This window comes from Stegostoma tigrinum, chromosome 13, assembly GCF_030684315.1.
Source record: "Stegostoma tigrinum isolate sSteTig4 chromosome 13, sSteTig4.hap1, whole genome shotgun sequence".
Lineage (NCBI taxonomy): Eukaryota > Metazoa > Chordata > Chondrichthyes > Orectolobiformes > Stegostomatidae > Stegostoma > Stegostoma tigrinum.
The window spans coordinates 56744525-56816613 of record NC_081366.1 but is presented as its reverse complement, the minus strand read 5'-3'; the positions used below and the strand labels follow the sequence as shown (position 1 = coordinate 56816613).

The 72089-nt window shown below is 40.9% G+C and overlaps 1 protein-coding gene across 3 annotated transcripts; it reads left to right on the top strand.

Annotated features, from left to right (window-relative positions):
• The first annotated feature begins 11648 nt into the window (after nucleotides 1–11648).
• On the top strand, nucleotides 11649–63497 carry ttc1 (tetratricopeptide repeat domain 1). Of its 3 annotated transcripts, none has more exons than XM_048543614.2 (8): nucleotides 11649–11758; nucleotides 15736–16139; nucleotides 21087–21147; nucleotides 27098–27210; nucleotides 29269–29305; nucleotides 29491–29639; nucleotides 50648–50702; nucleotides 61184–63497. In XM_048543614.2, the coding sequence occupies exons 2-8, from the start codon at nucleotides 15744–15746 to the stop codon at nucleotides 61318–61320; spliced, it is 948 nt and encodes a 315-aa protein (XP_048399571.1). In that variant the 5' UTR covers nucleotides 11649–11758; nucleotides 15736–15743; the 3' UTR covers nucleotides 61321–63497. The 3 variants fall into 3 exon arrangements, with proteins under 3 accessions (XP_048399571.1, XP_048399570.1, XP_048399569.1); XM_048543613.2 differs by lacking the exon at nucleotides 11649–11758 and adding an exon at nucleotides 12149–12254; XM_048543612.2 differs by lacking the exon at nucleotides 11649–11758 and adding an exon at nucleotides 12288–12727.
• The last annotated feature ends 8592 nt before the right edge of the window (nucleotides 63498–72089 follow it).

The window sequence follows — 72089 nt, the reverse complement described above, 5'->3', positions numbered from 1 at the left end:
AATATTTGCCAATAATTTCTCTGCCACTGACTAAGGGTTGCCAGCTTGAAATTTTCCAGATTAACCCTGCTGGCCTTCTTAAACAGTAGAACAACATTGGCTATATTCCAGTTCTCTGTATCTCCCCTGTTATTACAGACAAGACAAAGATTTTGTACAAGGCCCTAGCAATTTTCTCCCTCAGCTCCCTTGGTATTCTGGGATAGATCTCATCAGGTCCTGAGATTTTGTCTATCTTAATGCTTTTCAAAACACTCAACACCTTTTTTTATCTCAAAATGCCCTAGAATATCAACATTCACCTCTCTAGACTCATCAACCATATTGTCCTTCTTCTTTGTAAATATAGGTACAAAGTATTAATTAAGGACCTCACCCACTTGCTCCTATTCCACACAAATTCACTCCTTTACTCTACAGTGAACCCACCATTTCCTTAGCTATCCTCTTGCTCTTTATATACCTGTAAAATGCCGTGGGATTTCAATTAATTCTGTATGCCAAGGAATCTCATGTCCCTTTCAGCCCTCCTAACTCCTTGCTTCAGCTCTCTTTTTGCTTTCTTCATATTCATCGAGGGGTCTGTCTGTCTTCAGTTTCCTAAACTTTACCTATGCCTCCTTTTTTTTTCTTGACTAAGCTCACAACTTCTCTTGCTATTAAGTGTCCCAAAGATTGTCATTATTACCCTCCATTTTCACAATAACATGTTTGTCCTGAACTGTAATCTACTGGCCTTTAGAAGATTCCCACATGATATATGTGGATTTACCCACATTCCCAATCTAGATTCTACACTTCCTACCTAATATTGTCGTAGTTAGCCTTCTTGCAATTCAGTAACTTCACCTGAGGACTACTCTAATCCTTATCCATTAGTAACTTAAAACTTACGGAATTATGGTGACCGTTCCTGAAATGCTCCCCCACAGAAACTTCAATCACCTGGCTGGGTTTGTTCCCCAATACCACATCTAGTATGGCCTTTCCCTAGTTTTTTTTAAATTCACCCATGGGATTTGAACATCACTGACTGGCTAGCATTTTATTGGCCATCCCTAGCTGCCCTTGAGAAGGTGGTGGTAAGCTGCAATCCACATGCTGTATGTTGACCCACAATGCCAACAGGGAGGGAACTGCAGGATTTTGATCCAGCAACAGTGAGGGAACAGTGATATATTTCCAAGTCAAGACGTTGAGGGGAACTTGGAGGTGATGGTGTTTCCATGTATCTGCTGCCCTTGCCCTTCTAGATGGAGGTAGCCGTGGGTTTGGCAGGTGCTGTCTGAGGATCTTTGGTGATTTCCGCAATGCATCTTACAAATAGTACACACAACTGCAGTGGTGCATCAATGGTGGAGGGAGTAGATGTTTGTGGATGTGGTTCCAATCAAGCAGGCTGGTTTGTTGTGGATGTTGTCAAGTTTCTTGTTGTTGATGTAGCTGCACCAATCCAGCAAGTGGGTAGTAATCCAACATATTGTTGCCTTCTGCCTTGTAAATGGTGGACAGGCTTTGGGGGGTCAAGAGGTGAGTAACTCACTGCTGTATTCCTAGCCCCTAGCCTGCTCTTCTAGCCACTGTATTTATGTGATGAGTCCACTTGAGTTTCCGGTCAATGGGAAGCCCAGGGATGTTGAATCATTGATGGTAACTGTCTTGAACGTCAAGGGGAAGTGATTTGATTTTCTGTTATTGGAGATGGCCATTTCCTGGTATTTGTGTGGTGCAAATGTTATTTGTCACTTTTCAGCCCAAACTTAGATATTGTCTAGATCTTGTTGCATTCAAAAATAGACTGCCTCAGTATCTGAGGAGTCATGAATGGTGCTGAACATTTGTGCAATGATCGGCAAACAACCCCACTTCTGACCTTTTGATTGAGGGAACATCATTGATGAAGCAGCTGAATATGGTAGGGTCTAGAACACTACCCTTAGGAACTCTGGCAGAGAAGTCCTGGAGCTGAAATGATTGACCTCCAACAACCACAACCGTCTTCCTATGTGCCAGGTCTGACTCCAACTAGGGGAGTGATTGCGCCTGCTACACATCTATTCTAGCTTTGCTAGGCATCCTAAATGCCAAACTGAAACAAGTGCAGCCTTGATGTCAAAGACTGTCACTTTCACCTCACTTCTGGAATTTAACTCTTTTGCTCAGGTTTGAACCGATACTGTAATAAAGTCAGGAGCTGAGTGGCCCTGGCGGAACCCCAACTGCAGCATTGCTGAGCAGGTGTTGTATGTTCGCACTCTTGATGCACCTTCCATCACTTTACTGATGTTTGGGAGTAGTTTGATGTGGCAGTAATTGGCATATTTGGATTTGTCCTGCTTTTTGTACACGGGACATACTTGGGCAATTTTCTATCTTGTCGGGTAAATGTCAGTGTTGTAACTATACTGGAGCTGCTTGGCTAGGGGATGAGCTGCATGTTTTGGAGCACTGGTCTTCAGTACTATTGCAGAATATTGTCAGGTGTCGCTGAGTTGCTTGATTGTTTGTCTGCAGACATTTCATAACCTTTCAGTTCTGAGGAAGGGTCACCGGACCCAAAACATTAACTCTGTTTTTGCCTTCACCGATGCTGCCAGACCTGCTGAGCTTTTTCCCAGCAACCTTGTTTTTGTTCCTGATTTACAGCATCTGCAGTTCTTTTGGTTTTTATTTAGTATTTAACTCACTGCCACATCTCTTCCAGGCATGCCCACCTTGAAGAAGTTCTGCTTCTCTCTCCGATGGGATTTCCGTTCCAATCTTTCTTCTTGCCCATCAACTTTAATTTCACTGTCACTTTTTGACCAAGTATTTACTAAAACTCATTTCCACAGCCATATCAAATTCCTCACTGAATGCCTCTAGTGCACTCACCCCATGTGGATTCCAAATGAAGTTTCATCCCTCATGTTTTGAATTCTCCCAGGATCGCAGATACCTCTGTTCAATGTTCCACTGACAGCAGATCTCACCGTATCCTGAGATCCACACTCAATGCAATGCAGCACCACATGCACACTCTCGACCTCTCTCTCCAACAGCATCGCATTACACTGGCTCAAGGCTGCACCACTCCATAGCTCCACTTCATCCTCCGGCTCATTCGTCGTGTTAACAAGATACTTTTTCCTTTTCTTTCAGGCATCAAGACCCACAAGATGCAACAACTCAAAGATACCCATGGCCCTCTGGAACCTTCCTCTCCTCACCTTTCCTCTGACTGTATCTCCTCCCCCAAGCCCCCCACCTCCTATATTCACCATCTCCCCCAACCCTCCGCTCTCTGATGCTGAACGTTCTGTCCTCAGCAAAGGCCTCAGTTTTATTCCTCTGCGCCACCACCTTAAAAAAATTTCGGGCACAACTTGATGTCGAACTCTTCTTCCGCCGTCTTCACCTCTATGCTCATTTCTTTGGACAAGAGTCCTCTCCCAATCCCACTGACCCCTTTTCCCAGCTCCAACACTCTCCCTCCAACTAGATTCCTCCCTCCTGCCCTTTACCTGCACTCGATCTGTTCATTGAGAACTGTCGATGGGACATTAGTCACCTCAATTTCCCTGCCCCCTCACCAAATCCAACCTATCTCCCTCCGAATTGACTCCACGCACTCAGATCTAACCTTGACTTTGTCATTAAGCCTGCCAACAAGGATGATGCTGTTGTAGTCTGGCGTACCTACCTCTACGTTGCAGAGGCTGGGCGGCAACTCTCAGATAGCTCCTCCTACCTTCCCCTGGACCGTGACCCCACCATGGCACATCAAGCCATTGTATCCACTACGGTTATGGATCTCATTTCATCTGGTGATCTCCCCACCTCCACTTCCAAGCTAATAGTCCCCCAACGCCACACTGCTCATTTCTACCTTCTGCCAAAAACCCGCAAACAGGACTGTCCAGGCAGACCAATTATTTCAGCCTGCTTGTGCCCCACTGAACTCATCTCTTCCTACCTTGTCTCAGTCTTCTTCCCCTGGTCCAATCCCTGCCCACATATATCCATGATTCCTTTGATGTGTTTCACCAGTTTCGAAACGTCCAGTTGACAGGCTCCAACCATCTCCTCTTTACCATGGACATGCAATCCCTTTACATGTCCATTCCCCATCTGGAGGGTCTGAGGGCTCTCGTGTTCTTCCTGAAGCAAAGACCAGAACCATTCCCACCCACCACCATCCTCCTAAGCTTAGCTGAGCTATTCCTCACCCTCAACAGCTTCTCTATCAACTCCTCTCATTTTCTTCAGGAAAGAGGGGTTGCCATGGGTACCCGCATGGGCCCTAGTTATGCCTGTCTATTCGTGGGATATGCGAAACATGGTTGTCGATGTTCTCCATCCTGGCAAACCCACTGTTCCTAAGACAGAGATTAGAGAAAAACTAGCAAAAATGTACAAAACGACACCAGATGTCGTGTTTGTTTTTGGCTTCAGGACACTAATTCCATTCCAATTCGGGCCCTCACCCACAACTCTTTCTCTGATACATCGATGATATCGTCGATGGTGCTTCCCTCTCTCGTCTGGAAAAATTAATCAATTTCACCTCCAATTTCCAACCTGCCATCACATTCACCTGGTCTATCTCTGACTCCTCCCTTCCCATCCTCGACATTTCTGTTTCCATTCCTGGGTTTAGACTGGCAACTAATATCCACTATAAACTCACTGACTGCCACAACTACCTTGGCAATACATCATTACACCTTGCTTCCTGTAAAGACTCCATCCCATTCTCTCAGTTCCTCCGTCTCTGTCACATATGTTCAGATGAGGCCAACTTTGACAAGGGAGCCTCCAAATTCTTCCTCAACTGAGGATTCCCCAGCTCCATTGTTGACAGGGTCCTCAATCAGGTCCGACCCGTCTCCAGCACTTCTGCCCTCACCCCTTCTCTTCCCTCCCACAACAGCGATAGGGTACCCCCTTATCTTCACCTACCATCCCACCAGCATCCACATCCAGAAGATCATCAGACGCCACTTCTGCCACCTCCAGTGAGATGCCACCACCAGACACACATTCCCCTACCCTCCCTTGTCCAACTTCCGCAGGGACCGTTCCCTCCGGGACACCCGTGTCCACACTTCCTTCACCCCCAACACCTCCCCACAGCCCTACGGCGCCTTCCCCTGTAACCAGTAAAGGTGCAACACCTGCCCATTTACTTCTTCCCTCCCCAGTATCCAAGGGCCCAAACATACCTTCCAGGTGAAGCAACACTTCACCTGCACTTCCCAGAATCTGGTCTTCTGCATTCACTGCTCACAATGTGGTCTCCTCTACATTGGGGAAACAAAGCGTAGTCTTGGCAACCGCTTCGCAGAACTTCTACATTCTGCCCGCAAAAAAGACCCTGAACCACCTGTTGTCTGCCACTTTAACGCACACCCTGCTCCCTGGTCAACATCTCCGTTTCTGGTTTGCAGCAGTGTTCCAGCAAAACTCAGCGTAAACTGGAGGAACAACACCTCATTTTCCACTTGGGGACACTACAGCCCTCTGGACTCAACACTGATTTCAATAATTTTGGGCCTAAACTCTCCCATGTCCCAGCTCCCTACCCGACACACATGGCCTGCCATTATACACCCCCTGTTGTTAGTCACTGACAGTCCCCATTAACAACTATTCATCCTCCCAGCCTGATCATTAGCAACTCCTTTGTCTGTCCAACTGTCTTTCTCTCTTATCGGGCTCTATATTCTATTGTTTACTCTCTACCCCACCTACCTTCCTATTTTCTGCATGTAAACTGACATTTGCCCAGCCACTATCAGTTCTGAGGAAGGACCACTGGGCCCAAATGTTAGATCTGTTTTTTTTCCCTTTTCAGATGCTGCCAGACCTGCTGAGCTTTTCTTGCAAATTTGATTTTGTTCCTGTTTTACAGCATCCGCAGTTCTTTCGGTTTTTATTTCATTACCTTGTTGGACAACATCATTAGTGTGTGAGAACATTATTTAAATAAGCAACAACACACTACAGCAGCACAGAGCTAAGCCAGAAAAAGAAGAGTACCTCTTCCAGGTATTGAAAAACAATAGATTCTTGAAAAATTAGGTCAGAAGATGCCTATTACATGAATGACACCAGGAGGATACCACACGCCCAAAGACAGTCATCATACAACCTTACATCAGTAACACATCTGAACTGACTGCAAGGCTTATACAACCACTGGGCATCAGATTTGCAGACAAACCCACATCAACCCTAAGACACTCGAACTAAAGGCCCACTACCCAGTATGTACACAGCCAATATCATTTACAAGATTAGTAGGAACTGCAAATGCTGGAGAATCTGAGATAACTCATTTACAAGATTCCCTGCAGAGTCTGTAACAAACACTATATCAGACAAACAGGAAGGAAATGAACAAGGGTATACAAACATCAATTGGCTACAAAAAGACATGACAAATACTCACTCATCTCTATCCACATGGATAAGGAGAACCACCAGTTCAACCAGGATAACACCAAGATCCTGGGACAAGCAAAACCGAGACAAGCACAGGAATTCCTTGAAGCCTGGTACTCCATGAAGAAAGCCATCAGCAAACACAGAGCTCAACCCCACATACACTCCACTGCGAAGCAAAACCGGAAGCGTGGTAATCCAGCTCAATGACTCCAGAGTAAAGCACTGATGATGTTACCCAGTAAGGTAATGAAATGTCTGCGGAAAAGCAATGAACCAGCTTGGCGAGCCAACCAACCACAACATCGACAACCCGAGTTATAAATCTACTCTAAAACCTTAGAAATATTGTCAGGGCCAAAAGCCTTTGCTGTATCCATTGCTTCCAACCCTTTCTTGATATCATTTGGAGTGAATCAAATTGGCTGAAGACTGGTATCTGTAATGCTGGGGACTGTCGGAGGAAGTTGAGTTGTATCATCCATTTGGCACTTCTGGCTAAAGATTGCTGCAAATGCTTCAGTCTTATCTTTTGCAGTGATGTATGGGATCTTCTATCATTGAGGACGTGGATATTTTTAAAGCCTCCTCCTGCAGTGAATTGTTTAATTGTCCACCATGATTTATGATTGGGTATGGCAGGACTGCAAAGTTTAGATCTGATCCATTGGTCATAGGATTATTAGCTCTATCTGTCACTTGCTGCTTGTGCTGTTTGGCATGCAAGTAGTCCTGTTTGTTAAATTCACCTGGTTGACACCTTATTTTCGGGTATGCCTGGTGCTGCTCCTGGCATGTACTCCAGCACTCTCCATTGAACCAGGTTGATCTCCTGGCTTGATGTGAATGGTTGATTGGGGGATATGCTGTGCCATGAGATTGCAGATTGTGCTGGAGTACAATTCTGCTACTGTTGATGACTCACATCATCTCATGGACACCCAGTCTTGGGTTGCTAGATCTGTACCATTTAGCATGGTGATAGTGCCACACAACATGATGGAGGGTTTTATCTCTTTGAAGGCAGGACTTTATCTCCACAAGGACTGTGTGGTGGTCACTTTTACTGATATTGTCATGGACAGATGCATTTGCAGCAGCAGACTGGTAAGGTTGAGGTCAAGCATATTTTTCTCTCTTGCTGGATCCCTCACCACCTTCTGCACACCCAATCTACCAGCAGTGTCCTTTAGGATCTTACCAGCTTGATCAGTAGTGTTGCTGCCAAGTCACTCCTGGCTGCGGACATTGAATTCGCCCAGCCAGGTACACTTTTCACCTTTGCACCGCCCCCCTCACCACCGTGGTATTAAACATGGAGGAGTACCGATTCAACATTAGAGGGCGGATGGTGTGTGGTCATCTGCAGGAGGTTTCTTTGCCCATGTTTAACCTGATGTCATTAGACTTCATGAGGTCTGGGATCAATGTTAAGGACTCCGAGGGAAATTCTGTCTGAACTGCAGAGCACTGTGCCACCACATACAGGACATATCCAGGTATGGTGATGGTGTCATTTGGACATTGTCTGTCAGGTATGATTTCCTGAGTATGACTATGTCAGGCAGTTGCTTGACTAACCTGTGAGACAGCTCTCCCAATTTTGGCACTAGCCTCCAGAAGTTAGTAAGGAGGACTTTATGGATTCGACAGGCCTGTTTTTGCCATTGTCTATTCCGGTGCCTATGTCAATGCTGGATAGTCTGACCCAGTTTCATTTCTTTTTTCCTTTGGAGCAATTGATACAACTAAGTAGCTTGCTTAGCCATTTCAGGGGACAGTTGAGAGTCAACATCATTGCTGTAAGTTTACAGTTATGAGTAAGCCAGACCAGGCGAGGATGGCAGATTTACTTCTCTGAAGGATATCAGTGAGCCAAAGGGATTTTTCTGACAATTGACAATAGTTTCATGGTCTTCAGCAGATTGTAAATTTTAGACATTTTCTACTGAATTCAAATTGCACTATTTGCCATGGTGTGATTCAAACCTGGATCCCCAGAACATTAACTATGTTTCTAGATAAATAGTCTAGCAATAATACCACAAGGCCATCCTCTCCCATTGGCATTGGACTGTTTACATATTGCTTCAAGGAATCACCTAACAAATTCCACCCCATCCAAGTTCCTGGCAGTAAGGGAGTGCTAGTTAACATAGGAGAATGTAAAAATCACCCACCAAAACAACTCTACTGCTTTTACATTTTTCCGTAAGCTTCCCAATTTTCATTCCTCTATCAACCATTGGCTGATGGGAGGCCTTGTAGTACAACACCATCAAAAGTGATTGCATTCTTCCTATTCCTGAGATCTACTCATATGGCCTCATTGGACTAGTCCTACAAAGTGTCCTCCCTCGGTGTAGCTGTGATGTTCTCCCTATTCAGTAACAACTCTCCATCTCTTTCCAGCCCACCCTACCACACCTGTAGCATCTAAATCCTAGAACATTAAGCTGCCAGTCATGCCCAACTCTCAACAATATTTCTGTAACAGATATAACATCATAGGTATAGAACATAGAACAGTACAGCACAGAACAGGCCCTTCAGCCCACAATGTTGTGCCGACCATTGATCCTCATGTATGCACCCTCAAATTTCTGTGACCATATACATGTCCAGCAGTCTCTTAAATGACCCCAATGACCTTGCTTCCACAACTGCTGCTGGCAACGCATTCCATGCTCTCACAACTCTCTGCGTAAAGAACCTGCCTCTGACATCCCCTCTATACTTTCCACCAACCAGCTTAAAACTATGACCCCTCGTGCTAGCCATTTCTGCCCTGGGAAATAGTCTCTGGCTATCAACTCTATCTATGCCTCTCATGGGCTAAAATAAACTCTTAAGTTCTTCTGCCTTACCTGTCATACTCCTGTTGAAATAATAGAGTCCCACCATGTTCAGGAGCTTGGTCCGGTCTGTTCTTCTGCTTTGTCTTACTGGCCTTAGTCTCTAACTCCTCCTGATGTGGAGATGCCAGTGTTGGACTTGTATGGACAAGGTCAGAAATCACACAACACCAGATTATAGTCCAACAGGTTTATTTGAAAACATACACTTTTGGAGTCTGACTCCTACTTCAGGTGTTAGTGAAAGAGGTAGTATCAGACACAGAATTTATAAGTAAAACATGAAAGGGTCATACCATTGGTGAGAATGCATTAAGCAAACCTAAGGTGGTATTAAATCTTTAATCAGTTAGAAGGTGTATGTGTGAGTGAGGGAGTGGGTTTGTGTGTGTATGCGTTTGTGTGAGTACGTAGTGTAGTGGGGTCACCTGTAGTGCAACATGAACTCAAGATCTCAGTTCAGGCCATCCTTACGGGTACCAGACTTGGCCATCAGCCTCTGCTCGTTGACTCTGCGTTGTTGTGTATCCCATAGTATGTCTTGGAGGGCATTTACCTGAAGATCTGAGGCCAAATGTCCTTGATGGCTGAAGTGTCCCCCCACTGGAGGGTACATTCCTGTCTGGCGATTGTTGTGCAGTATCCATTCATTCATTGTCATAATGTCTGCATGGTTTTGCTAAAGTACCATGCCTTGAGGCATCTTTACCTGCAGCATGTGAGATAGACATAGTTGGCTGAGTCACATGAGTATCTGTCGTGCACGTGGAACGTGGTGTTCCCACGTGTGATGGCAGTTTCCATGTCAAAGATTTGAAATGTCTTGCAGAGGTTATCATGATAGGGTTGCATAGTATTATGGTTGATGTAATCCTGGAGACTGGGTAGTTTGCTACGAACAATGGTTTGTTTAAAGTTTGGCGGTTGCTCGAAGGCGAGCAGTGGAGGCACGAGGAAGATCTTGGCGAGGTGCTCATCATCATCAATAATATGTTGAAGGCTACAAAAAACATGGCGTAGCTTCTCTGCTTCTGGGAAGTACTCGATAATGAAGGGCACCCAATCGGACGTATCCTGTGTCTGTCTTCTGAGGACGTCAATACGGTTTTCCCGTATGTTGGAACTGGCAACTGATGAGTTGAGCATCGTATCCTGTTCCTATGACAAGGTTCATCAACACCTTCATGTGTGTGTCTCATTCCTCCTCAACCATATGAATAGGGCTTCTCCATAGGGGATGGCTGTTTTAATATATTTTGGGTGGAAGCTAGAGAAGTGCAGCCTCATGAGGTTATCCATAGGTTTGCATAGAGTACTGAGATGTCCATCCTTGATGGTGATGCATGTGTCCAAGAATGAGACTGATTCTGAAGAGTAGTCCATGAGAAGTCTGAATGTGAGCTGAAACTTGTTGATATTGCTATGTATTTGTTTCAGTAATTTCTTGCCATGAGTCCAAATAAAGAAAATGTCATCAATGTATCTCATGTGTAGCATTGGTCGGAGGTTCTGTGCAGCAAAGAGGTCTTGTTTGAACCTGTGCATGAAAATGTTGGCATATTGGGGAGAAAATCTGGTCCCCAGGGCTGTTCCATGTGTCTGGATGAAAAACTGGTTGTTGAAGGAGAAGATGTTGTGGTCGAGGATGAAGCAGATGAGTTGTTAGATGGCATCTGGAAATTGGCAATTGTTGGTATTGAGTATTGAGGCTGTTGCGGCAATGCCATCATCATGAGCGATGCTGGTGTAGAGTGTCGAAATGTCCATTGTGACGAGGAACGTTTCCAGTTCGACTGGTCCATGGGTGTTAAGTTTCTGTATGAAATCTGTAGTGTCACGACAGCAGCTGGGAGTTCCCTGTACAATGGGATTTAAGATGCCCTTGACAGAGCAGAGATGTTCTCACACAGGATCCTATTACCTGATACGATGGGATGTCCAGGTGTGTTGGTTTTGTGTATCTTCTTCAAGCTGGATATCCTTGGAAGAAGATTTGCGGTATGGTTTTCAGTCATTCACAGATAGCAAGAACTGCGGATGCTGGAGTCAGAATCTCCATCTATTATTTACTCTTACCCTCCCGCCAACTCATACCTGCGTTAAAAAAATCCTTCTCCAGGCTACAATCAGTTCTGAAGAAGGGTCATTGGACTTGAAACGTTAATTCTGACTTATTATCATAGATGCTGGTAGATCTGCTAAGATTTTCTAACAACTTTTGTTTTTGTTTCTGTATGACTTCCAGACCTGCGGACTTCCTCCTGTACAAGTTGGCGGCAAGGCTGCAAGCAAGAGCTGAAATCAGACTTCGCCGACAGAGGGCGTGTGGAGGGTGAATTGTTTATGTCATGGTTTGTGGGAGCGGATGCGGAATACTAAACGTGCATGCTTCTTACTGCACAAATCGCTGCATGTGTAAAAACCAAAGGAACTGTAAATCGGGAACAAAAATACACATTACTGGAAAAGTTCAGCAGGTCTGGCTGCATCTGTCTTAACATTTCAGCTCTAGTGACCCTTCCTCAGAACTCTGCAATGTTTAGTGATAATGGGAACTGCAGATGCTGGAGAATCCAAGATAATAAAACGTGAGGCTGGATGAACACAGCAGGCCAAGCAGCATCTCAGGAGCACAAAAGCTGACGTTTCGGGCCTAGACCCTTCATCAGAGAGGGGGATGGGGAGAGGGAACTGGAATAAATAGGGAGAGAGGGGGTGGCGGACCGAAGATGGAGAAAAGAAGATAGGTGGAGAGGAGAGTATAAGTGGGGAGGTAGGGAGGGGATAGGTCAGTCCAGGGAAGACGGACAGGTCAAGCAGGTGGGTTCGTTCGGTTCTATCGACCCTATGAACTACAATCCCCGGCATCCCTCTAGGCAGCACCCATTCATTTCGATTGGATGGTGTGGCCGGAGGTTGTTGAGATCGTTTCCGCCGGACAGGTTCATGCGCAGTTATTGAGGAGAGGAGCAGGTGAGTGACGGGTTTAATGTGCCCGTTCTGGTTAGTTGGGGTTCAGTCATGGTTGTGAGCCTGGCTTGGAGGAGAAAAAGTGGTTGTTTCGTCGAGGAGGGAGGGGCATCAGGATTCGCAGCGTTGAAACGTGTTTTTTAGGCGACGGCTTTCCTCTCCGTGAGGAGACGAGTATCCCAAATCGCTGCCAATTTCTTCCAAAATCCCCAGAGCCCTTAACCAGCTTCCCAGCGGCAGGAGCCCAGTTTCTTCCCCGAGGGATGGGCAGCATCTACATATAGAGGACACACAAAAAAGTGGATCTTTCGAGTCGCATGTGACCCTGTCTTTCACCTGAAGAGTATTTCATGCTTTACATTTCAGCTTTCTGGCATCTATGGTTTTTTTTGTTTTTGCTTCTTTCTCTTTTTGGAAAAATTATCCAAAGACCCAGAAAGGAAGTGGACCAAATCTCAAATCTCCCAGATTTGGGGGTAGGTACAATGTCAGCTACCTATCCTGTTTTGTCTAATCAGCCTGTTCAGAGATGTTATTACACACCTCTGGAGCAGGCGGGCTTAAACCTAGACACCTTATAATGACTGCTTGACAGCTGTTTAATACAAATTAATTTACCTTCTAAACAACTTTTGAGACGGCCTTCAGGGCCATTAGTTTCTGATAGGTTTTGAATACTACAAAATTGAACAAGCAATAGATCTCTGAAAAGAATTATGTAACATTTTAGATCTGAAGGTGAATAGAATACTTATGAATTCATTGTACATTCTACATTTTAAAAATGCATTTCAGTATTTAAAGGTTGGACTAATCATTGAATTTTGAAGTTTGATTTTTGCTGTGTTAGAAGACATAGGATTAATATATTGGTGGGAGTTTTTGTATAGGGGCCAGGGAATTGCTGTTACCCTGAGGATCAGGCATGGGAAGAAAATGAGTAAACACTTCACCAATATTGCTGAAATTTGGTGGTTTAGTCTTTATTGCACGTGGATCCACAGTTGTTTACACCTGTAAATTTATATCCTGAAATGGAACCTAGGCCAACAGCAGAGCCTGTGTACTGTAGATTTTTGGCAGGGGTTTGTTTGATTCTAATTCCTCTTAGGCCTTAATGGATTTATTCTATGAGCTCTGAGGTGATTTTAAATTGAAAGGAGCAGCTTGCAAATCCATCAAGTGCATATTTCAACTTTTGATAAGCAATTTGTGGCTCCAGATATGTCTTTCTGTATGTTCTTTCTTGCTGTATGCAATCAGGGCAATATTTTCTTCAAATATTATATCCTGGATTAAATTTTCAACGAACTTCCTTGGTTTTAAACCTTTGTCAGTGCTGATCTCTGAATAAACCATAAGCAGACATACTTTGAAGTAACACATTTTAAGTTTATGAAAGACTATAACATTATCAGTAGTTACATGGTAATACAGCATACATTGAATTTCTGTATCAGCAGTACTGGGTTTGTAGGCTATACAGTCCAGTGATTGATCAAATCAGACTGTGTCTGACTGTTTAAAATGGCCAGAGACCAGACTTGTCAGCCAGACCATGCTTATAAAATCCAGGACAGCGCTTTCAGATGTGATTCTGACATTGGACAGAATTTGTTGAACAGTCCAAGTATGCTGGAGATAATGGGAACTGCAGATGCTGGAGAATCCAAGATAATAAAGTGTGAGAGCTCTCTGATGAAGGGTCTAGGCCCGAAATGTCAGCTTTTGTGCTCCTGAGACGCTGCTTGGGCTGCTGTGTTCACCCAGCTTCACACTTTATTAATCCAAGTATGCTAATGGTTGCACTATAGATTTCAGATAATCAGCCAAGTTTGTAATTTGCTCATTTGTGCATGCTGGAAGCAAAATGCATTTTCATGTAGAGACCTGTTTTCTGCAAGCAACAAATATTTTCAAATATTGAAAATTATTTGATTCAACAGAGGCTTGGGGATCCTCTAGTTGCCTACTACTTTGTCTGTGTTAGTGCTTCAGCCAATAAATCAACTTACCAACCAATCAGACCACTCTTTTTTTTATGAACTGTTAATATTTAAACAGTTTAAAGTTTGGCATTCTTGCATTTGTGCTGATGAATGCAAGAGAGAAAGTTTTGCCAAAATGTATCTCTTTTCAGCAATATTCGATTTGATGAATCTTGATGGAAATCTTGTATAAAAGCTCCACTCACTATGATCCTTAAGAGTATACAGGCAAAATGATCCCTGGTAATACGTTCCCTTTTTTAAAAGGAATATTATGAAAAACTGAATTTACCCAATTTTACTTGCATTATTTGCAAAATAATATGAAGGACTTTGCAGATTTAACCCTAACCCTATACTTTACAGCGGAAGGATAGCAATTTCATTTATATAGTGCTTTTTGCATCCTTGGACTTCTACAAAGTGTTTCATAGTTAATGAAGAGCTTTAGAAGTGTTGCTATTGTTATAATATGTAAAAATGTGAAAGACACTTGTTTTTATCAAAGTTTGTCAAACAAAAGACTCTCATTCCTGACTATTTTTGCAACTCTGTCTAATTGTTTACCAGTAATCAGTGATTAGATTTAAACATACAAGATGATCTAGTGGCTGAGACCAAAGGCCAGTATTAATAAAAGGGAGTCTACCACAATGTGAGAATACAATGATATCCTTGGGATTGCATTGAGACAGAATCCATATGGAGAAACTTAAATGCTTTTGGTACAGTTCTTTTGTGTACATTCTAAATAACCAATTGGGAAGCGTTGGAGAGTTAAGATCTCTAAACAGTTTGAGAGGTATTTAAAACACATTTGGCTAGGCATATAAATGGGAAGTGTTAGGAGGGATACGGGCTAAGTGCAGGCAGGTGGGACTATTTTAGTTTGGGATTGTGGTCGACCTGGACTGGTTGGACTGAAGGGTCTGTTTCCATGCTTTATGACTGTGTAAGAGTGAGAGAAATGATTAATTTTTCAAGATGATGATCAAGTGATAAATGTTAGTCAGGTAGTGCTTCCCTGTTCTTTGAATAGTCCCTTGTGACTGTGCATTCTTATATAAAAATGCAGTCAGGATCACTGTTTAACATCTAAGCTGAAAGAATGCAACACAGCCGAGTTTGATGTCTCTATGTACTTTTCTCAAATCTGTTTGACTACTAATGAAAAGTATTTCTCCCTGTCTTTTTTCAACATTGGAAGGGAGAGCTGTGATGAGAACAGATAGTTTAAAATGTGCAGGAGTTCATAGCTTTAAAATTAAAATGTATGAGGACCATTTGTAAAAAGATTTCTATTAATGTAGTTCATTTTGGATTATGGCACCATTCAAAGTCAGCTCCTCATCAAGCAAAGTAAGTTTGAGTATGACTCCACTGAAACATCTTCCATGCTGTGTATTTATATGGTTCTATCTCTACACAGTTAACTATACATCATAATTACCTCAGTTGTGATATGCTCTTGTTTTCTTTTTGATTCAATGAATCAGAACAGAAAATGGATCGGGAATCAGAGGACACCAAACTTTCTGAGAAATTGGGCACTGCTTTAAAAGTTTCAGATGGTGAGGGAGAGACACAGAAACCATCGTCAGGGCATCTAAGTTGTGAGTCAACTTCACACAGGCTAACACCTATGGAGCATGAAATATTAGGAGCCATTGGTAATGCTGAGAAGCAACGATCTGCTCACGTTGATGACGAAGAGATAACAGAAGAGCGCTTCTTTGAATGTACAGAATCACTGGAGACTGATAGTTTTGTGGACACAGAAGATGCTGTGACACATTTAGAGCTGGAGGATGATTCTGAAATAAAAGAAACCAAAAAGTTTGAGTTAGATGAAGAATATTTAAGAGAACTGGAAAAAGAAATGCCTGAAGAAGAAAAGAAGGTAATACATGTGAATTGAGTTCATCAGAAAAATTGTTTTGAATTTCAAACTGGTCTCCAATTTTGTGAATATAAAGCACATTATTTTTATTTTATCATCTAATTTGCATTACGGTATTTCTGTGCTGATGTGGTTCAGGTTCTGAAATCCAGATATAAGTAAAGTTTTGTGTGTCATTTTCCTATACAGTTGCCAACAGTCCATAATTACAGCTGTATATCTCAATACATTATGCATTGGGCTGTGACAATAGCATGAAATTTGATGTCCGCATTGGTAGTAGGTGCAGACCTCAAGGAAAAGTGACTCTCCACTTAATACTGCTGTCTCACAGCTCCATGGGACCTGTGTTTCGTTCAACCCTCAAGTATCTGTGTGGAGTTTGCATATTTTCCCTCTGTCTGCATGTGTTTCCTCCAGGTGTTCTAGTTTCCTCCCGCAGTCCAACGATGTGCAGGTTGGGTGGCTTGGCCCTGGGAAATACAGAGCTATGGGATCGGGTTGGGTCTGGTTGGGATTCTCTTCAAGGGTCAGTGAACTGGATGGGCCAAATGGCCTGTTTCTATATTATAGGAATTCTATTTGACAAGAGCCTCAGAGATCTAGTGAGCTTTATAATGAGATTGTAAAAATAGGACCAGAGGTAGACCATTTGGATCCTGGAGACTGCTCTACCATTCACCAAAGTAATGTCTGATTCATTAGTGTTTTGAATTCCGTATTCCCATCTACTTCTGTTAACTTTTGATTCCTCAGAGACAACCAGCACTTGGAGTTAACATTCTAGTGGTGACGTTTGCACATTTTACATCCTTCCTTAAATAAGGAAACTAAAACTGAACAAGAATTTGAGAAGTATCTGTGATTGCATTTGGGATGTCATTTTACCAATCCCATGCATAACTAAAGTATAACATCATTAATTTTATGTTCCATTTCTCCTATTGTAAAGCATAAAACATTTCTTTAGCTTTATTGTGTTTGTGGATTGTAGTGTTCTTCAATATGGATTCCTGGTGTGGACCTGTGATATTGTCATCACACCAGTCACATGAAATAATTCCCAAAAGTAACAACGAGGAAATAAACAGCACTAAAATCACATCACCTATTGCTTTAAAACCTCAGTTACATCTTTTTGAATAAAATGTAATATTTTAATGGAGTGAATAGTAGCAGTGTCAGAGGAGGAAAGGAAATTTGTTTCTACATAAGTGAATTCTCTGGATGCTGGCCTGGATGGAATGGGATGGTGTCATTTGTGGCAGTGCACTGAATATGGACTTTGTTTCCTGTCTTAATGTGTAATTGTGCTAAGTGTTAACCTTGTAGTCAGATTCCGAGCGACAGTAATTGAGAGCTCTGATAATTCAAAGGAGTAGAGGGTAGACAGTAGTGGAGTTGAGGCCACAAGTTAGCCATGATCTGATCAAATGGTGAAGCAGGGTGGAAGGACTGATTGGTCTATAAGTTATGTTAATAAAACCCTCTGAAAAATCTTGACCAGTCTGTCTGGCATCAGACTCATTTAATCCACAAGTGCACACAAACCCATTGTAAATATTCAGTCCCCTTTTCTAAAATTTTAGCAAAATTCCAGTGGCCTTACCTAATTTGAAATCCTGTATAATTTGCGTGGGAAAGCTGGCATTTCCAAAGTCCCAAGATTTCAGAAGGTATTAGGCTTCAGTCTTCCATCTGCACTTGTGTTCCAAACCTTCAGTTAAGCTGCAAATTATGGAATCTGTTCCCCACGTGCACAGTTCTGGAAGATCACAAAATATCCATAGCTACAAAATTTAAATTTACTTTTATGCATTATATTTGTATTCAATACCTGTTAAACAATATCTGTTTAAGAGATTCTATATTTTAATGCCCCAATAATATCCTTTGCCAGTGATGCATTTTGTTTCAAATATTCCTTCTTCAAAGCCATAAATGGTGGAATCATCCAATTCAAGTGCTCCATAAATTGATTCTAGTGCATCCTTTTGCTTCTGAAGGAATCCGAGATTGCCAGACTGCATTTTTAAATGTTGGCACTGATGTGATTAACATTGGAGTAATTTACGATCTGTTATTTGCAGGGCATCCAGTTGATAATGCCATTTCTTTTTATTGTGAATATTTATTTCTTTCTTATTCACCTATTTTGTGCTTCCTATTCCAGCAAAAAAAAGCCTATCTTGAAATCCATGTACTTGACTGATCCATTTCATAGCATTGCCTGTATCATTCAGTTTCTACTTACTATAGTTCACTCCTGCATCAAGCATCCTCGTTATTCTCACCTGTTTTGCATTTGGAGTTATTTATCTTTTTCTTTTCTCAGCTTGCCTCTTCCCATTCTTCTTTTCTCAGCTTGCCTCTTCCCATTGATCAAAGAATTGTGCATAATCTCCATTTCTCTTGCTGTTAAATTATATTAGAACCATGCTTTCCCAACAATGGGTGAAGAGTCAAATCAAATATGAAGGAAAACCAAAAAACACTTGAAACATGCAATAGATTAATATGCTCCTGTAAAGGGAAGATATGGTTAGCATTTTAGTATAATTCACAACTGGAGAATAAAATGTAGAAATGTTCCAATAGAATTGGTAAGAAGAGAGAGCAAGGGAGTGCTAGAAAAAGTACTGCTGTTTTCAATTGGGATGTGGTACAGATTAGTTTAGCTAACAAGTTAAACCATTCTCATATGGAATTCAAGTTATAATGATGTAAAACTGAATTTACAAATAGCAAAGACCAAGAGGCATACCCTTTGAAAGATAAATAGTGAACATTTGCATAGGGAAGAGAACGATTGCTGCAGTAGGAGGTGTGGAATTAAAATTAAAGTGCTACAAAATAGAATATATTCAGTAACTTTCAATAAGAGTACTTTAACGTAAGACCTACCAAAGCACTTAATGGGCATTATACATCTGAATATTACCTTGTGCCACATTTGGCAATATCGAGGCAGATGACTAAATGCTTGGTAAGGCTTAGGTTTAAATATGTGAGAGTGTGAAGTAGGAAAGTAAGAGAGGATTCTAGAGCTTAGGGTTCAGGCAAGTGAAGACATGGCTGTCAGAGGTGATGCATTTAACTAAGCCCAAAATTAGAGCAATGCGGATATCTCAGACAGTTGTAGAGCTGGAGGAGATTAATATTATAGAGAAGTGAGATTAATGAGAGGTGTGGAAAGAATTGTAATTTTGGAATTGAAGTGTTGCTTAAGTGAAAACTAATGTAGGTTAGTTGAGTGATTGGATGGAGTGATAGGTGAGCATGCTGTAGGTGGAGGTGTGGGTACTGGAAGTTTGGATGACCTCAGGTTAGTGCGGGGTAAAATGTGGAGGTATTTGGAATAATCAAGTCTAGAGACAACAAGGCATGGATGAGGGTTTTGTGTTATCAGGTAGTGGTGGAATTGAGCAATGATACAGTTAGAAATAGGCGGTCTCTAGTAATGGTGTAGAACTGTATTCGCTTATCTTGATTAGGTGTAGCAAAGATCATTGGTTTATGTATGTAAGTTTGCTAGCTGAGCTGGAAGGTTCATTTTCAGACGTTTCATCACCATTCTAGGTAACATCATCAGTGAGCTCCAATGAAGTGCTGGTGTTATGTCCCGCTTTCTATTTGTGTTTAGGTTTCCTTGGGTTGGTGATGTCATTTCCTGTGGTGATGTCATTTCCTGCTCTTTTTCTCAGAGGGTGGTAGATTGATTTGGAGCCCATCTACCACCCTCTGAGAAAAAGAACAGGAAATGACATCACCAACCCAAGGAAACCTAAACACAAATAGAAAGCGGGACATAACACCAGCGCTTCACTGGAGCTCACTGATGTTACCTAGAATGGTGATGAAATGTCTGAAAACGAACCTTCCAGCTCAGCGAGCAAACTTGCATCAACCCGAGCTACAAATCTTCTCAAAACTCGCTATCAGTGGTTATTAAAGTCATGTTTAGACCGGAAGATTTCGGGTTCAGCTGCATCAAAATAGCCCAATGAAACGAAATCTATATCCTATATGGAGGAATCATACCAAAATTTTATTTTTCTTCTGCTTTTTAAAGTTCAGTAAAACCTTTAAAAATTTGAATGTATTAGGTTGAGAAAACAAAACAACAGGTGTTTTGGAAATATATTGCTGTTCCTTCTGTGTTATTTGGGAAGATCCTTAAATTCTCTCCGTCTTGGCATTGTGGGTATACTTGTAGCATGTGGACTGCAGCATTTCTGGAAGGCAGTTCACCAGCATCTTGAGGGCGCCAAGGGATGGGCAGTAAATGCTGCCCAAGCCAGTGATGGCCACGTCGCATGAATTTTTTTTTTTAAAGTTGAAGTATACGAAATTTGGAATCTCTAGCCCACTATTTTGAAGACTAATAAATGAACTGCTCCCAGATGATTGCTGTTGGGCTAAATGTACAATATTTGTCCATGAGTCAAAGAATTCTAAAACTTAGCACTTTGTGTTGTTTAATGTAAGGCTGCTGGTTTTGGAGGATAGAGTGAACTGAGAACATAGTCAATTTGATATACAGCACCTTATACAGATATTTTTAATCAACCTTAGAATTTGAACTCAGGTCTATGCAGAGTCCCCAGATGTAAGACCTTTTAGTTGTCAGTACGTTCTTGACAAATGTTCAGTGACAAAATTTAGAAGATGTCTAAGTTCTGGTATGTGAAGTAACTGAAGTCTGCAATGGGTTTTTTGTTTATACAACAGTGATTACCATGAACAAAATATATGATAAGACTAGAATTCAAAACCTTTAATCCTATAAGGATATTCAAAAATGTAGGTTGGTGGTGGTATAGGACCTGAAGGGGTGTGTGTGTGTAGAATTGAACACTTTTCATGTTACGGCATTGTGCTTGGAAATGCTGCACCGTATATTCATACCCTGGATTTTTAGACTCTCACCAACATTCTGTTTTGCAGCGAAGGCAAGAGGCGAGTCTAACATTGAAAGAAGTAGGAAATGGCCAGTTTAAAAAAGGAGGTAAGTTTGTTTTCTGGCATGTTTTAGTCTCAAGTATATTTAGGTTAAACAACTATAATGGTCATTTAACTCAACATGGCCATGATTCAGAGAAATTGAAAATAGTTTCATTCACTAATGTTTATCAATTTAGCCGTGTTACCTGTTAGTCTATTGATATTGCGACTGAAGGGGTTGTTGAGAGTAAAAATCAATATTTCCCTGATTGGTAGCTGAAACAGAATACACTTTTCCCAAACGTTTTCTCTCTGCTGTTCCCAAGTGCTTTCTTTGTCCCTGCGTTTGCTCTTGATAGCAATGTTTACATCTAGTACTCGAGCAGTAAGTCATTTGGCCTTCCAAGCTGTTCTATGATTCACTGAGTTCATGGCTAATCTGGTTATGGACTCAACCCCACTTTACTATCTGATCCTACATAACCTTTGCCTTGTCTCCATCAAAAATTAAATGCCTTTAGTGACCCAGCCTCCACTGCCTTCTGGAGAAGAGAATTCTGCATACTAAAAACTCTCTGGGACAATCTCTAGACCCTCTCTGATGAAGGGTCTAGGCCCGAAACGTCAGCTTTTGTGCTCCTGAGATGCTGCTTGGCCTGCTGTGTTCATCCAGCCTCACATTTTATTATCTTGGAATTCTCCAGCATCTGCAGTTCCCATTATCTCTGGGACAATACCTGTTGTTCTTAAATTGCATCCCTAAGTTTTAGTCTCCTTGGCAAGAGAAAATAACCTCTTGGTATCCACCATTCAAAAGTTTTTCAGGATCTTGTATGTTTTAAATTACCTCTCATTCTTCTAACTCCAGTGGATGTAGGCCCAACTATTTCTACTTACCTTCATAAGGTAAGCGTTCATTCCAGGAATAAATTGAGTGAATTTTCTCTGCTTTATTGAACTGATTTCAATGCAGTCATATCCTATTTTTTTCAAATAAGGAGACCAAAACAGTACAGAGTACCCCAGCTGATTTTTCACCATGGTTTTGAGCAGGAGCAGCAGCAGCAAATCTTCTCTAATTTTTTTTTGCTCCATTTTACTTTGTTATGCCTATTGGGGTAGTGCACTGATATAACACTGCAATGCATAAAGTTGTGCAAAAGTTAAAAATTTAATCAAAGTGTGAAAAGTTCCCAATTTACTGTTTGGGTAAAACCAGCTTAATGGAAAATATGGACCAGATTTCTGTAATTAACAGAAACAGCTAATTATTGCAAATAAATATGTTCCAATCACAGGTAAACAACTATGAACTGTTGACATCGAATTATACTTGTTAAAACTCTAACTACAGAATCCCTACAATGTGGAAGTAGGTTATTAGGCCCATCAAGTCCATACCGACCCTCTGAAGAGCGTCACACCCAGACCAAATCCCTATCCAGTACTCGTAACCCTGCATATCCCATGGCTAATCAACCTAACCTGCATGTCCCTGGATGCTATGGGCGATTTCCCATGGCCAATTCACCTAAGCTGCACATCTTTGGACTCATGGAAGGAAATCAAAGTACCTGGAGGAAGCCCATGCAAACACAGGCAGAATGTGCAAATTTCACACAGATGTCTCCTGAGGGTTGAATTGAACCCAGGTCCCTGATGCTGTGAGGCAGCAGTGCTAACCACCTAGCTGCGTGATCAACTTCTGCCGCCACCTTACACATGAAGAGATAGAAACACAAGCAAAAACATTGATGTTATGGTGGACTGAACAGGATACTGAAGAAACAGTTTTAAAAACTCCAACCCTCAGGATTTTAAGTAATGTTCAGTTTGTTTCCCAAGTTCTTTAAGTCTCTAACTTTTTTCCCTATAGGTTCTCACTTCGTGGAGACAGTTATAAATCATAAATATGAATTGTAACGTTTCAGATTTAATGGTTAGAAACAATAGCTTACAGCAACTGGTGGGAGAAAATGAACCTGTTTTCTTCAGGCTTTAGATATTTTACTGGGGGGAGAGAAATAGAACACCATCTGCCCTTTAAACAGATGAGAGACTTCTGCCAGTATTGTTCACATCTACAACCTGTTAAGCCAGCCAGGAGCTAATCAGATAATTGTTGTCAGGCAGATGGTCTTTGGTGCTCATAACTGGTCGCTACTCCACAGACCAACCAGCAACCTGTTTCTGTGAAATCTAGTGTACTCCCAAGAGCCAAGCCATGTACAAGCATCTTTCCCCCATTGCTTGAACAAAGCAACAATGTAAACACAACACACAGTTTCAATAGCTAACTTTTTAAAAGTACAGTAGTTCTTTCCTCGGGTTTTCATTCTAAAACCGTCCTTTTACCAATTCAGTTCAGACAAAGTATCTACAACTTATAGATATTAAAACAGCACCTCATAAATACTGCTAACGTTGAGACTGCATTCAATTGTGTACAGTCACTAATGACTTTCAGTTGAGTTTCAAGCTCAATATTTTTGTCACTGCCAAGATTTCTACCTCTGGCAGTGCTCCATTCTATCTTTACATGATCCTCGTTCACACTGTCGCTGGAAAGTCTCAACCACAGCATCATTGCCTCGGAATTCAATTATTTCAATGTCTCTTTGCCTTCTAATACTCCCCTTCTTAAATTGCAGCTTACAAACCATTTATGTTCTTGGTGGAATCTTGACAACCTTATTTGGCTCTCTGTGTACTGGTATGGGAAGGTTAGAATGACTGCTGTTGATTGAAAATTGTCATTGCCTGATTCTTGCATTCCATACATGTTACACAGCATGTACAAGTCCAAGCCTGAATGTTCAGATCTTGCTACGTGCAGTCACAGATGTGAAGATTTACAAGTGGAATCAACAAACATCCACTTCTGACTTTATGAAGAAGAGATTACTGGTGGAGCAGCTGAATGTGGATGTGTCTTAGTCATGATCCTGAGAAATCACGTAGAGGTGTCCTCTGGCTGAGAGGATCAATAAGGGAGCTACCATTTTCCCTTTTGCAAACTATCATTCTAACCAATAGAAAGTTTTCCACAATGCACATGGCATTGAATTTTGCTAGGTTTTTTGACGTCACATTCAAATCCTGTCAACAGCAGTCATTCTAACCTTCACTTACTAGTTCAAAGAGAGCCAAATAAGGTTTTGTAGTATCATCGAAATCTCTACCATCAGTACCAGGGCGGAGACCATCGATCAGAAATTCGACTAGTTCAGCGTGTGAATACCGTGACTGCACCGGTATCGGCTGGGAATTCTATAGCGGGTAACTCATCTCTTGACTCTCCAAAACTATTGACCATGCGCAAGTCTGAAAAATATATTTCACTTGCCTAGCTTGGCGTGGCTACGTCAATCTCCAGAAACTCCAACCATCCCAAGCAAGTCAACCTATTTTATCTGTTTTCATCACCTTAAAGATTTAGTTTGCACTATCATGGGTGCACAGTGACAGCAGTAGGTACTTGTACAAAATGCTCTTCAGCAATGCACCAAAGCTTCAGATGGTTGGAAACCCCATGTCCTATAAGTTCTTCTCAAGTCAGGTAGCATACTGATTTCAAAATACATTGGCAGTCCTTCACTATTGATATATTGGAATCTTAAAACTCCTTCCCCCAACAGCACTGTGGAAAAATCTGCACCATAGGAACTGCAGCAGATCAATAAAGTGACTCCCCACCACTACATGGGCAGTTAGAGTTAGGTATTAAATGTTGGCCTTGCCAATGATCATCATCATGTTAATGAAGAAGGATCCAAAATTGAATCCTTGTCATAATCTAAGCCCACATGTAAAATTTGCTTCCTGTAATCTCTTCAATTTTATTCAGCTCTGTCTTTTTGTATATCCCCTCTGTTCATTTGATTCTTACACTCTGGAAAGTTTTCTTTAAATACTTCTATCTTACTTACTCTTATCCGTTTTTGAAAATTTCCAAATATCAATCTTTTTAATCTGTCTTTCAAGTGCCATCAATAATGCTTCTCCTGAACTTTTGAGTTCCAATTATTATTCTTTGTAAAGAGGTTTCTGAAGTTTTACATTCCATGCACTCTTAATATACAGGTAATATATGATGTAACATTCTGAATTCAAACTCCAATTGAGAATAAAAGTTTGCTCCTAAATTTTCCAAAGTATGAGGATTTGAAATAATAATGAAATCATCTGTTTTTTCATATACTGAATAAGCAAGTACACTTTGCGAAGTGTAGCATTTACGGTACACTCAATTCCAAATGTTCTGAGGTGGTTTTTGCAAGGTTTTCAGGAGGACATTTGGAGCAGCTCAAGTGTGACTGAAAACAATTCCAGTGTTGAAGTTGAAGACAGAGAAAAATTTTTTTAGGAGAGTGGCAGTTAGCTGAACTGTAGGGACAGCACCTGAACTGCACAGATTCTATCTAGGGTGACTCAGGAGTCTGGCTCTTTGCTTTTAGAATTAACTCAACAAAATGATTTAGGAACTAAAGGCGGCTAAGAGTTGGTGTCGAGACTTAGAAGTCCTAGGGAGCTATGAAAGGAGAGTGGTTGCTTACTGTATATTGGGGAATGCTGTGAGGGTTTGAAAGAGGCCTGCAATCATTAATGCATCATTGCAGCCTAGAGAGTGAGGAATTGAAAAGCTCGAGTAGTGTTTGCCTGAAGTAGCTGAGCAGAATTGGATCTTGAAGGCAGACCTGACTTAGTGAAGCAAACTGATGAAGAGCTAGAAATATGCTTTTTTTTTTACTGAAGTGCATCTTGAGTCCAGGGGAGCATGAACTTGGAGCAGGAGGGAAATCAACCAGGACAGGAGCTGCTGTTGAGGCCGTCAGTGATAGTGCATTTCTTGAGAGAGGGTTTCAAGGCCAGCTTGCAAAAATGATGAATTGTAATCCATTACGAAGTTCAGCGAAATTTGATGACCCACCATATCTTTAGTGTCTGAAAAGTTAAAAATAAGTTGTGGGATCTGTCTTGGTTGCATTTGCTATTAGATGTGTTCTGTGGGAGTGAGAGTTCACAATATATTACCAAGGTTTATCACATGTTCATTTCTCAGTATTAAAAATATGCTGTATATGTATTTGGAATATGTTATTGTTCTGACTTTTACAGTATTGTTTGTCCAAAATGCTTTATTCTCTTTTGTAAGACCCCTGAATCTCAAGTATCTCAAGTTCTTCTGTCTACTCTAAACAGAAATGTTACTGGTATCTAACCATATATTAACCAATTAGGGGCTCATCTGGGATTATAAAACAAATTTGGTGGTGTGCTGTACGAGCATGATATAATGTGCAGGATTTCTCAGTGCACAAAAATAAACAACTAGATGCAACTAGAGGATTTCAGCACATTATTGTGTTGCACAGTAAGTATATCCAAGTCAGTAGCTTAGAAAGTGGTTAATTAAATATTAAACAATACAAAAGGTTGGAATATTGAAACTGCTCTTTAATCAAAGTCTTTTGGTGGAAATATCTCCTGTAATGGCAATCGATTTTTGATTTACTGCTGAAAGAAAGAGACATTCTATCAAAAAATTTTAACTTCTCATCAGGACAGATACAAGAATGCCAGATTTCATGGAGAGCAACAGCTTGCACTGCATGGCAAAAAAAAGGACGATTGGGTGGCATGCGCACTCTGAATAGTCAAGATATTGTCATGGACAGTGTACCCTCGGGAATAGCCGTCTGCCAGCTTGTGTTTGATTGAGGAAGTTGCAATGCCTGGGCATAATCTTGCTGTTTGTAAAGGACTGGGTCTTGCATGTGAATGTGTAGCTTCCAGCAAGTGTTAAATTACTCTGACTAATAATTTGGAAGACTGATAAATGATTAATCATTATGGAATTGCATCATGTTGCCAGGCATCCACTATTCCTTGTCACTGAAAAAAGTTTGCAAGTTGGATCCCTTCTGCACACCCAATTTTTCCTTAAATTGTTTTGCACCTTTAGTAGAGAATAGCCATAAACTAACCTGATACCCATGTTGACTTTACTTAAGAGTATACAGAAGCTGAGAACTCTTATACAGAAGCTCTTGGTGTTTGTCCAGCATATTACCAGAAGGACAGGTCTATCCTTTATTCCAATCGTGCTGCTGCAAGAATGAAACAGGTAAGCATGCCTCTTGTTAATCCGTTAAACTGTTCTGCAGGACAAATTTGTTGACTTCACATAAACATTACCTGTTTGAGGAAGCAGTGCTCTGTTTGTAGCAAATTGACGCAATGAACAGGTTTCTTGCTTTTATTTTATTCATTCATGGGATATGGATGAATAGCTAAGCCAGCAGTTTTTGTCCAATCCTAATTGCCCAGAACGCATTTTAGTCAACCACATTGCTGAGGGTCTGGAGTTACATGTAGGTCAGACCAGGTAAGGACAGCAAATTTCCTTCCCTAAAGGACATTACTGAACCGGGTGGGTTTTTCCTGACAAATGGCAGTCATCTTAAATCCAGATTATTATTGAATTCAAATTACACCATCTCTTCTGTGGTGGGATTTGTCCATAAAACATTACCTGACTCTCTGGATTAATTGTTTCATGATAATACCACTAGACTATCGCCTACTCGGACAATGAGTTGAGATTTGCTTGGCATCATCAATGACCAGTAATGTTTGCAAATTGAGTGGAGTTGGGTGAAGCCAAACATGTTCAGATTTGTATAGAAATAAATTTGGCATGATGTATCTTGTCATTTTAATGTTTTAACTTCTGCTGTCTGAATCTTCTCTGACAGGCACCTACTTGTAGACTTTGCTGACTGCTTTATTTAATATTAGAAGTCCAGTTGCTTTTTGAAATATAAAAATGTAAGTTGTTGATGTCTGTTTCACAAGGATTTTAACAGTTTTCCTCCAAGAAATCAGATGACATATGTTTTTGAACAACAAGGATAAAATATTTTATTTGCAAGCACCTTGGCTGTAACGACTGATCAGATACCAGCACCTCCAACCAGTGACTTGTGCATAAATTTTTGTAAAATAATTGGTTCTTCCTGGTTCTTTGGTTCATTTAACAAACATCCTATTTCTTCAGTTATGTTACTGTTTGCTAAGTGGAATTTTTGGGCAGTTGTGAGATAAAATTCTGTGATTTGGTCACACTGGCTTAACCATATTTGTTACTACAGTTTCTCCATTTCTTTTTCCAGCATAAATACTTGTGTACCAGAAAGTCACTGCAAATAAATTTTTAGTCATTGTACTAGGATTTGATGGACAAATTAGGTTTTCTTCCAAGGAATCTGAGTAGGTATGTGAATAGGAAGGATTCAGAGAGACAATGGGCCAAATGCTAGCAAACAGGAGTAGATTAATTTAGGATTTCTGGTTGGCGTGGGTGAATTGGACTGAAGGGTTTGTTTCTGTGCTGTCCATCTCTGACTCTAGTGGACTAATGATTCAGTCCTATATTAAATTTAAGCTAGCGACAATGTCCAATTTCACTAATTCTTATTAAATTATAATTCCAATGATGTCAACTACATGAACTCCATTAACTACTCCTTGTGAATCTAATGGTAATTACTGACAAGTCATTTAACCACAAAAAGATGCAGCTACTCATCATCCTGCTCTTGACATGGGGAAACAGTTGATCTTTTCATTAGATTTAAATCCATTCTTGTAAATTTATCCATCATACTACCACAAGGAACAAGTGAAAATGCAACATTCAGTTTGTGCTTGTAATATAAAAACATTGGTGTTGCGCAGCCTGGCCAACTGCATTCGCATTTATCTAGGAAATGGACACAGGCCTGCTGAGAATGTAACATATCAGTCCTTTGTAATAGAATGAGTTCATTTTGCTATTTTGGATATGAAGAAATTATGGATTCTTGTTTTTGTTTTATAAGTTCTTTGTAATATTTTCTATTTCTGTGGTAAAATAAATATCTTTTCTAATGAAAGGCCAGCATATGTCACATGCATATTGCTGGATAATGTAATATCAAGTAGTGACCTAGATCCTGCAGTCTCCAAATTAAAGTTTTAATTATTTTGTGTTCTGCAATTCAGATTTGGCAGAAAGAAATCGAGAAAAATTCTGCTTTGAAATTCACAGGTGTTGTTCAAGTGCAATTAACTTGCACAGAAGAGTTTGTGAAACATATTTTCTAATTAAATCACTGTTCTCGTGATGCTGTTTCTATTCCAGGATAATAAGGAAGAAGCCATAGCTGATTGCACCAAAGGTAAAATTTATGTTTAAATTATTTTCTGAGATCATAAATCGTCAGATAAAACAAGATTAGTATCTTGGATTTTACAACCTTTTAAAAATATACTTCCACTTGCCTTTTTTGTCCTTATTTTCTTGGAACTGAACAATTTGAATTGTGGTTTATATTATTTTGATGAATATTTTTTAAACTTTTAGCGATTGAGTTAAATCCCAATTACATACGTGCAATACTAAGAAGGGCAGAGTTGTATGAGAAAATTGAAAAACTCGATGAAGCACTGCAAGACTATAAAACTGTTGTCGAGAAAGATCCATCAGTAGGACCAGCCAGGGAAGCCTGTATGGTAAGTGCAATGTATATGAATTCAAATTGTGAACAGAAAATAAAATGATCAGTTGCAACCAATAATTGCATTTTAGAATTTTGTGTAAAATATTGATTAGTTTGTCAATTCAAAGTTGGTTCATGTTGTGTCACTGCATTTGTCATCAAGGAACACAGTATTCATCTTTTTATTTTTCAACATTTCTGTTCCAGTAAGGCAAATAATTTATTTGTTTGCCTCCTTAAAGTGAAAAATAAATTGTACAGGAGAATGCTGTTTCTGTTTCTAGTTTGTTCAATATTAGGAGGTGGTTATTTGGAGGAAACGGGGGGGTGAATCTCTGTCCTTTCCTTTTATTGTGCTTAATAACACAGAACCAGTGCTTAATGCCATCTTTTGAAAAATTCTTTGATCCATGACAATTCCAAAGATTAGATATTCAAGTTCAGACTTGGATTTTGAGAGAAATTGTTAGAAATATAAGGAGTTAAGCATTGATAGTTCATGTTTCAATAAAAATAACTGAACTGTGTTAAATACATGTTTGTGCCATTCCACATTTATCTTTGCTAAGTACTTACATCTGAAGCGGAATTTGATACTGTACTTGAACTTCCGTGATTGCTGATTTCAGAATTTTTGTTTAATCCTTACTATGCCTTAAGACTGCTAACTAACTGGGAGTTAATAAGTTAAAGTTGCAGTAGCATTTCTGAAGAAGAGTCCAGACCCGGAACCTCAGCTTTCCTGCTCCTCTCATGCTGCTTAGCCTGCTGTGTTCATCCAGCTCTACATCTTGTTATCAGCTCTTCCTATTATCTCTGAGTAGTTATAATCTTGCAGTTTTTTGGTTCTTGTTTGAAGGAGAGCTGTGCGTGCATTTAGCTCAATATTTTTGAATTTATTTCCTTATTGCAGGAGCTTTTATGTATTGCTGAATCTAATATCTTCATTAATTTGGTGCATAGATGCAGCCATTTTCATAACTTCTAACCTGTAGGCCTATCCTAAATTGAATCCCTGATTGTGGCAAAGACCTCTGGGCCCTATTATGTACATGGGTGAAGTAATATCAAAAACAAGGCAGGGTTGTACTATTAATTAATTAATTGCTTGTCGGTTGAGGTGTATGTAGGGTAAAAGGACATTGCGTGACTTTGAAAGTTTGGGGTCGAGATTGAGGTTGCATTTGCAGGGGACTCGAATCTTTTTTTGCAGGCAGGAAGCAAGCACTCTTCCTGGCCCACAAGTACTACTAAATTCCTGGCTTATGGATCTTGCAGCCCCTGCCTTTCTTCCCTTGCTGAAAATCTTGCATAGTAGCATAGTTTAAGTTGAGGGCTCCCAACTACACTGTATTAGTCCGACTTGTACATGCTAATAAGGCATTTAACATCACTCTGGTAGACTTCTGGATACCATAGTATCTTCCACTGTAAAAGGACAGTGTGTAACACCTTGGTGTCACATTTCATGTGTTCAGCAGTGAAAACCCACTTTCATATGGCGATTAATATATAAGCTTAGTTTATGTGTTGTTATGAGGTTTATCTATTTCAGACATATGTAGTTGCAGGCTTTGGCCTCTGAGGCACTATGCTTTTACCACAAATTGCTTTGTGGAAAATATTTCTAACTGCAATTTTGTCATTGAAAAGTGAAATTTCACATCTAAATTAAGAATTTAGCTAATCGTGAAAAAGTTGTATCTTTCATTTTTTGAACTTATTGAGTATATTGTCTTATAAAACTTTCAGTAAAGTTTTTAATTAGAACTTGAATGGTTAGTGATTGCTGTCAATACTGTGTGAAACTGTCAACAAGTTCTGATATTTGCAAATGCAAAGTTAAACTGAAATCCAGAAATTTGGAAGTCAGCAGTCAGCAGTCAGTAAATTTCTGTTCCTCCACAATGGTACATTGTTAAGGTTCCCACAGATTATGGGCATTATTTTAGAAATCACTGAATCGTTGAGTGGTGTTCCCTCTAGGTTGTATGGCTGTGCACCTACTCAAATGTTTCATGTTGGCATTTTGTTCGGGAAGCCACTTTGCATATGGACCTCAGAGGTCGATGTAGTGGAAAAATAATTGCGGTAACTAAGCGATGAGAACAGACCATATTAGATCGCTGTTAAAACTCCTCATAAAATTTGGCTTTCTTTAATACGTTATCTGACTAAAATTGTATACTAAAACGTTTCTTCTGAACTCTCTTAATCTTGTACCTTCTACCTTAGATTTATTCCCTCTGGTTGTTGACTGCTTTACTACTGGAAAATGCCTTCTGTTCCCCACCTATTTACTTCGCTCAATCTGATACAGTACAGTCAGGTAACCACTCAACCTTTGCCACTTCAAGAAAGGCAACCCCAGCCTATCCAACTTTTTCTCATAACTCAGATCCTCCAGACCAGACAGCATCCTGACACAACTTTTTGGCATCCTTTTGATACTATCATATCCTAGCGAGTTTTGAGAAGATTTGTAGCTCAGGTTGAAGTTCTGGATGCGAGTGCTCGCTGAGCTGGAAGGTTAGTTTTCAGACATTTCGTCACCATTCTAGGTAACATCATCAGTGAGCCTCTGACAAAGTGCTGGTGTTATGTCCCACTTTCCATTTTTAAATAGAAAGCGGGACATAACACCAGCGCTTCGTCAGAGGCTCACTGATATTACCTAGAATGGTGACGAAACGTCTGAAAACTAACCTCCCAGCTCAGCGAGCAAACTCGCACCCAGAGCTATCGTATCCTTCCTATAATGTGGTGACCAGAACTGCATACAGCTGGCCTACCAATGTTTTATGCAGTTCCACCATTACCTCCCTCTTGTATGCTGTGCCTTAGCTAATAAAGGCAAGCATCCCATATACCTTCTTAATCAAGAGTTCTGAGGAAGTGTCACCGCACCCGAAACTTTAACTGTTATTTCCTTCACGGATGCTGCCAGACCTGCTGAGCTTTGCCAGCAATTTCTGTTTTGTTACCTCCTTATTCACTTTATCTACATGCCCAATTACTTTTCGTGGTCTGTGGATATGCACACCAAGGTTCCTGTGATCTTTAGAAATTTTCACTGTCCTACAATCTATAGTTTAATCTCTTGCTTTGTTAGCCTTCCCCAAATGCGCTATTTCACACTTTTCACACAAACTCCATTTGGCGCTGCTTTGACCAGCCAACTGCTCTGTCAATACCCTCCTGCAGTTTATAGCCACCCTGTTCACTGTTTATCATCCTTCCAATTTGTGTGTCATCCATGAACTCATTGATCATACCTCCACTGTTCATTAAAGAACCTCACAAACAGCAAGAGCCCCAGCACCAACCCCTGTGGCAGCCACTGTTGCCCACATCCCACGAGTGAATAAATAAGTTGGAAAAAATGCAGCAGTCTGGTAAAAGTTAATGAGCTGGATTGCATGCCAGTAAGTTCTGCTTCAGAAATAATTTCCAAGTTTTTTTTTGCTTCCATTTGTGATTATTTACAGATAACTACTATTGAATGATACAGAATGTAGGATTTTAGGGTTCCACGTATTCCAGTTGTTCCTTGCTCTCTAGCCCACTTCATCAGCCGGCTTAATGCACTGTTCTTGCATCCTAAACTGCAATGCCACAGGAGGTTATCTTGTATAAATACTTTGAGGATTGTGCAATTGAATTCATTTCTAGAATGAATGCTGCTGACTGGGTCAGTATGTATTGCTCATCTCTAGTTCACCTTGAGAAGGTGGTGAACTTCTTGAACTACTACAGTCTGTGTATTGTAAGTAAACCCTCAGTGGCCTTAGGGAGGGAATTCAAGGATTTTTAACACATTGAAACTGAGGCAATGGCAGTTATTACCAAGTCAGGATGGAGAGTGGTTTGGAAGGGAATGTCCTTGGTGGTGTTCCTAGGCATCTGCTGTCTTTGTCCTTCTAACTGCAAGGGGTTATGGGTTTGTAAGATGCTATCTAAGAAGCATTGGTAAAATCCTGTAGTGTATCTTGTGGATGGTACACACTGCTGCTATTGAGCATCACTGGTGGAGGGGGTGGATGCTTATGGATATGGTGCTAATCAAGCAGGTTGCTTTCTCCTGGATGTTGTATTTCTTGAATGTTGTTGTTCTGGTGTAATTCTACTGTGGTCAGGGTCATTCACTGTTCAAAGGTAGCTGTACAAATAATAGCTTTTGTTCCCTCTACCTTATTTCCTGAATGGGATGTCTGCCTTAGAACCCAAGAATGCCAGCAGCTCTCCAATAAATAATGATAATTCTTGATGTTGTTTTTTGATACGGTGTTTTGACATGTTACTTAACGCATGTAGAGACCCAAACCGTGCCCAGTAGGATTTTCCTTCAGTATCCATTATGGGCAGTTTGTCGCATAATAGGGCACTTTGTGGCTTTGTTTCATTTTCTTTAGGAGTAGAGGCGTAGTATTTTGTAGCTTAGGCCCATATTGCGATGATGCTATTGGCAATTTAGATGGGATCAGCTAAGTTTGTGCAAATTGAGAATCTAAACTGGCACTTTGTGGCTTTGTAGCATGCTGCCTCTTTCAGCTATTCAGTGCAAGTGTAGATTTCTACTTGGGTCTTGCTATTTCATAGTAAACTTTTAAAAATGTTAATCCACATTGTATAGTATACTTGAAGACACGCATTCATAAGATTGCCTGAGCAGAAAGAATACTCTCTTCTACACTGATAGTGTGCTGTAGAACCAACATGGTTGACACGTTATTTCTTGCAAGCTTGTGAAGAGTCTGGCACTAGACTAAATTTTCTATTAATTCTGGTGAATGAATTTAACAATTGTTGCAACAAGAAAAAACTTTCTAATGAGGTGCAGCTACAGGTAATTTTTCCTGCATTTGTAAGATGATAGATTGACCTCAGTAAAGGATTGCGTATTAATATTTTTGCACATACTGTTTGTAACATAGGTGAACAGAAACTTGTAGTTGATTTTTATAAACCAATGAACATTTTCCACTTGTTTTAAATATTGCAGTTAAGCTGCAAATACGGCCTTTGTGAACAATGTGTTAAACTAAGACTTAAGAAATTGATTGTTTAAACACTACTATGCGATATATTGCACCACGTAGAACAACTTACTAAAATTACAGATATTGTTATTGTGTAATTAATGTTATTGTTAATGTTTAATATACTCTTCCATGAATGAGAGAGTAAAAGGCTACCTCAGAGTACAACAGGATGTTGATCAGATGGGTCAATAGACCGAAGACTGGCAGATGGAGTTTAATTTAGATAACTGTGAGGTTTTGCCTTTTGGAAATGTATATCAGGGCAGGACTTACACACTTAATGGTAAGGTCCTGGGGAGTATTGCTGAATAGAGATCTTGGAGAGATCTTAGTTCCTTGAAAGTGGAGTTGCAGATAAACCGGATAGTGAAGAAGGTGTTTGCTATGCTTGCCTTCATTGGTCGTTGCATTGAATATAGGATTTGGGAGCTCATGTTGTTGTACAGGACATTGCTTAGGCCACTTTTAGAACACTATGTACAATTCTGGTCTCCCTGCTATAGGAAGGATGTTGTGAAACTTGAAAGAGTTTGGAAAAGGTTTACAAGGATGTTGTCAGGGTTGGAAGTTTTGAGCTGTAGGGAGAGGCTGAAATGGCTGGGCTGTTTTCTCTGGAACATTGGATGCTCAGGGCTAACCTTATAGAGGTGTGTAAAATCATGAAGGGCAATGATAGAGTAAACAGACAAGGTCTTTTCCCCAGGGTGGGGAGTACAAAACTAGAGGACATAGGTTTAAAGTGAGAAGGGAAAGATTTAAAAGGAGCCTAAAGGACAACTTCCTCATGCAGAAGATGGTGCGTGTATGGAATGGGCTGCCAGAGAAAGTGGTATAGGCTGGTACAATCACAACGTTTAAAAGGCATTTGGAAAGTATATGAATAGAAAGAATTTAGAGGGATGTGGGCCAAATGCTGACAAATGCAACTAGATTTATTGAGGATATCTCGTCGGCATGGAAGAGTTGGACCAAAGGATCTGTTTCCATGCTGTACATCTGTGACTCAATCTATAATAACCTCATACATTGTATTGTTTATTTTGTAAGAAAGGCTTGCAATATCTGTAATTTTAGTAAGTCGCTCTGTGGCATAGCTGTGTTTAAACAATTATAATTTCTTAAGCCTTAGTTTAATATGCACAGCCAAGCTTCTCCTAAATGCGTTTCAGAGATAGTAGGAACTGCAGATGCTGGAGAACCTGAGATAACAAGGCATAGAGCTGGATGAACACAGCAGGCCAAGCTGAGGACCAGGAAGGCTGACGTTTTGAGCCTAGACCCCCCTCCAGAAATGGGGGAAGGGAAGAGGGCTCTGGAATAAATCGGGATGGGGGGTGTGCAGTAAGAGCAGGCAGATAGTGGTGGAGATTGGTCAGTGAGGTGGGAGGAGCGGATAGGTGGGAGACAAGACGTACAGGTCAGGGAGGTGGGAATGGGTGGGCTGGTCTTGTGATGAGGTTGGGGTTGGGGAGATTTTGAAACTGGTAAAGCCCACGTTGAGACCATTGGCTTCCAAGGCGGAGTATGAGGTGCTGATTGTATACAGTTAGGTTTAGCCTGAGTATGTGGCTGGTTCCATCACTGTCCAAATTGATGAGTTTAGGGTTTGTGGTTCTGGACTAAGGCATTAGTTTAATCTTAGAAACATGACAAATAAGAGCAGGGGTAAGCCACTTGGCCATTTGAGCCTGGTCTGTCATTAATCTTGCCTTGTGTTCAACTGCAGAAAAAACTACACATTCAAGCTAATGTGCGAGGCAGTCTGACAACACAAAGTCGTTCAAAAGGCTGATAATATCGTTGCTTCTTACAATGTGTATGGCCAAATTAAAGCTATATCTGCAAATGATATCACTAAAGGGTAGCATTGTGGCTAAAGAGGCAAATACATCATTTGAAGAAATCTGGTAATGACAGACGTTGAGGGGGTGGGGCACTGAGATTTGATTGGGCAGCAGTTGAAGATGCGCTGTCTATATTCAGCTCAGTAGAAATAGAACTGTTAGAGTATGGTGCCTGAAGAACTGTTTTGAATGCTGCACAAGTGGTCAAGGTGGGATAAAGATTCACATTTGCCAAGGATGTCATTCTTGATTTTTGCTTGCTTTTTAAAGGATAATAAATTTTCTTCACCCAGATAATGTTGAACCTGTGTAATTCACTACCACAGAAACCAGTCAAGGCCAAAACGTTGTATGATTTCAGGATGGAGCTGGATGTAGCACTTGGGTCTAAAAGGATCAAAGGCTACGCGGGGGGAAGACTTGAAGGTCTGAATGGCCCGCTGCAATTACTGTGCATCTATAAAGACAGAGTTGGATAGGGCGATTCAAACTAAGATTTCTGAGCGTTGGCACTAGGTTGGAGGAGTGTCATATAAGGACGATTTGAGGAAAAATGTAGATTTATTGGAATGGATGGATAGCTTACGGTTAACTTGATTTGAAGCAGTGTAATAATTATTTTGAAAGATGAGCAGGTGATGCTAGAGGCAAGGAAGTCTTCAAACCAGAAACGCAGAATATCTTTTTCTGCATTGGAACAGAAATAGCCTGTTCAGCCCATCAATCCTGCCCTGCCATTCAATTACATAATGCTTGAACGTCTGCTTCAATGTCACTTTCCCACGTTGTGTCCTAGTACCACTGGACCAAATTAGCCTATTAATTTCTATCTTAAACATGCTGAATAATCGAACTTTTACGGCTCTTTGGTTAGAGAATTCCAAAGATTGGAGGTGATAAATGGACACTTGGATAATAATGATCTGATTGGACTTAATCGTCATGAATTTATGCATGGGAATGTCTGATAAATTTGGAGATTTTTGAGATTGTTGTTCACAAAATTGATCAGATGATTCATTATATATATAATACTTGGATTTTCAAAAGGCTTTGAATGAGGTCTGCACTGGAGGTTGGTTAGCAAAGTTAATGCTCATTGGATAGGAGGTAATGAATTAAGGTTCACCCAGCAGGAAGAAAACTAGGAATAGATGCATAACTCTTATGTTGGCAGGTTGTGACTTTTAGGATATTGGAAGGATCCACTGTTCACAATATATGTCAATAGTTTGAATGTAGAGATCAATTGTAATATTTTGAAATTTGCAGATGATTCAAGGCAAGGTGGGAAAGTATGTTCTAAGAAAGATGTAGTGCAGCTTCAGGAGGATTTGGATAAGCTTAATGGTGGGCAAAAATGTGGCAGATGGAATATAATGTGGAAAGATACAAAGTTATCCACTTTGATAGGAGCAATAAATGTATTTCTTAATGGTATTTCTTAAATGGTAAAAGATTGTAAACTGTGAAAGTACAGGGTGACCTTGAGTGTCCTTGTTAATTTACTGATAGTTAACATGTAGGTGCAGCAAGCTGTTGAGGAGGCTTATGAAAGGCTTATGCACTGACAGTGATTACCACTGCTGCCAGGGACTTGGGTTCACTTTCACCCTTGGGCAACTGAGGAGTTTGGACATTCTCCCTGTGGTGTCTCTGAGGTGTTCTGGTTTCTGCCCACAGTCCAAAGATGTGCAGCTTAGTTGAATTGGTCGTGCTAAATAAAACTGCCCAGTAGTGTCCAGGGATGTGCAGGTTAGCCAGGCGAAAAATCCTGTTACAGGGATTGGGTGGGAGTGTGGGCGTGGGTAGAATGCTGGTTGAAGAATCGGTGCAAGAAATGGTCTCTTTCTGCACTATAGGAATACTATGATTCATCATCGTAAGAGCATTTGAGTATGGTATAGTAAAGTCTTGACTAACATACATAGAACATTGATTAGACTATACCCAGGATACTGTGTGCAGTTCTGATCTCTTTACATCAGAAGGTATTGTAGCCATGGAGGGAATGCATGAAGGAACAACTGATCAGTTCCTGGGAAGGTTAGGCCTGAGCTATTGGTTAGGAGAATGTACGCTGTACAGCTTCAAGGAATAAGAGGTGATCTAATTGAAACCTGCAGCATTCTGAAGGAGATAGATCAGGTGGATGCAGGTAACGTGTGTCTTCTGGTTGGTAATTCAAGGACAAGGGAGTATGATTTAAAATGAAGAGAATGCCTTTTAGGATCGAAGTGTGAAGAAAGTCTTTTTTTTTAAACTTAGAGCATTGTGAATCTGAAAATTTCTATCCCAGAGGACTGTGGAAACTCAGGCTTTGAGTATGTTCAAAGTCAGGATAGATTTTGGATTACCAATAGAATAAAATGTTGGGGGGGGGGGGAAGCATTGAAGTGTTTGATTGTCCATGATATTAACTTGTGGTGTATGCTCAATGGGTTCCATGGCCCAGTCCTATTCCTATGTTTACAGGTTCACTGCCCTCTGAGTGAAGAAATTCCTCATTGCAATCTTTTAAATGGCCAGCCATTTACCTTGAGATTTGTCTCCTGATTTTAGACTTACTAGCCAAGGAAAACATCTGATCTGCATTCACCTTGTCACATCCTGTAAGAATTTTATAAATTTCGATGAGATTACTACTTCTTCTTTGAAACTGTGGAGCACACTGACCCAGTTTCTTCAGTCAGACTTCAAGACAATCCTGCCATCCCAGGGTCTAATCTGGTGAACCTGTATTGAACTCCCACTTTGGCAAGTATATCCTTCTTTCAAAATGGAAAGTGAAACTGGACAAAGAGGCTTATAAATGTTGATGTGCAGGAGGATTTGCAGGTTTTTACACTTTTTTGTATTCATCCACAGGATGTGGGCGTCACTTGCTGGGCCAGCATGTATCGCTGATTTTTAGTAATTTCTTGAGAAGGTGGTAGTGGGATGCGGCCTTGAACAGCTGTAGGCCATTTGCTGCAGGTAGATGAACAATGCCACGTAAAATTTTAAAGTTCGCATGCAAGGACAGCAAACGGTTTGGCAGGCAAATGGTGCATTAGACTTTATTGTGAGGGATTGGAGTATACTAAGAGTTAGGAAGTACTGTTGCAATCATGTTGAAATTTGGTAAGACAACATCTAGAGTACTTTTACGATTTTGGTATCTACCTAAAGAAGGATATATTTTATCTTTGAGTAGGTTCAGCAAATATACATTAGATTGATTTTTGTCCCTATCCCTGAGCTAACACAATTTTCTGTCCTCATGACATCTGCTGTCAACTTATGCGCTCCACCTCTTTTATTCTCTGAAGCCTATTCATATGAAACTGCTGACCACGTAATTTCTTTTCCTGTGCTTTATGCTGCCTGATACAGTCAGTAGCTTGTTCTCAATACTGCTCATATCTCTCTCTAACCTGCCATCAGTCAACTCAGAAAATCCTGTCATGGCTCCCTTTTTTTTTAAACAAACTGCCATCTTCTTATATCCCACTTCTTTTTCACTCTTCAAAGTCGTTCGACATGTTATCATCTCCAAACTGATGTCATCTTTCCCATCAGGTTGTGTTTCTCCTGCCAGACTCAAACCAGCCTTACCAATGAGACAGTGGTGCTGTGTTACAATGAAAAGCTGTTGGCCTTTGCTTCTCTGGTTGCCTACAGGATTTAGCAAAGTTGACCATGGCATCCACCTCTACCAAGTCTTCAGCATTGTCCAACTGAATTAGGTATGTACTAACTGAATTAGTACATGACCTAACTAAATTAGTGCACCTGGTTCTGTTCAGTCGTCTTTATTTATTTTCTGCCAGACAGAGCTTGAAGCCCAATCATTGAATGCTTTCAAGAAGCAGTTCTTCAGGCTAAAGAAATCAAAAGGTTTGGGCAGAGAGAAGGAACAGGGTACTGAATTTGATGATCAGTTATGATCACATTGGATGACAGAGCAAGCTTGAAGGTCTAAATGGTTACAGGAGGAGAGGAACCAAGACTTGGACCTCTGAAGAGTTTAGAAGTGAGTTTGTTTGGAATTATGTTGTTGAAGACAGAGTTGTAGTCAATAAATAGGAGCCTGATGTAGATATCTTTGTTGTCCAGAGATGAGCGTGGGGCAGGGAGATGGCATCTGCCGAGGATCCAGGCAGTATGGTAGACTGCAGTTGATGTGAGCCGTGACCAACCTCTGAAAGCACACCATAATTATGGAGATCAGAGCCACCGGGTGGTATAAGGGATTTCAGTTTCAATGTTTACATTTTTTACTTGAGGCCTGTAGCTCTACAGAATTATGCACTTAAGGTTATGCAACAAAAAGACAAATTCCATCAGTTTGAAGTTTCAGTATTCAAGAAAAATGAGACACTGACTAGAGTCTGTTAATTATGATCACGATAGTAGTGTAGGGTGTGATTCTCTTTCACATTGAATAGTGTTCATTTACTTCATTTTATGTGAATAAACTGGCAATCGTAATGCATGGAAGTACTGAGTGACAGACTATTTGTATTAATGTTTGCGCCCTGTAAATTATCCTACTGACATGTGCTTACCCCGTCTATAAATTCTACAACCTAATGAATTTTTATATTAAACGGAGACAACAGAGTGTAGAGAGGAATGCAGCATCAGAGGAGCAGGAACGTTGACGTTTCAGATCGGGACCCTTCAGAAATGAGGAGGGGGAAGGGAGCTGGGGAAGATAGGTGGGATGGTGATAGGTGACTGCAGTTAGGGAGTGGTGGGATTGATCAGTGGGATGGGTGGGCGGATAGGCAGGAGAGAAGATGGACAGGTTATGAGACCAAGCGTAAACTCGAAGACCGTTTCATAGAGCATCTGTGCTCTGTAAACGACAAACAGCAATGCCTTCTCATTGCCAACCAATTTAACTACCCCCCCCCCCCCCCGCCCCCATTACTTCATGGGTGACGTCCATCCTGGGTGACCTCCAGTGTGTCAGTGACGCCACCCGCAAACTGGAGAAGCAACACCTCATATTCTGCCTCATAAGCCTACAGCCTGATGGTCTAAACATGGAATTCACCAGTTTTAAAAGTTCACCACCCCCTGGCCTCATCCCATGTCCAACCCTCCCCCTCATCCCCGCTTCCTTGACCTAACACAACCTTGTCCATCTTTTCTCCCACCTATCCGCTCCTCCCACCTCACTGACCATTTCCCACCACTACCTACCTGCACTCACCTGTTACCCACTGACCTTCCCAAGCCCTATCCCTCCTCTCTCGCTTTATTCCTCAGTTCCCTTCTCCCGACTCCATTTCTGAAGAAGGGTCCTGATCTGAAATGTCTACTTTCCTGCTCCTCTGCTGCCTGGCCAGCTGTGTTCCTCCAACTCCGCACTGTGTTATCTCCTGACTCCAGCATCTGCAGTTCTTGCTATCTCTAAATTTTCATTAAACCCTCTTGTAAAGTTTCAATATTGTACATGTGGTTCATTTTACTGTTATTTATGTGTACTAATTATATCAAATACATCATTGAAAAGGATTTTAAATTTTGCTCTTGATACCAAAGAGAGCACGTTAATTGTTCAGAGAACCATAGGAAGCTGAAAAAGCACACTTATTGAGATTCTTTATAGTTTCACAGATACCTTTTGTTTTCATTTCTGTGGTATTCCTTAAGACCAAATCTGGAATTCTGTTGGAATTTTTATATATAGTCTTATCAATCTGAAATACTTTTTGTAATTTCATGAAACATGTATCCCAAATCTTGTTTAGCAATTTAGCAACTAATTAATGTTTTAAAATCTAAAATGCATTATTTCACAATGACACTCAATACAGCTCATCACCTGTGGCCTATTCTGTTACCACTATTGAAATATTCTCTGCAACCTTTGATTTACTAAATAGCAAGCAATGTCTTCTACTTTGGAATAATCTGCAAATACCAGAATCACTCCCCGCCTCCCCCCGCCATCCAAATCACAATATAAGTAATGAACAGAAGTGGAACACAGGTGAAAACTTGCAGTCATTCCAGGGGAGAATATATCTTATTTCCTAACTTTCATACTTTGAACCAATTAACAGCCTGGTTTGCTATCTTTCTTGAATGCCAGATCCCTTAACTTGCCCTAGTGTTCTGCTATGTTGAATGTTTCCCTAAGGTCCAATTGCACTATGCCCACTGTATTTCCAAAGTTTACATTTGTAATACATGCTGTCTACTTTTTTCTCTCTAGCAGTCAAATGATGTATATGCAGAATGCTTGTTGAATAAAGGAAAATCCAACCATGGTACTTCCAGCATTACAATAGCTGGTGTACAGTGTTAGGATTATCCGTGATCTGTTGATTTTCTTACATATCCGGTCACAAATTAGAATCACAAAACTATTGCTATCGAATTAACACTTGTTTGTAGCCTTTCAGGGGCAAAAAGGATTTGTTTGATAATAATTGTTAATATCAGATATAGGAACCAATCTAGTTTCATTCTGAAGTGAGACTGTGAGAAATTGTCCAGTCAGTACATAGTTGTGAAGGAGAGTGCATGATGAAACATTGGTTGTAAATGGAAACATAATTAGAAGTAGTATTACAAGAGAACTATCTCAACTGTTCCCACTAGACTAGCATTTAAGTTTCATATATGCAGTGCATAAGAGCACATAATCTGCAGGCTAGTCAGTGGATAGGTAAAATAAAATGTATTGATAATATGTATGCACATAATTTTAGATCAGAACATTTGTAAATGGTATACTGTAATTTTGCAAGTATATACACAAATGTTTCAATCATTTATAAATAGCATAAAAGTGTTCAAACTTCACCCAGGTTTTATTGTTATCTGTACTCATATTTTCCTTTAGAACTAATTAACCTGTGTCCCCTTGCATTCTTCAGTCTTTTCTGAGCCAAACTTGGGACCATTTGACCACTGTTACTTTACAGGTTGGATACAAAAAAGACCGTTGACCCAACATTGCTCAGTCATTTTGGAAGAGCATGTAGCCCTGTACTGAGGGGTTCTTGTAGTGCAGAGGTAGTGTCCTTACCATTGGGCTCAGGCTCAGTTCCCCACTTGCTCACATGTGTATCCTCATGTGTCTGGACAAGATGGTAGGAGATATTTATGCTGTAGTTTTGTATTTACGATAGATATTATCCTATTCTTTATTATTGTTTTTTTTTCCCCCCATCGTAAATGTTTTGCTTCCAGCCTATTGGAAAATCACGATAGGCACTCTTCATGTCAACATCAAACCGATATTTGACTTATCCTGTTTCCTCTGTTCAATATAAATATTTTATGGTGTCAGTATGATACATTCCTTGAATAAGCGTTAAAGTCATGTCAAAGTCCTATCTGTTCCTAGCTTTTTAACATCAGTTTTTTTGTGAAATGGTGAATCTGCCAATGACAACATTTTTTTATTTCGAATTAATGAATATTCTTGATTTATAAATCAATTGTTTCTAATTGATTTAAATTTGTTATTGCACCTAATGCCTAATTAAGCATATCAACAATTTTAGTTCACTCAAAAAATCAGTTGTGAGATTTGTATGAAAATTAAAGTCTGAGGTTTTTGAATTAAAACTGAAATTTTAAGTTGAAATAACTAAATTAAAAATTCATGTCTGAACTAAAATTTTAATGAGTGTAAAAATTCATGCGAAAAGCAACCCTTTTGACTTTGGGACAACTTCAGGACAAGACAAACTATCAGGATAAAGTATTTGAAATCTGGCTCTTAATTTGAGAGTGGTCTACATTGGAGACTTTGCTGTTGTGACCTTCAGTTCTAATATTTCATCATTTCTTAGACTTCCATTTCTGATGTTAACTGAATGCAATAGTTATTTTTCTTTAAGTCTGATGGCCAAAAACTTGATTGCACTTAGCACACAACAGATGGGATTAAAATCAAACTTTTTTGTTCTTCACTCTCCAACTAAATCTGCCTGTTACTTCGTGACTGCTGCTAAAAGTAGAGGCAACCTACAAAATGGTTTTGTCGTTACATAAGGATTTCTGAAATCTCTTTTCTGCATCATTAGTTCATTGCTTGGTGCTAGCTGAAAGGAACCTGTAAATTTGGACTGTTTCAAGGCTGATGCTGTTTGTGCTGCCTCTGACATTATCTGTCTTCTATTGATCTTCTGCACAGTTATGGAGTCATATAGCATGGGAACAACCCTCCCGTCTAATCTGCCCTTGCCAAACAGAATCCCAAACTAAGCTAATCTCCCCTACCTGGCTCCTGGCTGATATCCCTACAAACCTTTCCAATTCTCGTATCTATCCAAGTGTCTTTTAAATGTTGTAATTGTACCTGCATCCACCACCTCTTCAGGAAGTTCATTCCGTACATGAACAACCCTCTGTCAAAAAAAATTGCCTCGTGTCTTGTTTAAATCTCTTTCTTGTCACCTTTAAAAATAAGCCCCTGATGTTGACATCCCCACTTTAGAGAAAAGACTGCTGCCACTACCTCTGCCTGTGCTACCATTAACTCTGTCTGCCTTTCATTGTTCTATAAACTTCTGTTAGGTCCCCTCAAAACCTCCTATGCACCACTGAGAAAGGTCCCAACCTGGATGTGAGTTTGCTCGCTGAGCTGGAAGGTTCGTTTTTAGACGTTTCGTCACCATTCTAGGTAACATCATCAGTGAGCCTCCGACGAAGCGCTGGTGTTATGTCCCGCTTTCTATTTATCTGGTTAGGTTTCCTTGGGTTGGTGATGTCATTTCCTGTTCTTTTTCTCAGGGGATGGTAGATTGATTTGGAGCCAGTGTGTGTGTTGATGGAGTTCCGGTTGGAATGCCATGCTTCTAGGAATTCTCGTGCATGTCTTTGTTTGGCTTGTCTTAGGATGGATGTGTTGGCCCAATCAAAGTGGTGTCCTTCCTTATCTGTATGTAAGGATACGAGTGATAGCGGGTCATGTCGTTTTGTGGCTAGTTGATGTTCATGTATCCTGGTGGCTAGCTTTCTGCCAGTTGGTCCAATGTAGTGTTTGTTGGTGACATAGGTCTCAACCTATCCAGCCTTTCTTTATCACTCAAACCTTCCATACCTGGCAACTTCCTGTTAAATGTCTTCTGAACCCACTCCAGCTTGATAATATCCTTCCTGTAACTGGACAACCAGAACTGGACACAGTATTCCAAAGAGACCTCACCAATGTCCTATGCAACCCCAACTTGACTTTCCCACTACTGCACTCAAGGCCTGAGCAATGAAGACAAGCATGCCAAGTACCTTTTTAACCACCCTGTCTACACGTGATGCAAACTTCAAAGAATTATGTACCTGCATCCCTGGTCTCGTCTCTTCTACAACATTACCCAAGGCTCTACTGTGAATTGGAGAAGCCCTAGCCTTGTTTGTTATGCTTAGTATACCCGTATTTACTTTAACCCTGTCACTCCTAGTCTTACTATCCTAAAACCCTTTGAATATTAATCGTTTTGTAGGGCTTAGCTGCACCACCTTTTTTCTTCATTCTTAATCATTCAGTTATCTTACCATTGACATGCTTTCCAAAGTTGTTGCAATTGTTTCTTAGGTTAGCACCCATCCTGCTCACCTTCACATTCCATAATTGCTTTTCGCAGACCACCTTTCCCTATCACTTAACATGAAAAGCTCATCTGTATACAGTCTTTCTCGATATCTGTCTGGATAGGGAATTGTGATGCTATAATCTAGCACTTACTGCATCAGCACTTCGTGGCTGGATGCAGGTGTGAATGCTGGAAACGCTGAGTTTAGTCCTATTTGTGGAGCAAGGATTTGAGCTTATACTTCACATTATAACATGTTACTTCAGTCTGGGAAATCAGATTGGGAAGGCTACAAAAACAAACAGAGGATAACAAAGAGAGCAATAAGGAAGAAGAGGATCAAATATGAAGGTAGGCTAGCTAGTAATATTAGAAATGATAGTAAAAACTTCTTTCAATGCATAAGAAACAAACGAGAGGCAAAAGTAGATATTGGGCTGCTCCAAATTGATGCTGCAACGCTAGTAATGGGAGATAAGGAAATAGCTGAAGGACTTGCGTCAGTCTTCGCAGTGGAAGACGTGAGTAGTATGCCAACAATTAGGGAGAGCCGGGGGCAGAGTTGAGTATGGTAGGCATTACAAAAGAAAAAGTGCTAGAAAAGCTAAAAGGTCTAAAAATTGATAAATCTTCTGGCACCGATGGTCTACATCCTAGAATTCTGAGGGAAGTGGCTGAGGAAATAGCAGAGGCTTTGGTCGTGATCTTTCAAAAGTCACTGGAGTCAGGGAAAATCCCAGATGATTGGAAAATTGCTGTTGTAACCCCCCCTGTTTAAGAAAGTATGAAGGCAAAAGATGGAAAATTATAGGCCGATTAGCCTAACCTCGGTAGTTGGTAAAATTCTAGAATCCATTGTCAGGGATGAGATTTCTAAATTCCTGGAAGTTCAGGGTCAGATTAGAACAAGTCAGCATGGATTTAGTAAGGGGAGGTTGTGCCTGACAAACCTGTTAGAATTCTTTGAAGAGGTAACAAGTAGGTTAGACCAGGGAAACCCAGTAGATGTTATCTATCTAAACTTCCAAAAGGCCGTTGATATGGTGCCTCACGGGAGGCTGCTGAGCAAGGTGAGGGCCCATGGTATTCAAGGTGAGCTACTGGCTTGAATTGAGGATTGGCTGTCTGTCAGAAGACAGAGAGTTGGGATAAAAGGCTCTTTTTCGGAATGGCAACCAGTGACGAGTGGTGTTCCGCAGGGTTCAGTGTTGGGGCCGCAGCTGTTCATCTTATACATTAACGACTTGGATGAAGGGACTGGGGGCATTCTGGCGAAATTTGCCGATGATATAAAGATAGGTGGACAGGCAGGTAGTACTGAAGAGTTGGGGAAGCTGCAGAAAGATTTAGACAGTTTAGGAGAGTGGTCCAGGAAATGGCTGATGAAATTCAATGTGAGTAAATGTGAGGTTTTGCACTTTGGAAAAAAGAATACAGGCATGGACTATTTTCTAAATGGTGAGAAAATTCATAAAGCAGAAGTACAAAGGGATCTGGGAGTGTTGGTCCAGGATTCTCTAAAGGTTAACTTGCAGGTAGAGTCCGTGATTAAGAAAGTGAATGTAATGTTGTCGTTTATCTCAAGAGAGTTGGAATATAAAAGCAGCGATGTGCTTCTGAGACTTTATAAAGCTCTAGTTAGGCCTCATTTAGAATACTGTGTACAATTTTGGGCCCCATGCCTCAGGAAGGACATATTGGCGCTGGAGCGTGTCCAGCGGAGATTCACACGGATGATCCCTGGAATGGTAGGTTTAACGGATGATGACCAGCTGAGCATCTTGGGATTGTACTAGAAGGTTGAGGGGAGATCTAATAGAAACTTACAATATAATGTATGGCTTAGAAGGGGTGGACGCTAGGAAGTTGTTTCCGTTAGGCGGGGAGACTAGGACCCGTGGGCACAGCCTTAAAATTAGAGGGGGTACATTTAAAACCGAAATGAGATGACATTTCTTCAGCCAGAGCGTGGTGGGCTTTTGGAATTGATTGCAACGGAGTGCAGTGGAGGCTGGGACATTGGATGCCTTCAAGGCAGAGATCAACAAATTCTTGATCTCACAAGGGATCAAGGGCTACGGGGAGAGTGCAGGGAAGTGGAGTTGAAATACCCATCAGCCATGATTTAAATGGCGGAGTTGACCTGGTGGGCCGAATTACCTTACTTCCACTCCTATGTCTTATGGACCTCTGCTAACATCCCTTACTTTTCCAAAGTTCTTCACTGTCTTCTTGAAGCTCCAGTAAGCTCCTCTCTCAAATTTTAATTATTGTTGAAGTAGTTGTTGGTGACAACTTTTTTCCTTCTAATAAGGCAAAATGTTGCTTTCCCTCTAAAATTCACACAAGTTAACTGGTTGAGCTGGAAATCTGTCTGGATAGGGAATTGTGCTGCTATATCTAGCACTTACTGCGTCAGCACTTCGTGGCTGGATGCAGGCGTGAATGCTGGAAACGCTAAGCTTGGTCATATTTGTGGAGTAAGGATTTGAGTTTATACTTCACATTATAACATGTTCCTTCAGTCTGGCAACATTAGAGAGGAATAGTTTGGAAGAAGGTTCTAAGCCAGTAAAAACAAACTAAGCTAAGATGATGTAACAATAGGATGTGCTTAAATAGAGAGCACAAAATGGTAAAGCAATAGAGTCGTAATGATGACAAAGTGAAGCATAAGAAACAAAAGGTGTATTTGAGATCAAGTGGATGTGTAAACGTAGAAAGGTGGAGCATGGTTGAATTATAGAAATGTAATGCTGAGGAGGCTAGCGGAAGAGTAGGCAGGCGATACTTACTTTCCAGCATTTTGATTTCTTTTCCGGGTTTTCAGCCGGAATATCTTCAATATTTTTGCATTTTTGACCACTATTAAAACCTTATTAACTATTAAAAATTTGACTTTTGGATTGGACTAAAATATTCCACTTTTCATTGTGGCGTTGTATGCACCACATTCCACTGATCAAATCTTCCTGTTTGGTGGGAAATGTACTTGGTAGCTTGTTTTGAAGTGATAATGCAATTGTAATAGTTGTAATGCAAATATTCCAAATTTAACAATCTCCAAGTAGCAAAGTTACTTCAATTTTAATTCTGACGCGGCACTGAACAAGATAAATAATGGTAGCTGTTTAAACACAAATAGTTTGCAGTCGGCAGTGAAGCACATTGTTCATATTTTTGCAGTAATTAGAAGGATTAATGAAGAAAAAGGCACTCTTTTTTACAGACTAATCTAGTTTTGCACTGGAGCATAAAGTAGATGTCTTGAATCCAATCTTTATCTAAAATAGCAGTTTGCTGAGATGGAACTAACTGCAGGGAGCATGCTAAGCAGAGGTTCTCAAACTGAGCTGTGATGTGAACGTAGAAGAATACAATACAGCGTAGAACAGGCCCTTCGGCCCTCGATGTTGTGCTGAAAAGTCAATATTATTTGTGTAGTAAGTCATTGCTTTGCCTGTATCAGATTCCATAATTTTAATACAAGCAAATAGAATTTAATACATTATTTTCCAAACCCATAATCATGATCATTCATGTTTGATCCTTAATTACTTCTCTTAACTCCACATGATGATAGTACTTACGTTAACAATCTAGATGAAGGAACTGAGGGCTATGTTGCTAAGTTTGCAAATGACACAAAGGATAGGTGGTGGGGCATTGAGGGAATGGGGGGGCTGCAGAATAAGAGTTGGACTTGTACAGGCTAGGAGAGTGGGCAAAGAAATGGCAGATGGAATACATTGTGGGAAGGTGTGACGTTGTACACTTTGGTAGGAAGAATAGAGGCTATATTCTAATTGGGCAAAGGCTTTTGAAATCTGAAGCAGAAAGGAACTTGGGCGTCCTAGTTAGATCCTTATAAGGTTGGCAGGCAAGTCAGTTGGCAAAAACCATATTAGCATACATTTCAAGAGAACCAGAATACGAAAGCAGAAATGTACTGCTGAGGCTCTAAAAGGTTCTAGCCAGACTGCATTTGTAGTAATATGTTTTGGCTCCTCTATTTAAGGAAGGCGTTGGAGGGTGTCCAGAGGAAGTTTGTAAGTATGATCCCAGGGATGAAAGGCTTGTCATATGAGAAGCAGTTGAGGACTCCAGGTTTGTACTCTGGAGTTTAGAAGGGTGAAGGGGGTTCTGATTGAAATCTGCAGAGTACTGAGAGAGGCTCGGATAAGATGAATGGGGAGAAGGTATTTACAGTAGCAGCACAGACGATGATCCGTGGGCACAGCCTCAGAGCGAAGAAACAACCCTTTTTGAATTGAGATGAGAAATTTCTTCCACCAGAGGGCGGTTAATCTGTGGAATTTATTGCCATAGACTGTGGAGGCCGAGTCATTGAGTTTCTGTAAGATAGATTGGGCCTTGATTGGGAGGGAATCGAGAGTTACAGGAGAAGATAGGAGCATGTTGAGAAACATATGACGGACAACTCAATGGCGGTTCAGAAACACATGGCCTAATTCTGCCCAACGTCTTATGGCCATTTGCATTTATGTTTGAATGTTAATTATGGAATGCACAAATATGTATGCTGTTATTTGCTAACTTTTACTCTTCGTTTGCTCTTTTCCTTTCTAGCGATTACCACAACAGATTGAAGAAAGAAATGAGAAAATGAAAGAAGAAATGCTAGGTAAGTACTCTTGCAATGGTGTAGTATTCCTAGAATTACCTCCATTTTGAGCCAGTGATATCCATAACTTCCTCTGTATTGTTATGATCTCAGTAGAGACTAGTTTTTTTTTGGAAGTTGGTAAACCTAGGTATTTACTAAAAGAATGAAGTCACAAGGTTCACTGTTTGGAACAAAAACCAAAATTAATGTATTCTAATAAGGTGGCATATTAGTTCAGTATTTAGCATCGCTGCCTTTCAGCACCAGAAATCCAGGTTGAATTTCACCCTCGGGCAACTGTCTTTGAGTTTGCATATTCTCTCTGTGTGGATTTCCTCCTTGTATTCTGGTTTCCTCATGGTCCAGAGATGGTGCAGGTTAAGTGGATTTGTCGTGTTAAATGCCCCTAGTATCCAGGATGTGCAGTCTAGATGGATTAGCCATGGGAAATGCAGGGTAACGGGGTTAGGGTAGAGGGGAGGGTCTGATTGGGATGCAGTTTGGAGGGTTTGTGTTTTATTTGATGGGCTAAATGGCCTGCTTCCACTCTTTAGGATTTTTATGAATAGCTGCACTGTCTTAGATATTAACGTTAGAATTAAAATTGCAATGAACACACTTACTTTATAAACAACACTCTCGACACATTTCCTTCTGCACCTATTTCGCCTACACCTCAAAAACACAAGTTAGGTACTTATCCAAATTTGGAAGGTTATCACTTGGTATCATTACCATTTTAAAGATTTGTTGAAGAGCTGAGGTTTCTTGGGCTTTCTCCTTATTTTTAGCAAATCCTTCAAATTTTTGAGAGAAGAAAATAATAGTAATTTAGTAGTATAGGGTACACTTTATTTGCCTTTATTACAGCCGTATAACGAGGAGTGAAATGACTCAGCTGTCTTCACCTGCTTTGTTTGGCCCAAACAAATGTTGAAAACTATTTTCTAGCACATGGCTGTACCTCTGTGAGATATAACATAGAGTTATCCAATATTTATTGACTGCCATGAGACCTGGACTCTGCATAAGACCATAAGACGTAGGAGTGGAAGTAAGGTCATTCGGCCCATCAAGTCCACCCCGCCATTTAAATCATGGCTGATGGGCATTTCAACTCTGCTTCCCTGCACTCTCCCCATAGCCCTTGATTCCTTGTCAGATCAAGAATTTGTCGATCTCTGCCTTGAAGGCATCTAACATCCCGGCCTCCACTGCACTCCGTGGCAATCAATTCCACAAGCCCATCGCTCTCTGGCTGAAGAAATGTAGTCTCATTTCCATTTTAAATGTACCCCCTCTAATTTTAAGGCTGTGCCCATGGGCCCTCGTCTCCCTGCCTAATGGAAACAACTTCACAGCATCCACCCCTTCTAAGCCATACATTATCTTGTAGGTTTCTATTAGATTTTCCCTCAACCTTCGAAACTCTAATGAGTACAATCCCAGGATCCTTAGCCATTCATCATAGGTTAAACCTATCATTTCAGGGATCATCCGTGTGAATCTCCGCTGGACATGCTCTACGGCTAGTACGCCCTTCCTGAGGTGTGGGGCCCAAAATTGTACACAGTATTCTAAATGGGGCCTAACTAGAGCTTTATAAAGTCTCAGAAGCACGCCGCTGCTTTTATATTCCAATCCTCTTGAGATAAATGACAACATTACATTCGCTTTCTTAATCATGGACTCTACCTGCAAGTTAACCTTTAGAGACTCCTGGACCAACACTCCCAGATCCCTTTGTACTTCTGCTTTACGAATTTTCTCACCATTTAGAAAATAGTCCATGCCTGTATTCTTTTTTCCAAAGTGCAAAACCTCACATTTACTCACGGTGAATTTCATCAGCCGTTTCCTGGACCACTCTCCTAAACTGTCTAAATCTTTCTGCATCTGTGATACATAGATTCCATCAACAATGCTTCTGCTGCAACCCCTGGATTTATTGGGAGAACTATCAAAGGCTGCTGTGTTTTTTGAACTCAGCTCCACAAGCTTTCAGGCAAAACTCATGCAAAGTCAACTACCATAAAAAGTGCAGAATCTGGAAAGTTAAAATTGATCTCCCCTCACCAGGTCCTATTTTCACACCTCTCAAGTAAGCAGTACTCCAGGAGAGGGCTTCCATCATTTTATTTGAATGCCTGGGACTTTGGTGGCCTGAAATGATTTTAAAGAGGAAAATCACTGTTTTTAAAAAAGCCTCAGCAATCATCTGATCTCAGATTGGTTAGGTCATGAAACCAAAGTAAAGATAAACAGACCTGGGCATCAGTTAGCTGAATTGGTTGAGTAGCTGGTTTGATGTGACTGTTGAGTGATGCCAGCAGTGTAGGTTTCATTCCCACACCAGCTGAGGGTTCCATGAAGGACTGTCCTCCTCAATCTCTCACCCCCTCCTGAGGCATGAGAACCCTCAGGTTAAACCATCACCAGTTGCCTCTCCCTAATGAGGAGCCAATTAGTGTTTTCTTGAGTGAAACAAAAGAGCAATTTTGTTATCTGTTAACCCCAAGAAGAAAATTTTAGACATCAAGTCAAACATATACACAGCTATCATATTAAAAACTGGTAATCTCCAGTACAAGGTAAGATGGATGGAATATACTGTTTAAAGTTCTTAGGGTGTCCTTGAGATGTAAAGTATTAACATAAGGCCGTTGTATCTTAGAGGCAGCAAATATTTCATTTGGTCCTTTTGAGTTCACTGTGATCTTAACTAATTCTGTAACCAAGCATTTTCCTTGATAGGTCAAAAGATTGCTTTTTCTTATTCTGGTTGGAGTCAAAAATCCTCTGCTGTGCCAAAAACAATTTCTTGAAATTCCGGCTTGTCTTGTACACTGTTTATGGAAGATATGTATCTTTTATACTTGATAATTGTAAGTGTGGTGCCATCTTCTAAATGTGAAAATTTGCATTAAAGTGTAAACCAAAATAGAAGAAGGTTTCTTCACATCTGACTAGGTTGACTCATTGCAATGTGGACCCTTTCAATAATTATTCATTTTGCTTCACGAGGTCTTTATTTAAAGTAAGGTGAAGTCACAATAGTCTTACCAGACCAACGAACTGCTCTCACAGTAGAGAGAGTTGACTACTGGTGGTTTAATCCAAAGGTCACTGTGCCTCAGGTGAAGGGAGAAGTTGAGAAGGAGAGTTCGCCCTGGCACCTTCATCCAGTGTGAGAATGGAACCCGCTCTGGCCAGCACAGCTAACTGATGCCTGCCTTTGTTTATCTTACTTTGGTCTCATGACTTGGCCAAGCTGTGGTTGGATGATTGTTGAGGTCATTGTAAGACAGTGATTTTTTTCTTAAATATATTTCCCAGCCACCAAAGCCTTGATTTGATTTGGTTTTTTTGATATCGTGTACCTAAGTACAGTGAAAAGTTCTGTTTTTCAAACAGTGCGGGCATTTCATAGGGCACTTAGAACGAGGCACACAAGGTTACGGCTGCACAGGAGGTGCATGAAGCATGATCAGCATTAATTTGATATTCTATAGAATATTTATGTAGAATGTTCTTTACTGTCCTATATTAGAGAGGTTAATTCAGCAGTCTCATAACAGCAGGGAAAAAGCTGTTCTTGAGCTTGTTGGTGTGTGTTCAAGTTTCTGCATCTTCTGCCCGATGGAAGAGGTTGGAAGCGTATTACTGCGGTGGGAGGTGGCATTGATGATTTTGGCAGCCTTCTCGCGGAAAGTGTAAGTGGAGCCCATGGACGGGAGGCTGGCTTTCATGATGGCTTGGGCTGTGAACACACCTTTCTGTAGTTTCTCATGATCCTGGGCAGGGCAATTGCCGTACCAAGCCGTTACGCACCTGCGTAGAATGTTTTCTTTTGTTCATCTGTAAGAGTTAGAACATAGAACATAGAACAGTACAGCACAGAACAGGCCCTTCAGCCCACAATGTTGTGCCGACCATTGATCCTCATGTATGCACCCTCAAATTTCTGTGACCATATACATGTCCAGCAGTCTCTTAAATGACCCCAATGACCTTGCTTCCACAACTGCTGCTGGCAACGCATTCCATGCTCTCACAACTTAACATAAGCATTGCTTTTACATGGCTTTGCTTGGTACTGGCTCCCTAGCCACCATTGATGTTTTTTCCCCCCCCCGCTGGAAGTGTCGAATAAAATTGTTTTGCACCTGGTGTTTTCACTGAGTCCCTGCACTTACATGCACACAAAACATGGGTGCTGTGGCGAAAGTAAGCACGGATCTTTATAGAAGTACCCTAAATGGACAAAATAAGATGGTGGAAGTCCTTTCCAAGAATGCTGCCACTTGAGATGTAAAAATAGGACCTGTTTGGGGGGGGTGAGAGACAATTTTTAACTTTCCGGATTCTGTCCCTTCTAACATAGTCGATTTTGCATGAGTTTTGCCTGACTGCTTCTGGATCTGGGTTCAGAAAGGACAGTAGTCTTTGATAGTCCTCCCATTAAATCCAGGGGTTTCAGCAGAGATATTGCTGATGGAGTTTCTCTAAGTATCACTAATGTATGGTGCAGATCTCATGGTAGCCAACAGTATTGCAAATACACAGTTCTGTAGGTGAGAGCTATTATTAACTTGAAAAGGCTTGTAGTTTGTAGAAGGCTGAACGGTACATCAATCCTGCACTGGATCTTTTTGTCAGTAGTGAACATTTAAGAGAGGTAGCTGCCATAAATGTTCAGCATATGTCTCCTTCATATAGAGGATGAAATATTTGGCTAACTGGGTGTGGTATGATTTGAAATCATACACAGATTGTGTCACTGAATTATTATTAACAATGTAATCCTTTTCTATCTGAACTGGCACATTCAGAAGATTACTGGTTGATCTGATCTTGCATTTTCCTGGCAACTAGTGACAGTAACACTGGAAACCTGGAGTTATTTGCCAGACTCGCAGAAAATTTTGGAAAATGAACAAATGAATTTGAAAATTTATTACAAAATTTTAGAGAATGCAGCCTTAGTTAATATAACGTTTAACCAATGCACGTCCTTGACCTACAATTGTATTGATGATAAATTATGTATTTTATCCGTAAGTGCCATGCATGCTGTTGTGGCGCAGGGGTAGTGATGTTACCCCTGAACTGGTTCAAGCCCCATCTGTTTCAGTTGTGTGAAATGCCTTCTCTGAACAGATTGACTAGAAAAATGGGTTAAATAAAAAGAAGATATATTAGAGATAATGGGAACTGCAGATGCTGGAGAATCCAAGATAACAAAGTGTGAAGCTGGATGAACACAGGCCAAGCAGCATCTCAGGAGCACAAAAGCTGACGTTTCGGGCCTAGACCCTTCTTCAGAGAGGGGGATGGGGTGAGGGTTCTGGAATAAATAGGGAGAGAGGGGGAGGCGGACCGAAGATGGAGAGGAGAGTATAGGTGGGGAGGTAGGGAGGGGATAGGTCAGTCCAGGGAAGACTGACAGGTCAAGGAGGTGGGATGAGGTTAGTAGGTAGGAAATGGAGGTGCGGCTTGGGGTGGGAGGAAGGGATGGGTGAGAGGAAGAACAGGTTAGAGATGCAGAGACAGGCTGGGCTGGTTTTGGGATGCACTGGGGGGAGCCCAGTTTGTCCCCTCCCCCCCACTGCATCTCACAACCTGCCCGAGCTGGGCCTGCTGTGTTCATCCAGCTTCACACTTTATTATCAGAAGATATATTAGATTCATCTGTAGATACATTGGTTTGCTGTTTAAAACAAATTCATTTAACTGGAGGTGTCTTCTGCTAATAGGAATGTTGTTTTCAATAAAAATATTGCTTTGCTATTCTTTCTGAAATATATTCACTTTCCACAGATATTAAGAATAGAGTTTCTGTTGTTTCAATTTTATGCACATAATATTGATGCAGATTTGTTACACGTTAAGGTGATATATGTTGTAGATGATATGAAGAGGTGATCTCTTTTCAGAACAACAAAAAAAATCTTTGGTTTTCAGGGTGTGAATACAGGGCAGGAATGGTTTTAATTGTTTTGTTTAAGTTTATTCTTTACCAGTTTGGTTACTGAGGAAACGCCTGACAGATTTTCTGTAATGTTGGTTAAAATTTGTTGTTTTTTAAAAGTTGTTTTGCTGTTATGGAATTTTCTTTCCATAGAATCCCTACAGTGTGAAAAGAGTTCATTCAGCCCAATGAGTCCACACCGACTCTACAAAGAGTATCCAACTCGGATCCACCGCCCTAGCCTATACCTGTAACCCTGCATTTTCTATGGCTAACTCACCTAACCTACATACCCTGGAACACTCTGGGAAATTTAACATGACCAATCCATCTAACTTGTGCATCTTTGGACTGTAGAGAAAACCAGAGCACCAACAGAAACCCTCGCAGACACTGGGAGAACATGCAAACTCCACACAGATAGTCACCTGAGGGTGGTATTGAACCCAGGTCCCTGATGCCGTGAGCCTGCAGTGCCAACCACTGAGCCATAAACGAGTTATTATGCAACTTGATATATGTTATGTGCCCCCAGAACAGTGTGAACTTGCACAAGGAGTAGATTTGCTAGGATATTACTGACAAGTATAAGACCTGCAGAGTAGTGATAGTTGCAGACTTCAATCACTGAATAGTAAGTGGAAGCATAGATTGAATTAGGGGCAGTTGAGCAGACAAATTTCTGAAGTGTGTTCAGCAGACTTAATGTCTATGTTTTGAATCCAGTAGAGAAGGAGGTATTATTGCTAGCGCTAAACCTTGAGAAATGAGGCAAGTGAAAAATGTCACTGGGGGCGCATTTCTGGACCAGTGGTCATAGTATTGGAGCATCATGGTAGCACAGTGATTAGTGTTGCAACCTCACAGAGCCAGGGACCCAGGTTCAGTTCCAGCCTTGGGCGACTGTTTGTGTGGAGTTTGTACATCCAAAGATGGTTAACAGTGGCCGTGCTAAATTGCCCCTCCGTGTTCAAGGATGTGCAGCTAAGTGGATTAACTATGGTGAATGTGGGATAACAGGGATGGCCAGAGTTACTTTGAAGAAAGAATTAGCTAGTATGAGGCAGTAGCAAATTAGGGATAAATGGATGATATCTAGGTTGAAAGATATGATGGAACAGAAGAGAACAGCTTTTATTGTTAATGTACAATGAATATAGTGAAAAGTTTATACATTGCCAATTACAGTGCCAACTTAGATACAAAATACCTAGGTGCATCCTGTTTAGTTAGCTTTTAGACAATACTGAAATAAAGTGTCCAGCATTACAGAAGAGTTCAATGTAGCAGAATACACTGGCTGTTAGCTTTCAGTCAGCACTGGGCCGACAACACGTCACATTGGTAGGCCGCTGCAGGAGGCCAGAATGTCACAGCGCCAGGCTGAAGTGCCAACACTGCTGCTGCAGGCCGCCGGGACATTGCCGTTTGCGGTGGCTGGGGATGGTCGTTCTTTGCTGCGGGTCATTGGAGACCAGGAGTCGAAGGGAAAAAAGGAGGAAAACAAGCACTAGGTGAAAGAACAAGAGAAGAGAAAGATGAAGAGTAGGCAGAGTGGATGAGCTCCAGCTGGAGCAGCCTACGCTGCTGTCATCTTGCAATATCATAGCATGGATATTAAGTTGGTTCATTGATAGGATTATGGTAAATGGCTGCTTTTCAGACTGGCCACGAGTGTATTGGAATAGCCAAGCTCACTAAGCCAGATTGGGATGTCAGATCGGCGTGGAAGGAATGGACCAAAAGGTCTGTTTCCATGCTGTATGACTCTGTGACTCTAATTCCAGAAGTGACATAGGCATGTAGGAGGTTTTAGTGATTAGATGTTGAATCAAATAGCCTATTTACTGTCCTGTATATCCAGTGTAATGTTATTTAATGAGCTGAGGTAGAGACAATCACCAACAAAAGTCTGATTCGGCCTTTGACAGTTGTTAGAGGAATGTAGTTACTAAAGAATGAACAGCGTGGCAGTTCATTTCAGTATTTTTGAATATACATTATAAGTGATAACCTCATTGTAAGCATGCTGGAAAATAATTATCCCTCACCTTATGTCAATCAATATAATTTCAACCTAGCTCGCATTGTTTGATGGAAAAACTGTTTACATCATGCAAACTAACATGTCTAGATTTTCACTAATTTGTTACCATATTTTAAGGGTGCACATGATGTTTGAGTGCGTTAATTAAATTGTGGCTATATTTCATCTTTCCAAATGATTTACAATTAGAGAATAAGAGATGTACAACACGGAAACAGACCTTTTTGTCCAACTCCCCTTGCTGACCAGATATTCTAAATTAATCCAGTCCCATTTGCCAGCATTTGGCCATTATCCCACCAAACCCTTCCTATTCATATACCCATCCAAATATCTTTAAAATGTTGGAATCGTACCACTCCCCCAGCCATTCATTCCATTCACATACCACGCTCTGTGTGGAAAAAGCTGCCTCTGGGTTCCTTTTTAAAGCTTTCCACTCTCCCCTTCAACCTATGCCCCCTTTATTTTGGGCTCCCCTACCCTTGACTATTCACCCTGTCCATGCCCCTCATGATTTTATAAACTTTTATAAGGTCACCTCTCAACCTCCGATGCTTCAAAGAAAATTGTTCCAGCCTATACAGCCTCTCCCTATACCTAAAATTGTCCAACACTGGCAATATCCTTCAGTATTTTCTGAACCCTTCCAAGGCTAACAACATCCTTCCTATAGCAGGGAGACCAGAATTGAACACAGTGTTCCAAAAGTTTCCTAACCAATGTGTTGTACAGCCAGAACATGAGCTGCCAACTCCAATATTCAATGGACTGACGAATGAAGGCAAGTTTACCAAATGCTGTCTTCACTACCCTGTCATCTGCAACTCCACTTTCCAGGAACTATGAACCTGCACTCCAAGTTCCCTTTGTTCAGCAACACTCCCCAAGACCCTACATTAAGTATGCAAGTCCTACCCTGATTTGCCATACCAAAATGTCATTCATTCCTTTGTTTTGAGGGTTTCCACAGGCAAGATAAGAGATTTAGTCAATTAAGGGACAACAGTTAATTTCCTGGGGTAAGTGATTTTATTCAGTCAATAAATAAGTTACAACATTAAATTCTTGGTAGTAATCACAATGGATAGAATTCTTTGAAGATAGTAATGTCCTTCTATAAATGTTATTTTACAATTTTAACATTTAAATATATCATTCATAATTCTGTTGCAAGGGACTGTGCTTTGTTGAATGTGCACAAAATAATTGGTGACAGTGTAGAAGACTAAGTTTGAACCGGATTTCTTTTCAAACAATTCCCACTTGGAAATTTGGATTCCATTATTAATGACACTGAATGTTCTGACTAGCATTGTCCATCTGTTTTGTTTTCTGCCATTCGCATGGCTGTGTCACGATTGCTAGTATTCTCCACCCATCCCCAAGCTTCCGTCTCAGACTGACTACTTGTATATATTGCCTTGCACTTTGATACAGTTTTTCCCTCTGCATCTGATCCCAGGCCCATGCATCCAGCCTCATAACCCTATTGGTAGGATTTTGCAGACTACTTCAGTAATTTTGAGATCTCTTCAATATTGGCACCATGAAATTGATTGATTTGCACCTGTTTGACCACCATTTGTAATCTGGCCAGCAGAGAACAATAATATTACAACTCTGATTGAAGACAACTAAATTCAATAAATAAAGTTAAATAGTTTATTTGTGTGTAGATTTCCTCTTACCCAGCTAACTAAGGTGCATTTCCAAAGTAGTAAATTATGTCTTTGCTGTTGTACTGGAGAGAAACCACTATACTTTAGGACCATTTCCAACTAAGGAATCAACTCTGAGCACATTGGCAAGAAAAATTATCAGCAGACAGGATCAGGTGGGATTGGTGATGAGGTGATCAAGAACCAGAGCACAAAGGAGAATAAAATCATTGATCTCTGAATCAGTTTTGTTCAACCATTTTCTTCCTTTCTTCTTCCTCTCCACTCCCTTCTAGTTGTCTCTGCCCTTATTGCCACATTTTAATTTGTTACATTATCTGTTGTTTGGATTTCATCTTTTACTTTAATGTCATTATAATTTACTTCTATGTATATTGCTTCTGCTGAATCCTTACTCCTGAAAAAGATGCTGAAAAGTTGATGCAGTTTCATGAACAATGCTATTTATCTAACGTAATGCTTTTACATGCAAAATCTTTGATATTGTGATTTTTTTTCTTGCTCGTCTCCCCTTAAAACTGTGGTTTGAAATGAAGAAAATTGGTCAACATGTAGTGTCCCGTTTACAGAAAATGCCAACTGCATCACCTTTTGTTCACAATGTACTTGTAGCCTGCTACAATATAATTTTGCATTTTGTCTATTTAAATACTGAATTTAGATGTTTTGATCAAGGGTTTGTATCTTCCCCAAAAAGACCTGTCACTGACCTTGTACTTTTTTTTAAGTTGTCCATGAGAGTCCTTTGATGTTACCTTGAGATATTGCCCTACCATTTATTTTCTGTTTTTTATTGTAGGCAAGCTGAAAGATCTTGGCAACATGGTTCTTCGACCCTTTGGCCTGTCCACTGAAAACTTCCTGTTAAACAAGGATCCCAACTCTGGCTCATACTCTATCAACTTTGTGCAGAATCCAAATAACAATAATAGATAATGCTTAATTTGGAAAACAGCTCAATGCGAGGATATGCTGTAAAAAAAAGTTATCTAAAAGTATTGCTTTTCTAGGCATACAAGAAACTGATCTGTTCCAATTTTTGCCATAAAAAAGCAAGCATTTGTTTACAGTTAGAACCTGCACAGGTTTCAAGACACTGCTTGAGCTGCTTGATGAAAGTAAAAGCCAGCAGTGAAAACAAGTTTTATTTTGTCATTACATCTGGATAAGTGTTAGCCTAAGTGTAACACAGTTAATGAGCAAAAACAGTTCATCAGTTAAGTTGCCATGTTATCACTAGGTAAATTTGTTGTTAGCCATGGACATTTAAAATGTGCAAACTGCTGAAGCTTGATGTTTAGCTTAATACTGATCATGCTGAATATATCAATATTGCCCATTGCCTTATTTTCTGTAGATTTAAGAAATTGTTTGAATATGATTCAGCGTGATTCAGACAACTTCCTGCAAATAAAAATATCAAAAATGTGAATTTTTTTTCCCCATGAATCCAGTATTGTTTTGGTATGCATTTGGAATTAACTTGGAGCAGGTGGTCTTGACAGAACTTCATGAAGCTTAACCATCTAGATGGATTTTAAAAGAATTTCTTTTTCATATTCATAATGCAGAAACTGGCTTTTCCGCTGAGCAGATCCATGCTGGCATTTATTATCAAGCCTCTTCCCACCCATTCTAACTGAATCACCTCAAACAAAACCTTCTGTTGTATTTTCCCTCACTTGTTTATCTAACTTCCCCTTAACTGTATCTTCACTATCTTCCTGAGCAACTTGATGTAATGAGTTCAACGTTCGAAGAACTACATGAGGAAATAGTTTCAATGCGGACTTCCGAAGAAACTTATTGGCTATTTTATATTTCTGACTCCTGGTCTCACCTGCACCAACGCTGCCATCGTCTCTTCAACCCCCCAACATATACACACACACATGCATGTGCGCGCACACGTATTCTGACCTTTGTCGTGAGCCTACTACATAGTACCTTATTAATAAAGAACTTCTTGAGATCCAAGTATATTTTGTCTGCTACATTACCTATATCTGTTTTAATTCATAAATATTCATTCACATTTATCAAACAAAACTTCTAATTTTGGAATGAATACTTCATATTCTTTCAGTGTTTCTGTTTCTACATGTTTTGCTGTTGCACCTTTGAATAAGGATTCCTTTATTTTTCACACCACTCATGTTAAACAAGTTAACATTGAGCCTGTTCTGTCTCCCCATGTTTACGAACAACTGTCTGCCAGTGCTGTGACTCTGTTCCTTTCTTATAAGTAGTTAGTTCTGAATGTTCCCTATTCTCATTGGCATTTATTCGACCATGATTAGCTAAAGTTTATCTCTTTTTAAGATTGTTCTGTTTGTGACTGAGGGAATGAATGTTCAAGTCTGTTGCATTCTGGAAAAAACTGAAAGATTCCATTGAACTAAACTTTGTTAGAACTTGTGACAGGCCAGAGGAATGAAAGTCCTTCATTTGTTCAGAAACATAGTCGTTTATCTTCAGTTTCTACAAGCATTAAGGGTGCTCACTGTCATCTAGATTGGAATATGGGTGCTTTTCCTGTTTAAGTAATTGTATGTTGAACTCTGGTAATCTGCTAAATAGTATGAGTTCAAGCTCTGCAATCCGTTTCCGTTTCCTGCCTCTCCGTAGTTTGTTGTATTCCTTTACCAGGCGGAGAAGAAATTGCCTTTCCCATTTCTCTCTCTTGTAAAGTATAAGTCCTCTGAATTCTGTTATTGGGGGGGGGGAAAAGGTAGTTGCAGTGTTTGAATTGCAGTGTTTGTTTATGCTGTTTACAGCTGCATTCATTTGAGGCTTCCTTCAGTTGATTTGACTTCAATTCAAGTCTACTATGTAACTTCAGGTACAATACTGGTTCACATAGACCTCTGATCCGTTCCAGCAATTGACTATTGACCTGTCTGATGTCTGCCATTATGCACTGTTGCATAATGCCGTAATGTGTGAAAAAGAAATGTTCGGTGCGAGCTTAGATCCATCATGTATTGTAAACTCGTATTGGCAAGGTGCTATCAGAGACCAGTGTTCTCCTATAAAACAAAGGAAAAACAGAAATTGTTGTGATATGTAAAAACTAAGGATGAAATAAAATACCCCACTTAAAATTCTGTCTATCACATGGTTTTAGAGATTGCTTTTATGTTTTTGTTAAAATAGCACAGCCTTGTTTCTTGTTAACTGGAATCGTAGAATCCCTACAATGTGGAAGCAGGCTATTAGGCCCATCAAGTCCACACCAACCCTCCAAAGAGCATCCCACCCAGACCCAACTTCCTTTCCAATCCCTGTAACCCTACATTTCCCCTGGCTAATGTACCTAGCCTGCACATCCCTGGACATTATGGGCAATTTTACATAGCGAACTCATGTACCCTGCACATCTTAGAACTATGGGAGGACACGGGGAGAATGTGCAAACTACACACAGGCAGTTGCCCGACAGCGGTATCGAACCTGGATCCCTGCCGCTGTGAGACAGCAGTGCTAACCACTGAGCCACTATGCTGCTCTCAAAGTGATTATAAAATGAGAAATGCATTAATCATGTGATGCATTCAAAGTAGTTACAAATATTTGAGGTATGTTTCAAAGCCGCCTTTTAAGACTTTTGAAGAGGGAGCTTACCTTTCATCATTTTTAATTGCCTGTGTTTTAATACCAATTTGCTATTAAATGGCTGTCGAAGTTGCCTTGCATTTGTGCATCTTTGGAATTATGTAGAAGTAAGGCTAACAGTTGGCATGAAGCTATTAATAACATTAAGCAAAACCAGTACTGCTTAGTAATTTCTGGGCCCAAGACCTGTGAAGCAGTTGTGTATTACTTTTACCTTTAAAATGTGTTTGAAGCCAACAAGGATCCAGGGCTATTTCAGAAGTATTTAAGCAAGGTCTGTCTTTCTGAAGGTTTTTAGAATACTAATTTTAGAATGTTATTTTATCCAGAATAAAAGTTTTATTGATTACTGCCGTTATAAGAATGTTGCTTTAATTCTAGCTAATAATGTGATATTGTAACCATTCAAAAGTAAGGTGCTCTCAACAGCAGCCTTCGTAGTAAGGTGGCAATGATTGTACACGAAAAATGAAGAAAGGTTATATTACCTTTTGATCCTTCAAACAGCTACAGCAGCCTGCATATATACAACTGGCCTGCCGCATAGCAAAATATCTTTGGGTGCTTCATGGGTATTATTGAATGAAGTTTGACACAGAGCCGCATAAAGGATGTCAGAACAGATACCGAAAGCTTGGCCAAAAAAGGTAACTTTTAAGGAACATCCTGAGGGACGAGAAAGAGGTAGAAAATTGGGCTGTCTTAAGAAGGGAATTCCAAAGCTTTTAACGCTAGTCAATATGGGGCACAGCTGTGCTGGTGGAACCTGACCCGATTTTGAATGATATTGCTGAAGGGCAGAAAGCAGATGAGACTCCATAGGTAGCAGTCAGAAGCGAGAAAGGAACCCTTTGCAGTTATTTCATTAAATGGATGAAAATGGCACTGAGTGAGAACACTTGCATCCAACAGGGTGATGGGAAAGAGAAGTGGTGGCTGGCACGCTCAACAGTTGAAGGTTACAAACATTAGTGACGGTTTACCATGTTCACAGATACGCAAGTATCATTTCTAACCTTTGTAGGATTTTGTTTATGACTTTGGGTTGGATGTTGGAAAAATAATGACCAGAGTTGGGAGGCAATGGCATGTTCAAGCACTTGGAGAGGAAGAGAGAGATGGGTCAGTACCTTGCACAGAGCAGGAGTGGTTCAACCAGGCTTATGTTTTCAGAGAAATTATGGTTGCAAATTTGAAAGAAAAGTGGACCATACTAGGAGAAAATGCTATGGTCTTTGTTTTAATATGTATCTGTTTTTCAAATTTAACTGTGAATCAGCAGTTATTCTGAAAGGTTGAACATTCTTACAATAAAAATGCTGTTATATCTATCTCTAGGTTGGTAGCTAATCTGCATATGATACAATTAAGCATTTCTTACATTCTAAATGTCTTCAGGAAAAATATATTTTTGATTCCTGTAGTGGAGTAAAGAGAATTCACAGGAACAAAATAAGCAAACTAATTTTTGTCAAAACTTTTCAAATAGTTGTTTTTGGTTTTTATTCACCTGTTTTGTTGGTGCACAGTAATTCATTTAAACTATTTTTCTCTCAAGACATGTGACTTGCCTCTCAGTAAATGGAAAACAAACTAACTTTGCTACAAACTCAAAATCATAATTAACTATGCCAAGTGCATGAGATATGGATACTTTTTAAAGCTGTTTCCCTAGTTAAATAGCATGTATTGGTGATCTCACAAGAAACCCATTTAATGTTATTGAGCTCAGTTTTTTAAAACACAGGAAATTTGAAAGTAATTTTTTAAAATGCTAGATTAAATCAAAAGTTCTTGTTCAAGCTATTAATCTAAAATAACAATTTCTCCACAAAGCAAGACGAACATCAAGCAGAAACCAAGAAACTAGAAGAAACTGACATAGGAACTGCAATGGATGCAGACAGCCAAGTAGGTACACTCACATGCATTATAACATTGACCTTTGTTCCTCCCCTTTTGTTTCAGAGGAATATTCAAGTTTTCTGAAAATGTTTTACAATTTTGTCACTTTATGAAAGAGCGCTTTGCCACATTTAGGGTAGCACAGTGGCTTAGTGGTTAGCATTGCTGCCTCAGTACCAGAGACCCAGGTTCCGTTCCCCTCTCGGGCAACTGTCTGCTTGGAGTTTGCATTTTCTCCCCGTGTTGAGGAGGATTTCTTCCAGGTGCTCTAGTTTCCTCCAAAGATGTGTAAGTTAGGTGGATTGGCCATGTTAAATTACCCCTTACTGTCCAGGGATGTGTAGGTTAAGTTTGTTAACCATGGGAAATGCAGAGTTACAGGGATAGGGTAGGGGTTGGGTCTGGTTGGGATCATCTTCGAAGGGGCACTGTGGATTCATTGGGCCAAATGGCCTGTATCCACACTGTAGGGATTATGATTCTTTTGATGTTTTTGTTTAAATCGTTTGTGGCATATAAATGTGTGCTTAAGCAAAACCAGCATTTATTGTTCATCCTAATTGCTCCTGATTATTGTTAGGCAATCACTGTTTTTGACACTGCTATCATTCAGGCATTAGTACACTCACAGAGCTGATATAGATTGAGTTCTAGGATTTTGTCCCAACAACAGTGTAGAAACAAAAATACAGTTACATGTCAAAATGTTGTATGCTTTGGGGAGAAACTTGTAGGTGGTGAGATTCCCGTTCTTCTGCTCTTCTAGGTGCTATAGGTCACAGACTTGGAAGCTGCTGTTGGAGGAAAACCTCGAAAATTCCTTCAGTGCATTTGTAGATGGTGCACACTTGTTGCTTGGTGCATTGGGGGGAGTGAATGTTTAAAGTGACAGTGGGTTGCAGATGTAGTTGCTACCTAAGAGTCATTGAGGTCTACAGCACAGAAAAGGGCATTTCAGTCCATTGAATCTGTACCAGTCTAAAATGTCCAGTGAATATTTTAATCTCAGATCTAATCCCTTATTCTGGCTTGTTGTGAACCATAAGGTAGAGCACTTGTAAGAAATAAGGGAGTGGAACAGCATAGGTTTAGAATGGTCTGTATCTCCGCCGATTACAAGTTTGTAGGCTTCAACTGTTCTTTACACATCAGAGCATAAACTTTACATACAATGAGGTCGTCTTGATAACAGAGCTTATAGTGAAGGAACTCCTAGGGTCAGTGACTATAATGTAGAATTCACCTTGCAGTTTGGGAGGGAAGAACTGGCCAGAGTTGATTAGATGGGGAGGCTATTAGAGAAGACAGTGGAGCAGCAATGGCATCAGTGTCTGGGTGTAATTTGTGAGGCACAGCAGAAACTCATCCCAGGCAAGAAGAATATACAAAAGGGAGGATGAGGGAAACATAGTTGACAAGGGAAGTCGGGAGCAGTATAAAACCAAAACAAAAAACATTCAAAAGTGTTGAAGATTAGTGGGAAGCTTTTAAAAACCAGCAAGGGATAACTTTTTAAAAAAGAACTCTGGGGTGGTGGGGGCAAGATGAAATATGAGGGTAAGCTAGCTTATAATGTAAAAGAAAAGGTAAGAGAAAGACAAGAGTGGCTATTGGGCTGCTACACAACTAGACTGGGGAAGTAGTAATAGGGAACAAAGAAATGGCAGAAAACTGAATAGGTACTTTGCATCAGTTTTCACAGTGCAAGATACTGCAGCAAACCAGAATTTTGAGACCCAAGAGTAGAGGTGAGTGTAGTGGCTATCAGTATGGAGAAGGTGCTGGCAAACCTGAAGGGGCTACATCGTCCAGACCAGATGGGCCACACACTAGAGTTCTGAAGGAGATAGCTGTGGTAATTGTAGAGACGTCACTGGAGATCTTTCTGGAATCAGGGAGGGTCCCAGAGGACTGGAAAATGGCAAAAATAACATTCCTGTGTAAGAAAGGAGGGAGGCAAAATACAGGAAACTGTAGCTGGGTTAGTCTGACCTCTGTCATTGGTAAGATTTTAGACTCCATTATTTAAAATAAGATTTTGGAGTACTTCAAAGTGTGTGGCCAAATGGAGCAGAGTCAGCAAGGCTTCATCGTGGGGAGGTCATGTCTGATAATCTGTTTGCATTCCTTCAGCAAATACCAAGCAGGTTAGACAAAGGAGAGCCAGCGGATGTCATTTGATTTCCAGAAGCAATATGACAAAATCCCGTAAACAAGGCTGTTAAATAAAAGCCCACAGTGATAACGGCAAGGTACTGGCATAGATGGAGAATTGGCTGACTGGCAGGAGGCTGAGAGTAGAGATAGTGTTCTTGTTAAGGATCGTAGCCAGTGATTAGTGCAGTTCTGCAGAGGTGAGTATTGAGACCACTATTGATTCCTGTTAAACATTAACAATCTGGATGAAGGAACTGAGGGCACTGTTGCTAAGTTTGCAGATGCCACAAAAATCAGTGGAGGGACAGGTAGTGTTGAGGAAGCTAGGAGGCAGCAGAAGGACTTGGACAGGATAGAAGAATGGAGATGTCAAGTGTGATCTAAATGGGAAAGGGCTTTGAAAATCTGCAGCAAAGAAGGGACTTTGGATTCTTTTAAAGTTAACATTGCAGGTTCAATTGATAGGAAAGCAAATGTAATGTTAGCATTTATTTTGAGAGGGTCAGAACATGAGCAGGACTGTAATTCTGTGGCTGTACAAGGCTCTGGTCAGACCATATTTTAAAATATTTGGAGCAGTTTTGCACTCTGTGCTGCTGTTGGAGGATGTCCAGAGGAGGTTTACAAGAATGAACCTGGGGATGAAGGGCTTGCCATGTGGAACAGTGGAGAAGCCTATGTCTGTAATCAGTGGAATTTAGAAGGATGAGGGTGGAAATCTGATTGAAACTTACAGAATACTGAGCTCAAAATCCACAAACCTGCCTGCCCTGGTCGACCCATCGTCTCAGCGTGCTCCTGCCCCACCAAACTCATCTCCACCTATCTGGACTCCATTTTCTCCCCTTTGGTCCAGGAACTCCCTACCTACGTCCGTGACACCCCCCACGCCCTCCATCTCCTCCAGGACTTCCAATTCCCTGGCCCCCAAAACCTCATTTTCACCATGGACGTCCAGTCCCTATACACCTGCATTCCGCATGCAGATGGCCTCAAGGCCCTCCGCTTCTTCCTGTCCCGCAGGCCCAACCAGTCCCCCTCCACCGACACCCTCATCCGCCTAGCCGAACTCGTCCTCACCCTCAACAACTCTTGACTCCTCCCACTTCCTACAGACTAAGGGGGTGGCCATGGGCACCCGCATGGGCCCCAGCTATGCCTGCCTCTTTGTAGCTTACGTGGAACAGTCCCTCTTCCGTACCTACACAGGCCCCAAACCCCACCTCTTCCTACGTTACATTGATGACTGTATCGGCGCTGCCTCTTGCTCCCCAGAGGAGCTCGAACAGTTCATCCACTTCACCAACTCCTTCCACCCCAACCTTCAGTTCACCTGGGCCATCTCCAGCACATCCCTCACCTTCCTGGATCTCTCAGTCTCCATCTCAGGCAACCAGCTTGTAACTGATGTCCATTTCAAGCCCACCGACTCCCACAACTACCTAGAATACACCTCCTCCCACCCACCCACCCTCCTGCAAAAATTCCATCCCCTATTCCCAATTCCTCCGCCTCCGCCGCATCTGCTCCCACGATAAGACATTCCACTCCCGCACATCCCAGATGTCCAAGTTCTTCAAGAACCGCAACTTTCCCCCCACAGTGATCGAGAACACCCTTGACCGCATCTCCCGCATTTCCCGCAACACATCCCTCACACCCTGCCCCCGCCACAACCGCCCTAAGAGGATCCCCCTCGTTCTCTCACACCATCCCACCAACCTCCGGATACAACGCATCATCCTCCGACACTTCCGCCATCTACAATCCGACCCCACCACCCAAGACATTTTCCCATCCCCACCCCTGTCTGCTTTCCGGAGAGACCACTCTCTCCGTGACTCCCTTGTTCGCTCGACACTGCCCTCCAACCCCACCACACCCGGCACCTTCCCCTGCAACCGCAGGAAATGCTACACTTGCCCCCACACCACCTCCCTCACCCCTATCCCAGGCCCCAAGATGACATTCCACATTAAGCAGAGGTTCACCTGCACATCTGCCAATGTGGTATACTGCATCCACTGTACCCGGTGTGGCTTCCTCTACATTGGGGAAACCAAGCGGAGGCTTGGGGACCGCTTTGCAGAACACCTCCGCTCGGTTTGCAACAAACAACTGCACCTCCCAGTTGCAAACCATTTCCACTCCCCCTCCCATTCTTTAGATGACATGTCCATCATGGCCCTCCTGCAATGCCACAATGATGCCACCCGAAGGTTGCAGGAACAGCAACTCATATATGCCGCTTGGGAACCCTTTTTTTTTCACCGGCTTCAAAATCTCCCCTTCCCCCACCGCATCCCTAAACCAGCCCAGTTCGTCCCCTCCCCCCACTGCACCACACAACCAGCCCCGCTCTTCCCCTCCACCCACTGCATCCCAAAACCAGTCCAACCTGTCTCTGCCTCCCTAACCTGTTCTTCCTCTCACCCATCCCTTCCTCCCACCCCAAGCCGCACCTCCATCTCCTACCTACTAACCTCATGCCACCTCCTTGACCTGTCCGTCTTCCCTGGACTGACCTATCCCCTCCCTACCTCCCCACCTATACACTCTCCACCTATCTTCTTTTCTCTCCATCTTCGGTCCGCCTCCCCCTCTCTCCCTATTTATTCCAGAACCCTCACCCCATCCCCCCTCTGATGAAGGGTCTAGGCCCGAAACGTCAGCTTTTGTGCTCCTGAGATGCTGCTTGGCCTGCTGTGTTCATCCAGCCTCACATTTTATTATCTTGGATTCTCCAGTATCTGCAGTTCCCATCATCTCAGAATACCGAGGGGCCTGGTTAGAGTGGCCATCGTGAATGTTTCCAATAGTAAGGGAGGCTAGGACCCGAGGGCACAGTCTCAGTGAAGGGACAACCCTTTAAAACTGAGATGATGAATTTCTTCAGCCAGAGCGCGGGTCATGTGTGAAACTCATTGCTTCAGAAAGCTGTGGAGACCAAATCATGAGTGAATTTAAGAAAGTGGTAGGTTCTTGTTCAGTAAGGTAATCAAGGATTACGGGGAGAAAGCAGGGGAACGGGATTGAGAAATAGATCAGACATGATCGAATGCTGGAGGAGACCTGATGGATCGAATGGCCTAATTCTGTTCCCTTATGTTATATCTTTTAGTGTTTAAGGAGTATTAAACAAGATTCCTAACCTGTTTCTGCATTCTAACTTTGTGGGATCTAAATGTGTCTTGTGTCATTTTAACTTTTTCCAAAATTAGGAACCGTTTGTGTCACTAATTGATTTCCAGACAGAATCAGTACAATGTCTGTTCTAAATGCTATCTATCATATTGTTGTTCTTTGCTTTGTGCTTGTACTTGTGGTTCAAAAACCTGACCCAGTTAGTCAATTGCGGTAGCCCTTGGTTATTGGCAATTTCTTTGAAAAGTGACTTTCTAACATTCTCCTCTGCTCACAGTAATGTCCTAAATGCTTTTATATTTACAAACTTGAGTTCCAGGCTTACATTTCTCTGATTCTGGCTGGTCTTTCATGGTGATCCTCTAAATAACCTTAACATTTAAAGAAATAAGCTGGATTCTGTAAATTAATTAAGTGCAACATGGCATTTATTTCTCGTGGTGGTTTTCTGGCTCTTGACTTCCTTTGACTAACACACCTTGGTTCATTTGCTGTGGTTGTAGTCACAATTTCTGCTCTAGTATCCTTACCTAATTCCATGTACACTGTTCTAAGTCAGCTTTTCGGCATTAGCTTATTTCAACTGTTTTCTTTAGGATACTATTTGTAAATGCATTATTATATTAACATATTTTTCTTAGATGGATATAATTTGTCAAACTAGAATCTAGTGAGTTCAAGAACATTGAAATGACTGATCATAGGACTATTCAAGTTGGAATCAACTCCATTTTGTTCCATTCTTCTTATGGACATGGGAGTAAGGCAGATTGAACTTGTCTATTCTTACTTCTGTCTGTAAAGTCAACAAAATGTGGGGCTGGATGAACACAGCAGGCCAAGCAGCAACCTAGGAGCACAAAAGCTGACGTTTCGGGCCTAGA

Excerpts from the sequence above, each read along its gene's own strand:
- ttc1 (XM_048543612.2), top strand. The coding sequence starts at position 12,631 with ATGGTTTTTTTTGTTTTTGCTTCTTTCTCTTTTTGGAAAAATTATCCA. Across the intron at positions 29,640-50,647 it reads CAGCCAGGGAAGCCTGTATG|CGATTACCACAACAGATTGA; the intron begins GTAAGTGCAATG and ends TTTCCTTTCTAG. Across the intron at positions 50,703-61,183 it reads AATGAAAGAAGAAATGCTAG|GCAAGCTGAAAGATCTTGGC; the intron begins GTAAGTACTCTT and ends TTTTTATTGTAG.